Raw genomic sequence first — 54,249 nt, 5'->3', positions numbered from 1 at the left:
AAATCTCTTTGTTCGCTGTTCAGTCGTTTCATGATGAAAACATTCTTTCTAGGTGAGTTTCTGTGATGCACAGTTGTTGGAACATGAATAAAAGAACACGGCTGAACATCTGTCTCATATCACACCGTGTCCAAACACCTGTGAGACCGGCCCCGACACGTGATAAACGCTGGCAGATAAAAAGGAAGCTGCTTTTTTCTTTCTTTTCTCTCTCTTTCTCTCTCTCGGTGTGAAGGCCTGTGCTGAAATGAATCAGAAATAAGTCTCATCTGTGCCTGTCTGCACCGGGCAGCTTGGACCGAGCTAGAGATGGCGGAGGAAGTTCTGTGTCAAGGTTACTGTGGCAACACTGGAAAAAAAATAAATGTCTCATTTCTTCACCCCCGGTGTGTGTGTGTGTGTGTGTGTGTGCTGTGAATCAAAGAGAAGAGAAGCTTGACTAGAAAAGGGAAATTGATTTGCTTTGGGAGGAAGGAAATATCTCATATGAAGATGTGATTTATTCCGATTACATAATACGGAGCGCAGAAATATTCCCATCTATTCTTATTCTTATCTATTATCTAACGACCTCTGTCTGAAATCTCAGCTCTCGTTGACTCAGGGTTCACACACTGCAAAGAGATTCTTCTGTAAACCAGACACAGACACATAATGTGGCTTCAATTGTAGAGTTGGGAATAGTTTGGGCCGTCGCCATAAAGGAGACAGTAGATCGAATCTCCTTGTTGTTTACATTCTACTTCCGGGTAGAAAACCAGCACGTAACTTGAATGAGATCAATAGTAACGAACGAGAGTTTAGCTATATCTCATATTTTTCACGCCCTATCACCGTTTAGACAAATCTGAAATGATTGAAGAAACATTACTATTTCTGTGTGTGTGTGTTTTGTGTTGCTATGTGTTGTATTTATTCAGTTTGGGGGGATCACAGTGTCTAGAAAGCATCAGTGGCTGCAGCTGACAGGGACAGCTAACGCTAAGCTAACGGCAGCAGCTAAGCTAACGGTAGCTAAGCTAACGGCAGCAGCTAAGCTAACGGCAGCAGCTAAGCTAACGGTAGCTAAGCTAACAGTAGCTAAGCTAACGGCGGTAGCTAAGCTAACAGCAGGACGTCAGCTGTTAAAACCCTCCCGTTGTGGGACACGACATGAAACTACTCCAGTTAGCTCAGTCATGTTGGAACTCAGATATCCGCTGGAGAAAATATTTTTTCATGGACCGTTTATTGAGTCACTGAGTTATTAAAGTTAAACAGGTAGCTAACCGTTAGCCCGGCTAATCTATGATAATCATGACTAATTACAAAAACGTGCACATGTAAATAGTAATGTTTGTCCAATCATTGGTTTTATAAACTTTACAAACATCAGATTAGTGTAAACGGTGATATAGTGACATGAAAAATGAGATATAGCGAAACTCTCGTCCGTCACTATTGTTCTCATGCTGGTTTTCTACCCGGAAGTAGTTGTAAACAACAAGGAGATTCGTTCTATACTCTGGAGACACGGTGAAGAGGCTTCTGCTCTGAGTCTAGTTACATGTTTAGTGAATAAAGAGCGGGGGCTATACGATCTGATCCAGGATCCCTAAACTGATTTAAAGGCCTTATACAAACATCTGTGGTTCCCATAAATCACCTTGACTACCAGATAGCTCATGACTCACCACGGGAGATTTAACGCGCACGCTGATACGCTCAATTGCGGAAGAAAAAAATCCATCATGGTTTGGCCTTTACAGGAGAAGTGGATGTGCGTATTCAGTATTGACTCACCTGCCATCTCAGATAGCGTCCTGTGAAAGGGTTGTTTGATGAAATTAGGAACTGGTCTGGACTCTCATGTGTTACGTGTCCGGTCTCATTTTATCTCCAGTCTAGCGGTTTTACTCTCCCCGCTTGTTTGAGATCTAAAGTGGTGTGAAAGTGTGCGTAAGGACTGGTTGTAACCGAGGCTTAAAAGCAACATCATGTAATTATCTGACAGACAAGAGTGTGGTGCATTTTAATAAAGATGTTCGGGGGTCAGGGTGAATGTTAGAGGAAGAAAGAAATCTTGCAAACGCACTTAACAACATCGTGGTCTACAGATAAAACATAACAAACTGCAGGCTCCTGTCTGAGGTTTTGGGATAGTTCTGGCTCCTGTTCATTAGCTTTTTTTGCCCTGAAACTAATGTCAAGTTAAATCATTCAGCAAATCATCAGTGCTTCACCGTGTACTCATCTGAGAGAGAGGGTGGGGGGGGGATAAAAAGAAACTAGACTAAGGGTTTATTCAGACCTGGTTTTGAAGCAGTTGCTTACGAAACAGGGAGCGTTCAACCCCAAAGATCGGTTTGTATGGACATGGGATAAAACAGCTCACTTCCATTCGAGTCCTGGAGCGATTTGTTAGTGTTATCAACTCAGCTACCGACACAACTGACTCAACAAAAGAAACTAAACTCCTTGAAAAAAAGTTGGGAAACGTTATTTCAGTCAAACATTTACCCTATTTAAAGGGACAACGAGGAGTTTGCATTTGGTTATTAAAGAGTCTCATGTGGATGAATCTACGTTTCCACTTGTTAATGGCTCCATTTTAGATAAAATATATTGTTTTGTCTTTATAGTTATTTTGTTATTATTATTTAGTGTTAGACTCGCCCAGCATTTCCTACTTTGGTTTCACGGACGCTGCCCGGCGGGTCATGGGAATAACGCCGCCGGATCGCAATTTATGGTCGGAACTACGACTTTCATTCTTGATCAATGAAAACATTCTTGGCAAATGTTTTCGCTTTTGTCTGTCTTGTGCCGGTCCAAGAATTTCACCGTGCGCGCAGAGGCTCATGGGAAATGTAGTGTGAAAACACTTCTCTTTCCAAAACTCCTCGTTGTCCCTTTAAAAATACCAATTGGTGTTTTATTTTATATCGTTGGAAAGCCTGATTAGTCACCTTTACAATAAGGTACAACTTGTAAGGATTGTGCATCTGTGGAATGAGCAACACAGCTGGCATTGTTACCATGTGAACACACACCATAATCCATTAATTTACAGGCTGTTAATTATGTGATAATGTCAAGAAATAGCCAAGAAATAACAATTATGTCAAAAATAGCCTAGAAATAACAGTCAATTTCATAGTAATGTTATCTTATCTAAAAGATTACACATGAATTTCACGCTTTGAATTTTTTGGGAAAGGCCTGACTGTTATTTCTAGGCTATTTCTAGACATTATGACGCAATTAATTGTTATTTCTTGGCAATTTCTTGACATTAACATGTAATTAACGGCCTGTAAATTAAAGGGTTACCGAAAAATACAATTTGAATTGTATCGTTTTAGCCCCGTGAATCGGAACAAAGCAAACGAGCCACATGTCTGAATCCACCTCCAGTCGTATGTGAGCCATGTGATAGTCATAATGCTAATGTCAGCATGCTAACATAATGAACGTCTCAACCCTAATTTCAAGGGGATCAATCCTGTGAAAAGTCCAGAGGATCAATCGATATCCGAGGGATTCATTCTCTGCAAGGAACAAAATTTGGTTTCAATCCATGACTCGGAGCAATCCATTCAATAATTGTTACGATAAAATGGATCGACAAAAATGTCCGACCTCATGCTGTCTGTGAAGGAAACTACATGTGAAACTCTGACCTACTATCGACCCGAATCGAATCAAAGTCAATTGATGACCAGAGTCAGTGGGATTTATCCTCCAGGGACCGTGAACGTCTGTGCGTCACAATCCACCAGATAACTCTCAGTTCATTCACCGTTTCTTAGAAATCCGTTGCCTGCTCTGCTCTGACTTCAGATTTGTCTTCATTTCCTGAAACTGTAACTTCATCTCTCCCTCCTCTCTCTTCCTTGAACATACACATCTGTTATCGACTCGCACAAGCAACCCAGGGCGCCCAACGGTACAACAGCAATCCAATTACTTTTATCTAAGTGACACCCTCCCCACTCCTTCCTTCTCTCACTTCCCAAATTCTTCTTCCTTATCCTTATTTTTCTTCCCATGGCTCTGGGAGACAGCCCTTCATCCAGCAGCAAATGCTACATATTTTCTGTCTAAGGAAGGCAGCCCTAATTGAATTGGGGCTCTCTCTTCATCATGCTACACTTACCCAGCGTGGTGTAATCAATGAGACGGGGGCCGAGCTGGCAGAGAGAGGGGGCCCCGGCTCTTAGACGGCTGATTTATGGTCGCACATGGCAGGTCGGCAGCGAGTCGGTCAGGCACGCTGTGAAGAGAGGGAATGATGACGGAAAGAGCTGCTCCGCTCGTCACGCATCAGACTCGCTGCTGCCACAGATAACAAGTCTGTAACCGGTCAAACAAATAAAAGAGACAAGTCGTCCAAAACGACAACGAGGCATAATGCCTAGATTAGAACATTTCAGAGAGCTGCAGTAGTCACAAAAAAGAGAAGGGGTTGGGAATCAATATCATCTAATTCCCGTGCTATAGATTCCCATAGGCTTGGCTGAATACATAATGAAGTTGAAGTGACTCGTAGTGTAATGAGCAGGGAGAGTTGCAGGACATTAGATACGCGAGACTCATTCCTTCATTCCTTCCTTCCTTCCTTCCTTCCTTCCTTCCTTCCTTCCTTCCTTCCTTCCAGGACCGATGCGTTCACAGGAGACCTGCGGTTCAACCTCCTCTCGTTTACCCCGGAGCTTCACCACGGGGACACGCTGCTGCACCGAGAGCGATTTATTAGTCTGCATGTAAGGTCAAATAAATAAAAAAAAGACAATTAGCCAAATGAAATTAGAAATAAGAGCCAATTAGTGCATGGTAATGTGAATTAGTATTAGCTAAAGCCTTCAATCAGAGTGCTGATTTGACACGCTTAGAGAAAGGAATAATTAAGCGTGGATGTTTGTTTGCTTTCCTGCCAATCGACACCTCACACCGACTGTAGCTTTGCATAAAGATAACAACAGCTGGTTAGATGGTCATTTCTCATTTTATAATCTGCACAATAGCTGATTTACAGGGTCACTGGAAGTCACTGTGCTCAGTAAATAATGTTTTTTAAATGCTTCAGCATCCGTCTCTGCTGTTTTTACAGCACATTTGGGATCAATGCTCAAATAGCAACATTTATTACTTTCCATGATACTGCTTCATCATGTGGTACAGGCAGCCTATAGCCTAAGTGTTATATTTATAAAGATCTGACAGAAGCGCCACAATAACGTCTGTGCCAAGTGTAGCATCATTACACAGCAGAGCTCATGTTGAGTGATGCCAGCTGATCCAATATCTCAAGGAATTGAGAATTTCTCAAATAATTTGCTTTTCAGCAAGAGAAAAAGGCAACTGTTTACTAGAGTATCAAAAAAAAAACTCTTTGTCATTGTTGCTTAAAGGGATAGTAGCATTTTTTTTAAAGTGGGGTTGTATGATCTACAAATAGCCCCTAAGTACTTTAATTGCAGTAAAAGACTCTCTGCACTCCTCCCGTTAGCAACGCCAGCCCATAATAGCCCTGCCTAGACATTACATTGTTGTGAACAGACCCAAAGAAACGGCCTATTTTCACGGCCTAAAAGAGGTTTTACCTGAAAAAAAATACACAGTTCCATTGTTCGCTATAATATAATTTTTTCCAGCCCCTCAAAGTGCAGGAAAAACACAGTTTTTATTTGGACCTAACCAACTGCTGATCGGTGGGCGCTAACCCTGGGCGGAGGGATACGTGAGTTGGTTAGGTCCAAATAAAAACTGTGTTTTTCCTGCACTTTGAATCTCTCTCTGGGCAGGGCTATTATGGGCTGGCGTTGCTAATGGGAGGAGTGCAGAGAGTCTTCTACTGCAATTAAAGTACTTAGGGGCTATTTGTAGATCATATAACCCCACTTAAAAAAATGCTATTATCCCTTTAATAAAGTTAAAATAGTTCAAAAGTACAGTAGAGCTTGATGTTGTATATGCGCTAAACAATAGTATTAAGTCATAATAACATATAGAAGTTAAAGGAAGTGCTGCAACTTGGAGACAGTTGGCGACAACTGACCTGAGTCCTTCAAACAATTACACAGATATAGAAAGCCTTAGCATTAATAGCATTAGCTGTTTACATTCAAGTCTTTGCAAGAGCCACAGTAAGACAATGTTGCGAGGTGATAATAATCCCTCTGAGAAGCCTGGGCGCCACAGTGACTCGGTATCGGAAAAAACAAGACAGTCCAACAGGCTGCAGCTAGCAGGTTAGCATGCTAACTTCAGTACGAGTGACCAAGAGAGACGTACTGGAGATCTGGACACAGCTCGAGTTGATGCTTCTGCGTCAGCTCCATGCCGTAATCATGCTGCATTCAAAACAACTCAGAAGTCGGAAAAAAACAAGCTCCGAGTCGTTGTCGAACTAGGAAATTACAGGTCGGAAACTCGGGTATCATTTCAGAGCTCCGATTTTCTGACTTGACATCACAACAACATCAAAACATGGCGACCTTCGTCTTAAACTGCAAGACTTTAAAAAAATTTAAGTTATTTGTTGTGGGTTTTAATGCATATTTTTTGTGTATTAGCTATTGCAGTATATATGAAATATGTTTATATTAAGCTGTGATTATTGTGAGAAATTGTGGTCCTCGTATGTAACGGAAATAACCAGCTAGAGGCTGTAATATGCACTCACCTGCGGCGTCTCCTCATTTGCTGCTGCATTTATTTTTCGTATTCAACAATGAGCCACAATATGCCAAACATCCATGTTTTTTTCTTCTGAACGCAATGATGTTTGTTGAGGAGTGTGACCTCTGATGCTGCAGGGCTTCGGTCAGAAAGCACACGAGACATCAATGGAGTCTACGATGTTCACTGTAGAACTGCAGCAATTCGTTCTGGTACAATGCAATGCAGTTTCTGTAAATATACAAAAGAAATAAAGGACTGAATTATCACAGTGTACTGCTTTAAATATATGCAATTGAATACATGTAGTGGTATGAGGCACCACTGTTAGATTGAACACAGGGTTCTGCTACACCGACACTCCTTTTTAGCTTGTAGCCAATCGTTGCTCAAGCCTAGAGTATAAAAGTAGGCCGTGTCCCTCCTCCTGACCTCTCGCTTCCTGCTTCTTCGGCCCGCCCACTGACAGGTCGTTGCATGGCTGCTCCCAGCAGAGCACAGGTAGGCACACTTTAGCGTGCTGTTTGTGTACATTGTGAGCGTTGTTTTAATTTAATTCAAACCGTAACTCCTTAATAGATCCGGCATCTCCGCCGCGGTCGAGGCGACATAATGGGTCGTTAACTGCCGCCGACCGGCGCGTAGGTGAGTCACTGAGAGTTTCTGTTTTTTAATCGCTGTAAGCCAGGTGCTAAGTGTCTTTTCGCTCCTCTCCCTCTAACAGCCGGCCGGTTGTATGGCGCGTGGTGGCCTACTCCCCCCGCCACGCCGACCCTCTTCACCCCTCTCCCTCTTTGGAGGGGACGTTAAGTGACCGGACTGAACCGGGGTTTTTGGACGCTAAAGCTGAGTAAGAAGAGCACTATCCGTCATGGATATTTAGCCACGGCTACATGCTACCGCTGCTTCGCTGCCAGTCTGCTGCTACTATGTTTCTGCCCTCCTTGCTGCTTCGGCTTGGTTTGGGGTCCTGTCGGCCGACTGACCGACTTCCTTCCTGTTACTGACCCTGCTCCCGCTGCTACTGCGCGTGGTGCCGGTTGGTGTGTGTGTGTGTGTGTGTGTTTGGCTGCCGCTCGTGTGCGCTGCTACGGGCTCTACCTGGACTTTCAGCCACTCACCTGGACTGCGTATGTGTGTGTGAATGTGGAGGTAGACAAGGGTTGGTTATATTGTTTTGGTTATGTGTTATGTGATTGATGGTATAATTTCTTCATTTAGTTTTCATTTGGAATTTATTTGTATTAGCTTATCATTGATTTGTTTGGCAGAGCCCTCTTAATTTTGTTTTCCTTTCCCCCTCCTAGAGCTGAAGGCCGACGGTGGTGGTGGTGGTCCTTCTGGGTGGTGGTGATCCCCGTGTGTGTGTGACCCCCGTTCAAGATTTATTTTGTGTGCACATCACGTTTTTGCTGTGTGAGTGGGGTGCTCTCCCTTTTCTTTTGGCATCACCTTCCCCCTTTTGACCCCTCCTCCGGCCGGTAAGCCTCAGCCTGCAATCCCCTTCTCCTGGGCCTCCTGTTTATTAATTTCCTTTTTGCAAACCTTGTCATCAATTTTAAATAAACTTTTGTATGTGATCATTGAACTCCGTCTCCTACCCTCCCTGAGTGAACGAACCTGAGTGTCCTTTGATAGGTGATAGTTGACCTTTAGTACGGGTCCTTGGGCCCTAACCCAAGGTGGCGTTGTTGGCGACAAATTTAGTATATAATATAATAGAAGTTCACCCTCGCATTGCCACATACAGTAGGCTTAACAGCCACTTCACCGTAAATAAAATACATTTATCTCAGTGTCAGTCACTTAATATTCATGAATGTAGCTTTAACTATTAATTATGTAGCATACACATGTAAACCGAAAGTAAATATGAAGGCTAGCAGCCATACAAACTCATTCAAACTCAGTTAGCTTATAGATGCCAACTCGCGATCATGCTAACGGGTGAAAACGGCTTTTAACGAGCGTAAATAAACAGCAGGAGCTACACATCACTATCAGAAGAGGTAAGTCACATGTGCACATTCATTTCACATCACTATGATCACAACTTACATCGTCAGTGACTGCTGTACCACTGTAAACAACAGGTAAATTGGCGAACGTGAGGCAGGAAGTGGAACTGCATAAACTGTCTTCAAAATAAAACACCCACTTTCAAAATAAAAGCATGAATACAAAACCATCTCTAACTTGAAGAATTCTTAAAGAGCAACTAAACCCCTAAACCACTTTTTTCTGCTGAAAACAAATATATTTGGGTATGAAGTAGTGTTGTCGATTGATTCTGGTCCAACTTTTGACATTTTAGTCAAAATATTTCAATTTGGTGTATTTTCCTAGTTAACTGTGCGTTCACACCAAAAGCTTCCAAAGCGCCAAAACGCCGGAAGTCAATTCATTTTCAATGAGAGCCCGGCGACACTGAGCGTCCAAAGCGTCACCAGGCATCGCCGCGCTTACAAAGCGTCCAAAGCTTCACCAGACGAGAAGTTGAGCCCTGGTTAACTTTAGGGTAATTAGCTTTGACGCGGTTCGGCGGCAACCTGTCAGAATAGAGATGTCCGTCGGCTGCCTTTTTTTCTTTTTTTTTGTATCTCGGCTCCCCAATGACCAGCGCGATCGAACTTTGACGTCAGTCACGTGACGATCGGCCGAAGCGGCTGAAAATATTTACCGTTTTGGGAGCTGTCTTGTCTGACGCCCAGCCTCGAGCGTTTTTGACGCTTTGGAAGCTTTTGGTGTGAACGCACAGTAAGAGTGACTGCCCTCTATGGGTTGAAACACGGCTATTACAATCAAATTTTCCTATTGGCTGAGATGGTGGTCAATGACGTTTTGGTGGCCGCTTTCGTCACCGGCCACCAGCTCCCCGGCCAATCAGCACCGGCTGCTGCCTGCCGCTAACGGCTGCTAGGCACTCTAGCTGCTCTGCTGCGGCTAACGGCTGCTAACAGCTGCTAACAGCTGCCTGGATGGGAATCGTTAGCGGCTCTGGGTTTTTAGTGTGGTCATTTGCGAAACTTCGTTTATCTTCTGGTCACAGTGAACAATGGCGATCAAAGTGGAACGGAGCTGATCGATGTTGAACAACATGTTGATTCGTAGATGAAGAAAACTGTAAATCCACTAAATGAGTAGAGAACAGAGGATGACGGGCGAATTTGCCGCACCGGGAAACATAGCTGCCGGAAATGATGTTCTGAATGGACCAATCATAGCCCTTGCATTCTGCGTCGCCACAACGTGAGGTCAGTGACGGCTGGTATCAATGGGCTAGTGGGGCTAAGCCCTCCCTGCATTACACAACAAAAGATGAGAAAAAATATTTTCTAAATAATAGGCTATACAAAAGATTGTTATAAGTTTTAGTGAAATCCGAAGTGGCAACAGTATCAAATAGTTTCAAGAAAACACAGGATATCTCTAAATGGGCTAATTTTATTAAATTTTATTAATTTTCAGCTCTCATTCATTTTCCGACTGTGGATGATTGACAGGTGCCGTGTCCCGCCCTCGCCATTTACCGACTGTTTGGGCTAACTTCATTCAGCCGGGAGCGTGCCTATGTTCCCTCAGCCCTATGTTCCCTCTGGACTCTCTCTACCTATCTGGACTCTGTCTATCTGGCCTGTCTAGCCTCTACCTGGTCTTTTTTACTAAACTTAACCAACTCCTTTCTTCATTGCCTAAACCCAACCAATGGTGGGACCAAAGGGCTGTGGGAATAGGGCCTAATTTTCAGTGACGACAAAAGTTAGAAATGAGGGAACATAGGGCTGAGGGAACATAGGGCTGTGGGAACATAGGGATGACCCCCATTCAGCCCACAGGCCGATCGGTTCTGACCAATCAGCAGCGGGCTGACGCAGGGTCAGTGATTGATTTAGTCAGTAAAACAATGAAGTTTGGAGTTTCCTTGTAGGTCAACTAACTTTAGCTGTGTAGCAATAACTACCTACATCTACAAAAGGCTCCATTAATTTACTTCCCTGGCGGTATAATAAAGGTTTTATACAGTTAATGTCAAGTATCAACATGCTCTTACGTTTATTTTCAACATCTGGCCAACCAGCGATAAATGTACTACGCCGTGCCTGCTGTGTGTCTGAGTGTGTAATGGGATCAGCTTTACACAGGGAACAGAGTTTGTCTGCGTGTCGACGACAGGCAGACGACTTCTCCAGCTTTATCTCAACACGACAAACTCAAACTGTCATCGCTCAGCGCCGCAGCGTTAAGAGGACACACATGACGATGCCGTTCTGCTTCTCGCCTCTTGCACTCCTCCCATAAAGCTGTTCCCTTCATCTGCTTCATCTCTATTTCTGCCTGCCTGCCTGCCTGTCTGGCTTCAGCTCAGATGTGTGTCAGCCTGGCATTTCCAGAAAGAAGTCACGTGACGGGGCAGAGAGAAGAGGAAGGAGGTGGGAGGTAGATGTGGGCACAGGAGGGGGCTCAGCTCTGCACAGTAGGTAGAGACTCTGTCCACAAAACAAGGTGACTAACATCGAATCGAGGGCCCAAGGACATTTATGTTCTTTTGCTGGAGATGAAAACAAGGTCTGCACCTTTTTTTTTTTCCCCAGCAGAAACAAGCCGCAAGTTCTTGTAGGCTCATCATTCACATGTCATGTCAGGTTGATTATGTCAAACAGAATCAGCCAGAGGAGTTTTTTTTTTTTTTTTTTACTGTGGCAGCTACAGTATTCCTCCTACATTATTAAACTTCTCCAGATTTGAAATGATTGGTGAAAGCGCCCGTATCAAAGAAAAGACAGAAATCCAGGTTATGTCTTTTGTCAAAATGTAATATTCTAATGGAAAATCCTGTTCAGCTCAGTAATTCATATGCAACTTACTGAAAGCAGAGTCAATTAAATTCAGCCTTTTGCAAAGAGTGGTCCATGAGGTGACAAGGTAACATAAAACGTTTTAAAATTTACACTGTTTCTAACCGTCACACACACTGTTTTCATGATGACTGACACGTGATACGTCATGTTTGCAAAAATGAAACTCTGAGAAGTAACAATGGAACCATACAGTATCAACATTTAACCCTTTAATTTACAGGCCACTAAAATTACGTGATAATGTCGAGAAATAGCCTAGAAACAACGATCAATTTCATAGTAATGTCATGTTTATCATAAAAGCAAAAGACTAAACTTTTCATGCTTTGAATTTTTTGGGAAAGGCCAGAATTTTTCTCCACCAAGTCCGTTATTTCTGGACTATTTCTAGACATTATGACACAATTACTTGTTATTTCTTGGCTGTTTCTTGACATTATCACATAATTAGCGGCCCGTAAATTAAAGGGTTACCGTTACTATTTGCAGCACTGGTCATTTCAATTTTTATCGTTTACTGTATATTTACCACTCTCTGCAAATGATAGATTTTGAAAATAAAAAGGGACTGTGGGAGCTAACTACGGGAGCCTTGTTAGCTCAAACTTGTGTGGCCGCGTTCATATCATCAACAAATGGAAGCTCCCTTTTAGTGCAACTGTGCAACTCTAGCAATGACCTAGCTGGGTTGAGATTTGTGGAGTCTTGAATTTAGCATATTATGGGTTAAAGGGTAATTTCTGTTTTTTACAATCTGGACCTTATTTCTAGCATAAAATCCGATCATTTCCTCCCCCAGATATTTTTCATGGGTTAAAGGGTAATTTCTATTTTTTACAATCAAGCCTTATTTCTGGCATAAAATACGATCATTTAGGCAACTTACCCAGATAACTTTGGTGTCATTACAAGTGGTTGTGATTAAATGAGCTCCAGCCGAGAGCCGCGTATATCCGTATAATGGAGTCTACAGGGCAGCAGAATGCAGCCTCTAAATAACACATTATCTGCAGAGAAACCCCTTCATTTCACCAATATTTAGTTCTGATAGGCTAGTGCTATTCCCCTCTGAGTCCGGGGTTAGCTGTTATCAACATCCGGGGTCTGTAGGTTGACCTACTGACCTCTGACCTGGATGGTGTCATCTCTGAGCGCTGGCCCTTTAAGTCTTCCTTGGTCTGAAAAAGTTTGAGAAGCACGACTTTAAATCAACACTGAGTTTATTTTGTTTTTTTGTTTAGTTTATAGTTTATTAGTTTAATAAGGGACAATGTGCAATTACATTAATCATTTAAAGGAAAAAATGAAAAGATGGTTGCACCAGATTTAGCTCCCAGCTAATTTCCATCTGTAGTCCCTACACATTTTTTTCCCACTGTCATACTACTTCTAAGATTGATAGACACTAAAGCACACAATTAGATTACACAACCTTGACTGGCTGTTACACTATACCTGTCTCTGCTCTTGATGATGAAGTATTCATGTCATGCTGCTGTGCGCCATTATGTCACAATTACATGGTGAGCATACTAATCTGTCATTCCTCCAAGGGATTCATTTGTTTAGAAAAAAAGCAAGAAATTATTCAAAAAAAAAAAAAAAAAAACCCATAACCTTTAATAATGAAGAATGTTATCACAAGCCCCAGTGCTAATCCTCCAATTAAAGTGGTTTTATATGATATCAAATGTGTCTTTTGTGCTGCTTCTTAAAGGGAATAGCTTATTTTGAGTTAAATGCTTATTTGCATTCTCTGCTCGGATGAGATGAAAAGATTGATAACACGTGTCTCGTGTGTGTAAATGGATCTCAGGACGTGATAAGCCTGCTGAAGGTGAAGAGAAAACATGATATTAGTCTCACCAATAACCAGTCTGTGCAAATGAAAAGACAAATTAAATATTTTAAGAGAAGAGGGGAAAAGTCTAAGTCTAAAGCCTCATCCAGACTCTCTGCAGCTTCAGCTTGTCAGTGACTTTCTTACAGTATGTGGGAGGTTTTTCATCCTCACTCAGTGAACTCAGTCCTCCAGAGTGATGTCCTTGTATATTTAAGTGGATGTCTGAGTTTGAGAGAAGCTGCAATTTTGTCCACTTTTTCTTTTCTTTTTATTTTTTTTATTTTTCATCTCTTAAATTACAGGAGCTGGTCTCTAATGGACAATAACAGTAGAGTAGAGACAGTACCACTACCACTACACCTGTAGCCGACTTTGAAAGGGTTTTCCTGTCTTGATTTTTTTTTTCAATACCTCTCAGAACAATGAGTTATACACAGAAGCATAGTTAATATTTTAAATACAAAAATATGCACATACTGAACATTGTATTGACATTAATTTTGCATCATATTTGATTTTACTGTACTTGCTTTTCATCCCTCATGTTGACATTCAAATCCCGCGCATCTCCTGCAGCCACTGGGGGCTACTGCTACAACAAGGATAAAAACAGAGATCACATTGATTTTTCCCAACAACTTTTTCATGTGGCGGCTTCAGGACACTTGGGTCAGTAGGACGAGCAATATGGAGGAAATCGTCCGGAAGATGAAAAATAAAATAAAAAACTAGGAAAAAATCCACACAATAACAGTAGTGCCCGGGTTTCGCCCGCTGGTCCCAACAGTGCCCGGTGCGATTAGCCTCGTAAACCAGCCGCTCCCGGAAATACATTTCATTTCATTTCTGAGGGAGAGTCTGGCCTCATCCCCGCTGTAAGCGTTTGGCCTGAAACCCTCAGAAGGCCGAGCCAATCAGCGTCGCCGCTGTGATTGACACAGCACGTTGGCCAATCAGGGACCGACTGGTGCAAAGCCCCGTCACTACACCAACTTGCTGATTGGCTGAATGGGGTTGTCTGTCAACGCTACTACTCCCGCCCAGCTCCCGCCCACCCCAGACGCTTAGAGGGGGGATGAGGCCAGACTCTCCCGAGAAATGAAATGAAATGCATTTCCACGAGAGGCTGGTTTACGAGGCTACGGTGCGATGGCCCGTGGCCCTAATAACGATAAAGACAAAACCATAGATTTATCTAAAATGGACCATTAACAAGTGGTAACGTGGATTCATCCACATTAATATGAGACTCCTTTATAACCAAATACAAACTCCTCGTTGTCCCTTTAAAATACATAAATAATGAGCTAAACGTCAGTAAAAGGTGCATTACAACTTATTTAAAAGACAAACAGCAGCAGGTACAAAACTGTTTGTGCCAGAGCGGAGATTGGTGACCGGTCTTAGCTAACCGACTCGGACAGGGATGGACTGGACTTCTCTTCTCTTCTCTTCTCCACCTGCATGAGCGATCTAGTTTTAATGAAGTAGGGACACGTTTTAAATCCACAGTGGCTCTGCTCGCCTTGCACAGACACTGTTAGACGCTGTTATCGACTGAAACTGGCTGCTGGTTATTTGCTGTTTGCAGACAGACAGTTCACTTGGTGGTAATTTGCTCTCAACGCTGCGCAGCACCGGTGTTTCTAATGGATTGCAATGGGAGGAAGGCTGAACAAAAGGCTCAGAGATGGTTTGGGAAACACATAAACCAACACAACCTGTCAACTGGATGTGTCCCTTGTTTTGTTTTGTTTTTTCTTTTTTTTTCCTCTTTTAATTTATCAAAAATAAAACATTCATTCACTTTCCTCAATCTGTAAAGCACACCCACCCAGACTGTGATAAATTGCCTCTTTGCCTGACACAGCGAGCAGATTCAGCGTTAACAGTGCATGACGTCTGGAGTAAAAAACGTCTCTGTTCAGACCATTGTTTGCCTGTTGTGCGCTCGGCTGTGAAATACAACATGATGCAATGAGAATATGCAAAGATGCAATATAGTATAAAAGGCAAAGTCAGTTATTTAGCTGAAATATGGTTCTTGTCAGATATAAGGAGGAACCTATTAAACAAAATGCTTAGCCAGTCCCCTGCACCCTGAGTTGTAAATCTCCTCACACGTTGCCCGATAACAACCACACTCTCTCTCTCTCTCTCTCTCTCTCTCTCTCTGTCTGTAAATGGACCCAAAGTCACGGCAGACGTTGGAAACATCCCATAATACCAATGCATGAAGCAGAATCTGTATTCAGCTGGAGATGATCTGGGTTAACTCGGGGCAGGACAGTCTTCCTGACCTCCATCTGGCCCCGTGAGCAGCAGCTCCCTGACATTTTTATGGATTGGATTCTTCTTTATTATTAAAGGGATAGTTCACCCAAAATTGAAATTTCTACTCATTATCTACTCACCCTCATGTCGACTAAGGGCTGGGAGAAGTTTCAGAGTCCTCCGTGGCTTCTCTGAGTTACAGGGGGTCTCGGCGTAGCAGTGCATGTCCATATAACGGTTGCAAATGGATACCAACTGTCTTCGTAACAAAAAGACACACCAAAAAACATCCAAATACCTCCATGCTGCTCGTATGTAATGTCCGTCTTGTATTGAAGCCCCGAAATGCGAAGTTGTCCCGAAAAAAATTAAATAAGTCTATTTTTCAAGCTTGTTTGTAGCGGAAGCTCCCAGTGTCTCAGTTTCAGTTTCGGTTTAATTTATTGACAAGGGACAATGTACATTAATAAAACATTGTAAAAAAACAAATGTAAATGCACCCGAGTTAGCTAAAAAAAGCAAATTTTCATCGCCAGTCCCTCTGCCTGATGATAAAAGGCAACCTTAAAAAACAAACCACAATGAGGTAAAATACCAAAGACATATTAATAAATATACATTTGTAAGACAATACACACATTTGCGATAAATGTGTTCACTGCTCTTCCTGTGTCAGTGCAAATCTTGCATGATTTGCACAGACCGGCGGAACAATTTCACATTTCGGGGCTTCAATACAAGAGGGACATTACATACGAGCAGCATGGAGGTATTTGGATGTATTTTGGTGTGTCTTTTTGTTACAAAGACAGTTGGTATCCATTTGCAACCGTTGAAATTTCAATTTTGGGTGAACTATCCCTTTAATTTTTTTACTACAGCTCAAACTTCATGTCCTCTGCTGCAACACAAGAAGACGAAGAGGGAGTCAACAGTGCAGCGGACAAATTAAATCAAATTAAATTAAATTAAATGACACCAAAAGAGTTCAGCAATCTCAGTTCTGTGGGAATATTCATCATCATTTGAACGCGGTTTCATTTCATACACATTTTTATTCTTTTATCACTTCACGAGTGGCATTTATCCATTTAATCATGAGCACTTGTGCAGGTGTATTAAATTAATAATAGGTGTATGGTTGAATGGAACCGGCTCTATCTGTCTTTTTCCTGTCACTGCTCTCACACACGCAGTAAAAAAGAAAAGAAAAAAGCTTTAAAGTAGTTGTATAGTATAGTGTCCCACTTCTATACTACTACTGTAATACCAGAACATATTGACACAGATAAACAGGTTTTTCCATTGTACGAGCAGGAAAAAATACATTTTGCACAAAAATGATGGGAAATTCATTTGCTCATGTATACAGTAATACTTCAGTTTTTGAGGTATCCACACCATATAAATCTACCTTTAACTTAAAGGTCCCATATTATGCTATTTTTCAACTATTTCACATGGTTTTAAGTTGTCCAACCATATTGTATTCCTAGTGTATTGTCCCCAAATCAATCTGCAGCTCTACATCTCAGTAATCTAAAAGTGGCTCTCCAGAGCTCTCCTGCGAACGAGCCATTTCTGTGTCTGCACCTTGAAATGCAAATAAGATGTGTAAACCACGTCCACTCCACAGCTGTCACGGGGAGAGGGTGTGGTTTTCACTACAGGTACATGTGTCAGTGTTGACATTGGGACAGGGGTCGGGCATTGATTTACGAAAAAAAAAAAAATTCTGAGACTGGCATCTTGTCTGAAAAAATGTAAATGTGAAACATGGAGAGACTCCTACTACCATCAGAAAACTGTCAAATAAAAAAAACAAGTGAAACTGAGGAGCGCAGCACAAACTGCACTGTTGTATGGACTGATGAGAATATTGAGGTGGTTTTGCGCCGGGAGAGGAGACTTCCTCGTTCAGATGTCTCTCATTCCGTGATGAGGACCGCTGCGCTGATGAGAAGCGGTATCATCCCAATATTCTCTGATCCGCGATTTCATTTTTAATGACCGGCGGCTGTTTTTCAGTCAATGATTCAAAAGGATCATCTGGCGGCCGCGGTACCGACTGCTCCTCCCGTAGGCCGACCGCTTCATGTCAAATGACGGACGGGGGGGAGAGAGAGAGCGCGTGTGTGTGTGGATTGGGGGGGGGGGGGGGGGGGGTCGCTGTTCCGGAAAAGTGTCAGCGGGCGGAGCTCACGTTTTTCCAGACTGGCCCAGGGGGAGTATAAGGAAGTACCGGGAGGTGGAGTCACCTGAGTTCAGCGCATCCTGACGTCAAGTCTGCCAGCACTTCCAATTCGCCCGTTTGGAGACACGATCTCAAAAAAGTGTAGAAATCAATTAAGGGAGTGAACAGACTTTTTTCACCTCCAGGCGTCATAGAAAGGCCACGGGAACACATAGGACCACTACAAAACCTGTAGAAAGTGGATTTTGCATAATATGGGCCCTTTAACTGTTCTTCTCTGTTTTAGAGGAAAATATTGAACTTTTTACAGCACAACTTTACGTGACAGCTGCAGTCAGTCACTTAAAATATATCTGTTAAAACTCTCCAATGGCCAAATTATCTATATGTAAGATGTGCAACACTTATTTCCCTCTGATGAGCATTTACTAAATAGATACCGACCGTAATAACTTGTGATTGAGTTGTAAGCAGATACATTTCATTAATGTAAAATATTTGTCATCAATCCTATATTTCTCTCAGTGAAAACACATTTTATTTATCATTTCTCTTACACATGACCTGAAAGGCACATGCTTGTATGTATCGGACGTGCAAAGGTTACACACTATAGCTTTATTGAGTAAATTAACACATTTACAAACAAGTAGATCCATAGAACAACTCAAAGTAAATCATACAGTATGTTCCATATCTGATTCCATCTCAGCTGTATTCTTCCTGTTATGTCTCTAAATGACAGTGGACTATAAACCGCACTGCAAAAACTCAACTATCTTACCAAGAATATTTGTCTTATTTCTAGTCAAAACAAATCTCATTCTACTTAAAATAAGACTCATCACATTAAAAAGTAGCTTGTTTTTAGGCACTTTTTACTTCTTTCAAGCAGATTTTCACTTGAAATAAGTAGAAAAATCTGATAGTGGAGCAAGTTTTTCTTCCTTACAAGCACAAAAAACTTGCTTTCACTGGCAGATTTTTCTACTTATTTCAAGTGAAAATGTGTTTGAAACAAGTGAAAAAGATCTAAAAACAAGTAAATTTTTAGGTGATGAGTCTTATTTTAAGTGGAAAGAGATTAGTATTGACTAGAAATGAGACATTTTGACAAGAAAGAAGAAGTTTTTGCAGTGCACACAGTATTGTGATCTTATGCGTAGTGTTTTAACCTTATATGTGTGTGTGTGAATGTCTCTATAATTGTGTCTGCACAGCTGGATAATCACAGTTATTTCGTAGTATATTGGCTGATGTTTGCCTTTCACACTACGCTGAACTTCTAATTTCCCAACAAAATGTGAGATTACCCTCTTTTCCTGCAGAGAGTCTAATTACCACTCAGGGTTTATGTTTCTGTTGTGCAGCTGTGAGCTCCTCCGTGTGTGTCCTCTCCTCTCCTCTCCTCTCCTCTGTGAACTGGGTCGGTGGTTCGACTCAGGGCCGTTGTATAGGGGAGAAAGGTGGTGATAACTCTAGGGGCCCAGCGCCCAGTGGGGCCCATAAAAAACCCAGTAGTCTAATCTTTGTATGACTGATTTATTCTGTGTAAGACCCTGACTAATACTCATAGTACACTGTAAAAACTCTACATCTTTCCAAGAATATTTGTCTTATTTCTTGTCCAAATGTCTCATTTCTAGTCAAAACTAATCTCTTTCCACTTAAAATAAGACTCATCACCTAAAAATTAACTTGTTTTTAGATAATTTTCACTTAAAGCAGAAGTGAGTGGTCCGGTCGTTTTCGCTAATGCTGCGTTCCAGGCAGGCTTTTGAAATCGTAAATTACAGCTTCAAGTCACAACTTACGACTTTGTAGCGTTCCAGGCAACCCACTCGTGTTTTTCCGACCTGTTTTACCGGTGAAAGTCACTATAACGGCCACTCGTAACTTCCGACCGGTGAACTCGTACCAGATCGAACTGGTACGACTTCACGGTCGGAAAAATACGAGTTTCCTTGAACGCACCATAACAGTCCTCGTCGCTACGTCGCCACATTCACGGCGTCCCTTGGCTGCACACACAGCCCTGCATGCCGTTCTCTCTCCTCATTGGATAAAAACTGTAGGATACGATAAATGTTTTCTCCTCGGCTCAGAGCAGAGCAGAGTGACTGACAGACCCGTGTTTCAGTCCAAACACTCTATGTAAGTGATTGCTGTCGGAAGATATAACTATTTAAGACTTATATTAACACAAATATATCACTCACTTCTGCTTTAAATTCACAATAAATAGAAAAATCTGCCAGTGAAAGTAAGTTTTTTGTGCTTGTAATGAGGAAGAAAAACTTGCTCCACTATCAGATTTTTTCTACTTATTCCAAGTGAAAATCTGCTTGAAAGAAGTAAAAAGTGTCTAAAAACAAGCTACTTTTAATATGATGTGTCTTATTTTGAGTATAATGAGATTTGTTTTGACTAGAAATAAGACAAATATTCTTGCTAAGATACTTGAGTTTTTGCAGTGTAATGCTGCATTAGCATCAAAACAAAGAAGGCTAAAACGATAATACATATGTAGTCTAACGCCTGATTTCCACCGGGGCCGTCAGCGCCGCGGAACGTCAGCGTCGCGGTTTTGCTCCGTCCTCTGCCCGGCGTCAATCCCCACCGGACGTGTTACGGCAGCGCAGCGCTGCCTTGCGAGCCAGCCGTATTCACGCGAGAATACGGAACGTACGCGAGATCGTTGCTCTTGACACAGTGTAGAGCGGTTGATATTAACAAAGTGGCGACAGCTTTTGATGTTTCACTATTTTAATTTATTTACAGCGGCGTCACCTTTACTTTGAAAGTCCAGTGGATCTGGATCAGAACGGAGCGTTTGTACGGAGGGAGAGATCAGCTGATCGCTGCTGTTGACTTTCTCTCTGAGCGTCTCCGCCGAGAGCTGTCTCCGCCTCCTCACCCGTTGAGCTGAGCGTCAGGAGCTCATTATATATTAGGCTATAGCATATATTTTATTTTATAGCCTACAGTCAGTCACCACCTTTATACAGTATATGGTCACCATTGAAAGAAGTTGTCCGCTCGCAGCAGGACAGACAATCAGATGGATAATCAGTAAAGTTAATAATTTCACTTAATGTGGCCATGAATAAATTAATTCCAGTGTTTTGCCTGTTCAGTGTTGCCCAAACGCAAATCTTGAATAAGTCTCCGCTGTTTTCGCATTTAAAAAGGTCTTTGTTGTCTTTGTACAGAGGCAATATGAGATTTGCTTGTAGTGCAGCACCTAAAAAAACCCCACTGTAACCTATTCAGCCTCGCTTCCAATAAAACACACACTCGCGTTATAATTGCGATCAGTGGAATATATAACAATATAAAACACAATTTAAAATGACAGTTGATGTTGCTCTAGTTTATTTAGTTTAAATGGATAAAGCTTCATATAATATAATGTAATAGCGCAAGAGCTGTCCAAAAAATTAAAAGCAGCCTCCTCTCGTCGTATTTGCAGCAACACTGTTGCTTCAGGCTGCGATCGTGCTTTTTTTTTTTATATATATATATATGGCTCATACTCTCTCCATTAAAACAATTGCACTCCTCTTGGCTGAAATCAGCCCGTTGTGGATCAATTTCGTGCAGAAGTTGAATCATATGACGCCAAATGCCCCCTTTGATATGAACGCGCACAGACCATTAAGATGAGAGCCGGACTTAACAAACCGACTTGAGGTTTTGTTGAGCTGGAAGATGAACACAAAGCCTGGCCATGTTGAGCCTCCTTCGCAGTACAGTTTTCCATGACGACCGCTTCTGCACCTAGTCCAACACAGCTGACTTTTATTCTCCGACGTAATGTTGTTGTGAAGTTAGATGACGTGCATGTTGTGTTTTATTTTGAAAGGGGGCGGAAGTGTTTTACTTTGATACAGTGTCTGACTTCCTGTCTGGTGCGATCGGCTCTGTTGAGCTTGACGCGATTTAGCAACGGGAGCGTCAAAAATAGAAGTGCTGCGGATTGATAGCGCTGCGGCGCGGAGAGCCGCGGCTGGGACGCTGCTGAGACATGTCGCGGCGCTTCCGGTGGAAATATTAATATTGATTAGAGTGGCAGCTATCGGCAGCGGTGACCGCGACGCTGACGTTCCGCGGCGCTGACGGCCCCGGTGGAAATCAGGCGTAAGAAAAAAAAAAGGAAAAGTTAGGGGGAGGGGCCCACTTTAGTATTCTTTAAGTGGGCCCAGAATTCCTAGCAACGGCCCTGCCAGTGACCCACACTCCACCCGATGATGCTGCACCGTCGTCGTCGTCGGAGTGTGTTATGTAAAGAAGAACAAGATGTGTGTGTGAATGTGTGAGCGTGACCCGTTGGTGTGAAGGGCTTTGAGTGGTCAGTGTGGTATTCAACCATCATTAATCTTGTCAGAATGTAGTGCATGAAAAAGAAAAAGGGGGATTATTACTGGACACGGCCAGATTAATTTCCTCGAGGCCCTCGGGCAAAGATTTGTCGTTGGGCCCCCGCTGACCCCCATTATACATTTTATTATTTCCCCCCCGAGGCGCCGATAAACCACTCAGCCGGCTTTCTATAGAGCTGAGTGACAGAAAATTAATTAACAAAACCATTTGATGATTAATTAATCACATCACATACGACAAAACAAATCTCCTTGTTCTAGTTTCTCAGATGTGAATTTGTCTTTTCTAACAGAACAAAAAAGAGAGAATATGTTAATATGAGCTTCAGGGAATACTGATGTGCTGTTAATGAAATGTCATTGTTGTCTGACATGTTATACACTGAACAATCAATCAATTATTAAACAAAATAATGGGGCCAGATGATGGAGGACCTGACATAGTTTACTTGATCTAAATGATCTGAGGGAAACTTTGGGGCATTTGAGGTCCCTGGTGTTGCCAGATTGGACAGTTTTCCACCAAACTGGGCTATTTTTTTCATTATTTAGTCACATTCAAATGAATTTGATTGGACAGATATATTATGGACTACTTTTTGTACAGTTTCCAGCTGTGAGAATATTTTATATTTCATGAAAAAAATCATATTAACCAAGTAGCCTAGAGCCTGAACAGAGTTATGCTATACACATATTTTTAGTTTCAGTATGAGTTAATCTTTACAGAGATACGATTATCTCCAGTGTCTTTCAAAAAAATACATGTCCATAAGCCCACACAGAGGTCACTGAATGGAAACTAACTTAGAACTTGCCCAAGAATCTTCATCAGGCTTTACTGGCTGAAGGTGAAACGTGCTTTTATGCTATTGTAATAATATGTTCTGTGGTTGTGTGATGTTAATGTTTCTGTTGGTTCTGGTTCTGGATGACCTGCTGAGAATAAAGTGTGACCTCTCTGTCAAAAATGCCAGAACCTCTTTTTGGTATCTATGGTAAATTGGATTGGATTGGATTGTACTTTATTGTCCCAAAGGGAAATTTGTTCTGGGCTCTGAGCCACTGCAATACACAAAACAATACATACGAGACATTCATACAAAGTACTTTCTCACATTTAAAACAGTGAAGGGTGCTTCCATTCTATACAAATAAATCAATGAAATCAATAAATCCGTAAAACTGATCAAACCAGCAGCTCTTAAGTTAAAGTGCTACTGTAGCCTACGTGCGGTGTGGTTCAATAATAAGTGCTACCAGTGGCGGCTGGTGGTCAAATTAGTTGGGTGGGCTGATAAATAAATTATACCCATTAAATGGTTAACACAGCAGTAGCTAAAAGTTAGGGTTATCCCATCTCACAAAAGTAGGCCTATTGAGAGTGAGGAGTCACGTGCCGATTTGGTCTGATCTGGGCGGGGTTTGAGCTTTTTACAGTCAGCCGGTCGGCCATGATGGAAGGAGACGCTATCGGTTGCCAGGGGCAACGTCATCAGAACAGCACAGAGACGGACTAAATTCTAGCTCTTTTTTGCGCCAACAGATCAACAAAATACAAGAAAGAATAAGGAGAAAGTAAATCACTGGAGCAGTTGTTAACACAGCAGTGATTTCCAGGCATTGTAAAACAGTAAATTACGGAGTAGATGATTTTGTTTTGCCCATAGACTAGTAAGGCTTTTGCCACCGGAATCCTTCCATCATGGCGGAGAAGGGGGGCGGGGCTCTGAGCTGTGACGACAACTCCTCACTCTCAATAGCAACTAACTAGGCCTACACACTGCATTAAGTAGAAGGGTCTAGTCCAAAAAAAAAAAAAACTTCACCAGGTTATCTCACACATACGTACACACACACTCTCTCTCTCTCTCTCTCTCTCTCTCACACGCACGCACGCACACACACGCACACACACACACACACCCGACGATATTGCTCAACTAAAAAAAAAAAAAAAGAAGACGATATATGCAGCTCATATCGACGGCCTTTCTGGTCTGTTATCGCCATGTCATTTAAGTCTGGAGCTCCCAGTGAGTTTAGAAACTAGATTCTCCACTTTGTTCATGTTAGCAAAGATAATTTAGAGCAGTAAAGTAACGTTATGCTAATGCTACCTGTGATGCTAGCGCCTAGCGCAGTAAGCTAGGCTAATGCTACCTGTGATGCTAGCGCCTAGCACCGCTGTTTCTGTCTTCTCCCTCCCACAACAACACAACTTTTCCTCCTGTCATTGGTCTGAAAACAGCAGTGTTGGGCTAAATGAAATTAGCCCCAATGACAAGTGAATCAAGGGGGCGGGACATGATGCCTGTCAATCACTGACCCTGCGTCAGCCCGCTGCTGATTGGTCAGAACCGATCGGCCTGTGGGCTGAATGAAGTTAGCCCAAACAGTCGGTCAATGGCGAGGGCGGGACATGGCACCTGTCAATCATCCACAGTTGGAAAATGAATGAGAGCAGACTCGGTGAGCTGGGGCTGATTAAAATTAGCCCATTTAGAGATATCCTGTGTTTTTCTTGAAACTATTTAATATTGTTGCCAGTTCCGATTTTACTAAGACATAGAACAATCTTTTGTATGTTATTTAGAGAATATTTTTTCCTCATCTTTTGTTGTGTAATGCAGGGAGGGCTTAGCCCCACTAGCCCATTGATACCAGCCGTCACTGAGTGCTACATTCACAGTGTTTGCGTAAAGAAATAATAAAATATAATAAAACCATACAAAAATGGTAAAACCGGTCAAATTAATAAAACCTACAGTTATGAAATAAAGTGTTACATATTACTGTTTAATGTCTTAATGGCGGAAGGGATAAATGAGTTCCTTTAGCCTATCTATTCAGTCTTGTTTATTAGGCCTATTGAATGAATGAATGCATGAATGAATGAATTTTTTCATTTTCGTGTCATGCCACCACTGTGGCCCATCCCATATGAGATTACAAGACACAATAACAAATACAAAAACAAAGACTAGACAGTCCTTCCTGTTGGTGTTACCTGCCACACAGGTGTGACATAAATAAACAACTTCAGATTACTTTCAGTACTCAACTATACATCGCTCTTCGTCTCATTGCCCAAGCCTTTTCAAGAAATAAAGAAAATGCAAAAACATTCAAATGAAAAAGAAGTTTTAGCTTCTCAGCATCGTCTAACCACACAAATTCGTTATTTGGATCTAACCTTTCTAAACTATTTTTGTCTTATATAGAGTCATAGAAAGGACAGTAGAACACAAAATGAATTTCATTATTATTATTATTTAAAATGGACTTATATTATATAGGCTAATTGTAAAAGTTGGATTTATAAAAAATGGAAAAAATATATAAATGAAAAGTGTTCTGACCAAACCTGGCAATCAATTATTAAATAAAATAATGGGGCCAGATGATGGAGGACCTGACATAGTTTACTTGATCAAAAATGATCTGAGGGAAACTTGGGGCATTTCAGGTCCCTGGTGTTGCCAGATTTCAGAGTATAGAATGAAATGAATATGAATATATAAATGAAAAGTGTTCTGACCAAACCTGGCAACCCAGCATCATTACTGGTTCTACAGCGCCGCCTGGTGTCCGGGAGGAGAGTTACAATCCAGTGGTTTCACTTGTGTTTATGTTTTGATAGCCTACCTGCAGCAAAGCAGCTGTGTGTGTTGAAGCTCTGTTGTAAACACGGCGGGGGAAACTGTGAACACAGGTTAGTCAGAGTCCTTTTTAACATTTTAAAACAGTGTTTCGTCCAAACTGTGGGTGGTTACAGCGGTTTAAAGTCTCTTCACAGCGAACAGCATCTTTTAAAACCGGCCGGTGAAGCCATGCTAGGTAGCTAACTGCTAATGTGGCTAACTACTAGCCAGGAAGCTACTTAGTTAGTTAGTTATAGTTTGATAGTTATCAAAGTGTTTGGAAGTTAGGAGGTGAAATTAGAGACGTTTTAGTGTCGTTTATCTAACCTAAGTGACTAAAAATGATAAATATTAAAGCTAACGTTAAATAATCCTGTGGTAACTCGAGCTAGTCAGTCGTCTGTGTCACCTCAAGGACTAAACTCTGTCGTTATAAATCAATAATCAGTGTGTGATCGATGACAGGAACGTAATGAATATTTCAGCCAAGTGTCGTGTTTTTACTTGACTTTGCAGTGACCGGCGGTGACTTGGCAATTTATTATTACCAAGTCAGTTCAGTTTCTTTTCCTTCACCTCAGTCTCCTTGGGATTGAATTTATCTACTTGTGTATAGTTTAATTTGTGCATCTTGACATTTCACTCCAAGGTTAGGGTTAGGGTTTAAACATTACAGTGTTAACAAAACACCACGTTATGAGCAAACTCTGGCTATTGAGATAGGCTAAATACTTGCAAATAAAGATAGAAACATATCAGCTAATATTAGTTTTGGTTTCTGTATGCAGAGGGTTTCACAGTCTCCTCCCTCAGTTTGTATGTGGATAAACTTTTATTTTCTCCATCTCTGTTTTGTTAACTCCTTATTTATCATGAGTGATTTGTTATTAGGCTAAATAGTGGCACACCTGCACTTTGTACATTATATTGCACAACTGTTCACCATGCACTAACTGTGTTGGGGAGAGTGGCGTAAAATGAGCCACTTTTCATATTCAGGATCACTGCATCCAAACAATTATAGTTTTGTTGTTCACTAACATATCTGTAGATATTTCAGGATGTTGTGCATCCCCACAAACAAACAGAATGAGTGTAAAAAATATTTTTTTGAAAATATAGCATGTCCATAAAAAGTGTTTTCGTGGTATAGGAGCGGGGTGAGTCGATCCTCCACAGCTACCTTAAGACTTTATTTCTCCCCACAGCTAAAAGTTTCCTACCTCGTAATGTAGCTCATAGATACCACAACTCATACATAAAACAAATGTATAATTATCTGTTTTGTTCTAAACACAATTCTCATGAAACTTATGATCGACGAAATTCACTTTTGAGAGTGAAAAATGTTTTTTTGGACATAAATGTTGTGGTTTTACCTTCACAGACTCCATTAAATGATGCTTTTCTCCTAAATATTTATCACATGATCCACTATGAAACAAGTGGTCAAGCCTACAGTAACCCTGCGTCTCATCTTACACCGTTCTCCCCTGCTGTAAATATGTTTTATGTCTTATTAGGTATCTTATACAGATTTCGTTACTAATTTCTTTTCTTCTTCTTTTTGCAAATTATACTATTGCTAGATTTAGTTATTGTATTTCTTTTTTATTATTATTCTATTCTATTGGAGCTGCCATGACACCATAATTTCCTGCAAAGGATTCATAATGTACTATTATCAGGGTTCCTACGCAAGTATGGAAAGTATGGAATTTGATTTTATACATTTCCAGGTCTGGAAAAGTATGGAAAATAGAAATTATTGTATGGAAATAAATTTATCTTAATATCTTATCTGGGTTTGGTCTTATCTGAAGTTATCTGGGTTAATTATTTTTGTATGTGCTACCTATAGCTAAAATCTCCTGGAAATTATTTGGTTACATAATAGCATTCACATTCAGAATACAAATGAAAACAAATGATTAATTGCATGATTTTTTTTATATAATGCACAACTATTTACTCAAATCACAAATTATTTGAATTTTTTACCGAGAAATCTGGAAATTAGGATCTGGAAAAAGTATGGAATTTGGAAATGTCAAATGTGTAGGAACCCTGTATTATATTTTATTCAGTAACAAGTATGAAAGTAGAGTCTTCCTGTTTTTTCTAAACCGTGCAACTGAAAGGACTTCCACTGTGCAAAATGGAAAGCATGAGTAGCAGCAATAGTAAAGTGTCTGTTTCATCTTTAAAAACTGATCGTATGTCAAATCGTACTTCCCTCTTAAATGTAGTTTTTAGAAAACAGTGGGCAGGGTATCCGTGGGGTCTTGAAAAGAATTAAAAAGTCTTTCCATGACTTTATAAAGTCTTAAATATTGAAGGTATTTTTTCTGAATTAGCTGTCCAAGAGTTTGAGTTGTAAAAAACATTGCGCAAGTGTGTTAATTTATTTGTTTTTATTAAAAGCCAAAGCTGAACCGGTTCATGAAAAAGAAAAGAAGATTGTTGTTTTTGTTTTTTCGAGAGTTGAGCAATGTTTTTTTTGATAAACTTTGCCTTTGATTTATTATCCTATAGCCTTTTTTGAATTCTGTTGTATCATAGTGGTCTATAGTCTTTATCACAAAAACTAAAACGGTTCAGTTAAAAGTGTCACTGATGTAAATGGTTACAGCTTGAAGCGGCGGTGAGGTATTAAAAAATGTTGAGAAGTAAAAAAGTCTTAAAAAGTTATTAAAATTAACTTCAAGATTCCTGTATAAACCCTGGTGGGAAACACAGCCTTCGAGTTGATGCACAGCAACAATCTTCTGTTTGATTTGCATCAATCTGATCTTATCTCATCTCATCTCGTCTCGTCTGTTCCCACAGCACCGCTGCAGATCACAGGATGGACTCGAGCGGGAAACCGTCGACGGCGCAGATCGTGGTCTTGGCCACGAGCTCGGCCCTGACGGCGCTGCTCTACTCCATCTACAGGAGCAGAGCTAAAACAGTTGCCAGATTAAAGGTCGGCCACGCTTCCTGCTCCGTCTCTGTCACGTTGAATGTCAGGGCTGTGTGGAGTTATCTCCCCCCCCCCCGTTACGTAGGGATGGGCATTTTGAATCATTTTCTAACCGAGTATCCTAACCTTGTCGTACCCGGGTAACCGAATACTGTAATAAAAAATAAAATGACGTCATGTCTGACGGACAGAGCGCAGCCGGGGCATTAATGCGCTCTGTGACACACAGCGTCGTCAGACTAAATATCAGGTGGATAATAAGAGTAGAGATGGAGTTTAAGATGCACATATGGGGCAGATGTGCATCTTTATGCGGCTGCTGCCTCGGAGGAGAAAACTTTTTTTTTTTCTTTTTTTAAAATCATTAGCGGTGCTTATTTATTAGTCCACACTACTGTAGCTACATGTTGGTGCCTTCGGTCCTCTCTGCCTCGCATCGTCTCAGGAAATAACTGGGAAGGTTTCAGAATGTTTGAGGCTCGATCCAAAAACGCTTTTACACAGCAGAAAATCACGTTGCTTGATCTGAAACTTTTTAACACGACAAAAAGCCGAACCATGATGGCATGATAAATGTAGTTTGATCCGACACTAGACTGTTGCTCTAACGTGCCGTTTTTTTAATCCGAGGTTAACCGGATAATAAATTTATAACCGGACAGCAGATTACCTACTCAGGTACCCGGGTACCCAGGTAACCGTGCACATCCCTACCGTTATGTCGTTTGCTGCGTTGACCTGAACCATTCGTCTCCACAGGAAGCCAAGAAGGTGTCCATCGATCAGGATCTGAGGAACATCCTGTCTGAAACCCCCGGCCGGTGCGTCCCGTACGCCGTCATCGAAGGTGCGTTGTTGTTGTTGAGCCTCCGCGAAGCCTTGAATACAATGACTGTGTCAACTAGGGATGTCACGATAATAGATTTTTTTGGTTTGATTATTGTCAGAGAAATAATCACGGTGTTACGATTATCACGATTATTATGCATTAATTAATTTCACAACACTATTAATGTGTAAAATCAAATATAGTTAAAATATACATTACTAATTATAAAATATTTTAAATATCTATTAAAATACGACCAATTATTAATCAGCCAGGGGAAGTGTTTGAAATATTCAAGACAAGTCATTAATTGTCATCAATACCAAATGTTTAAGTTCATTTGAATCTTTTTCTTTTTATTACAAATGACACTCTAGCATTTAAATTTCTACCAATTCAATGCTACGTTAGGTAAATGGACCAGTATCTGTGCATTTACCTTAACTTTGGCGTCACATCTGCCGACACGGTTCATACATAATCTTTTTTTGGAAAGTGACGATATTTAGGAATCTTTGCGATCAATTAATTGTGGCGTTTAATACCGCGTTTAATTGTGAAAACAAGTAATCGTGACATCCCTAGTGTCAACCAAACACCTGCAGCGTCTCTTCAGTCTTGTCTTTTGTTTCTCTCACACTGCAGGCGTCGTGAGGAACGTGAAGGAAACTCTGAGCAGCCAGTTTGTTGAAAACTGCAAAGGCGTCATCGAACGACTGACGCTGAAGGAGGAGAAGATGGTCTGGAATCGCACCACGCACCTCTGGTCAGTCGGTGACGTTATTAGCACTCACTCACAGGGCGTTATGGAGCTCATAGAACAGTTTATTGGTTTGTTCTTAAAGGGATAGTTCAGCATTTTGGCTAATTGGCCCATTCCCATAATCCCTATAGTCGTAGCAGTAGGTTCGTTACCTTTAATTGTCGGTGCAAGCTATTTTCAGAACGGCGGAGCAGAGCCGTGAGCTGCTCAGAGCATTTTGGGTCGAGAGTGAAATATATTGACAACAAGACACAGGCACAGGCACCGTCACAGGGATATATATATATTTTTTTTTAAAGAAATCTGTTTAACCTTTACTGCAACAGGAAGTTTTGTTGAGATTAAAGCAAATTTAAGATGGAGCCACAGCTTCGACTGTCACCATCAACGGATCAGAGACCGGCGGTGGTTTTAGTTTGACCAAAAGTCCAAAAAGATATGAACAACTAATCCTCACAAATGACAAACTGGATTTAGAGAAATCTTTGACATTTTTTTACTTTTCTCTTCCACTCAGTTAAAGGGATAATTCAACATTTTTGGCAAATAGGCCCATTGCCATAATCCCTATAGTCATAGCAGTAGGTTTGTTACCTTTATTTGTCGGTGCAAGCTGTTTTTAGAACGGCGGAGCAGAGCCGCAAGCTGCTCAGAGCTACGCTACGGAGGCTCATTATGGGATTTCTTGGTGTCCCTCATCAAACTCATCAAATACACAATCCAACAACTCCACAAGGCTCTGGTGGACAAGTTGTGACCTGCACATTCACCACGCTATGAGATAATAACACAACGTTACCAGACAGAGTTGTTTTAGAGGGAAATTCATGCAAAACCTCTGATGCGCGTTGCCTTCAGGGACAGTTTTTCATCAACAGTCTCTGTATTTCCCTCTAAAACAACTCTGTGTGGTAACGTTGTGTTATTATCTCATAGTGTGGTGAATGTGCAGGTCACAACTTGTCCACCAGAGCGTTGTGGAGTTGTTGGATTGTGTATTTGATGAACAACCCCACGTTAGCTTCCTGATAACATCCACCACCACACGCTGAAACTCACATCTTGTCCTGCACCTGTTGAAAAAGCCACCGAATAAGAGATTTACCGGGGAAAAGCGCTGCAGCCCAGAAAGGTAATTATATATAGAGATAGAGAGATTTATCCCCTTTATCTCTCCATCTGTCTCCTAATCTCCTTCATCCAGCTCCTGCTCCAAAAGAGAAAAACCTTCATTGCTTCTCTGAGGCTTTAAATCCTGTGCTCGGATTTTACCTTGTTATTATGTTTCAATATATAACAAATATATGTAAATTAGCTCCTCAGATGTATAAACACACCTGCAGGTATTCATTCATTCATATCTTTATTGCAGACTGATGGTCCATTAGAAGGAAAATACAAAACAATACAAAAAGACACAGATAATACTAAAATAATACTATAAAAAGTACAAATAATTTTAAAACAAATGCATACACAGGGTTTTATGCCAGTGCTCCCTGAGGCTCTGACTCATCTAGTCTACACATGAATTTGTAAACAACACTGCTGGTGTGGTCCTTCACACTGACTCCATTTATAATATTGAATTAATAAATAATAAACCCCTTTCTTCTGCATTTTAATAAGATGTTAAAGCATTATTTAGTGCAAAAATGATGCAAATGAGCTTTTATTCAGGGTTCCTACGCAAGTATGGAAATATGGAAAAGTATGGAATTTGATTTTATACATTTCCAGGTCTGGAAAAGTATAGAAAATTGAAACTATTGTATGGAAATATATTTATCTTAAAGGGACAACGAGGAGTTTCTATTTGGTTATAAAAAAAAGTCTCACGTTAATGTGGATGAATCTACGTTACCACTTGTTAATGGGTCCATTTTAGATAAATATATGCAGGGTCCAAAACTAACTTTTTCACTTACCAGCCAGCTTGGCTGGTAAGTGAATTTTTTTACCAGCCAGGCAGATATTTTACCAGCCAACTAACTAAAAATTGCGTTTAAGTGCTGTCAGTATTATTTAACGTGTCATTTGGGTCTTATATGCGATTCTCAATCAATATTTTAGTACTATGCACTAATACTAGCAATTAGGGGTGTGCAAAGCATCTGGTATTTGTATTTGCTGAGGGGGGAAAAGTATTTCTATTTGTATTTGTGTTCGAGTAAAATTCAAAATAGGTGTAAAAATCCAGTTTTTTTGAGATACACTTCTAATTCTAATCCATTATGAACCCACCACCACCTGCTGAACAGACAGAACATAAACAAACTACCCTTAGGTCAAAAATCTCTCTCTCTCTCTTACAGTTGTTTAGGATTGTGTGTGGTGTTTTTAATCATATTTTTTTTAAAGAATAATAATTAGTTTAAAAAATATTTTTATCAGTAATTTCTTTTTTTCAATTACTAGACATTTAAGGCGACCCCATCTGAATTCCAGGCGACCCCACATGGGGTCCTGATCCTAAGGTTGAAAAACACTGCTCTACTGTCTTTCCTGTCTGCTCTCAGAGTGTGTGTGTGGGGGGTAATGTGGTGTTGATTCTCTCTCTCTCACACACACACACACACACACGCGCACACAAACAAACAGGCGCGCGCGCACACACATGTTGTCAGCGGTGAGGTCCGACCAGAGCGAGTGACATGTGTCCAACCAACCCAATCAGATGCGCGGGTTCGGAGTCCGGACCGAGAATAAAGTTGGACCGCGCTGGTCCGTGCTTCAGCACCCGCCGTGTGTCGGGCCGCGTCTGGTTTTAATTAACACGGGGATAAACAGTCAGCGTCGCGGTCACCGGAGCTGATCACTGCCCAAAGCAATGAGAGCATTTTTTACCGGGCGCGCTAAACAACACAGACGGGTACGACAGTAACAACTCCACCTCGACGCTGTGAATGACGGCCTGACGCGCTTACCTGACCAAAGATCGTCTCTGCTGGAAAGACACATTACTCTGTCAGGAAACAACATACCAGCATCGTTCTCCTAGCCTGACTCTCGCCAGACCCTTGTAGTTCCGCAAAGCTACGCTGAGCTCCACACAAGGGTCTGGGACTGCTCCATAGGCGATTCATTTCAGAAGGCGGGGCATTGTAAAAAAATCTTGTATGTGATTGGATAAACCACTTGTCCATTATCTTGAATGACGTGCTACTTCAGCCACTCACTGCGAGCCGCCATTGTTGTTTGACTCAAACAGTCGCTTCAGCGCTACGTCACACCTCAGAAAGTCCCGCCCGGCGATCCTGATTGGTTCATTATTTTTTGCTCCGGGGAAGAAGTTTGCATTGGCCTCGAGTCCAGACCCTTGTGTGAAGCTGAGCGTAGCGCCTCTGGTGGAGCTTTTCGGAACTACAAGGGTCTGGCGAGAGTCAGGCTATCGTTCTCCACCAGTAACGAAAAAATGAAATTTTCGTCTGTAAAAAAATAACTCGCCAGAGTGGCGAGTGGTCTTAAAAATTTACCAGCCAGAGACAAAATCTACCCGTAATTGGCGAGTGGCGAGTGTTAGTTTTGGACCCTGAATATATGGTTTTGTCTCTATGGTTATTTTGTTATTATTAGTGGTGGTGGAAATGCTGGGCGAGCCGACCAGCGTTTCTTTACTTTCGGTTTCGTGGCGAGTCATGAGAATAACGCCGCCGAATCTCCGTTTATGGTGGGAACTACGACGGTATGTGATCGTCTTCCAACCTCTGACTTTAATTCTTGATGAATGAAAACATGAGTCTGTCTTGCGCCGGTCAAAGAAATGGCTCATAAATGTAGTGTGAAAACGCTTCGCTTTTACAAAACTCCTGGTTGTCCCTTTAATAGTTATCTGGCTTTGGTCTCATCCTAAATTATTTGGGTTTATTATTTTGTATGCACCATTGTACCTAGCTACAGTCTCCTGGAAATTATTCGGTGACATAATGGCATACACATTCAGAATAATGGAAACAAATGATTAATTGCATGATTTATTTACATAATACACATCTATATACTCAAATATCACAAATTATTAGAATTTTTTTTACCGAGAAGTCTGGAAATTAGAAATTTCAAATGTGTAGGAACTCTGTTTATTGGAACTTTGAAGTGACAGAACTAGAATTAAGCCATAAAGCTGAAACAATCAGTAAAATAATCGATTTGCTGTCAAGTAGAAAATGTTTAAGCAGCAATAAAGAATTGAAACAATAAAACAACATATTAATAAGTGTGGTTTTCCACAACAGGAACAGCACAGAGAAAATCATCCACCAGCGAACCAACACGGTCCCGTTCGCCCTCGGGTCTCACGACGACACCGTCGCCGACGCCGTGCGGATCGTGCGGCCGCTGGACGCGGCGGAGCTGGACCTGGAGACGACCTACGAGAACTTCCACCCGTCGGTCCAGTCGCTGTCCAGCGTCATCGGCCACTTCATCAGCGGCGAGCGGCCGAAGGGCATCCACGAGACGGAGGAGATGCTGCGCGTGGGCGACAGCGTGACAGCGGTCGGAGAGCTGGTGCTGGACAACAGCCTCATCAAGCTGCAGCCGCCCAAACAGGGCTTCAGGTAGAACACACGCTCTTCTCCCCATTTTATTCTTCTACGATCTTTTTTGGGATGCCGATTCGATCTAAATTGTGATTCTATGATATTGCCGATTTTTAGTCTGCATTTTTAACAGCAGTGAAACAGTTGAATGATTATGATTGTCTACAGACTATTCCAGGAACCATATTTCCCCCAGAAAATACAGATTTAAAGGACAATTCCGGGCAAATTCAACTGGGGGCTGTATGTTCCTAACATTTTAGGTCTAACAGAAGGAATCTGAAGGTTTTCAGTTTAATGTCTCCTGTTTTGCGGTAGTTGTGTCTGTCCCCGCATCGCCACGGCAGCAATGAATGGGAGCGGATTGAAGTTCTGCTGCTTAGACTGTTTCCATCCCTCAAAGCCACAGACAGCGTCAGATGGAGACTCTAACATGCAGCCAGAAGTTTATTTACTTCAAGCAAGCCGACATGTTTGTAAAACTAGATCTGATTCAAAGTCTCCCAGGGTCTCACGCGAGACCCAAGTCTGACGCTCGGCGTGTGGAAAAAAATGTAGACTTGAAGCAAGTCAGGAGTTGATATTCCTGTGTTTATGACACAAACGGGAGCTTCCCACTGCACCTGAACACACCGAGCCTCAACTTGGGACTTTGAATTAGATTTAGTTTTACAAACATGTCGGCTTGCTTGAAGTAAATAAACTTCTGGCTGCATGTTTGAGTCTCCATCTGACGCTGTCTGTGGCTTTGAGGGATGGAAACAGCCTAAGCAGCAGAACTTCAATCCGCTCCCATTCATCGCTGCCGTGGCGATGCGGGGACAGACACAACTATTACCAAAAATAAAAGAGTATATAAAAAACAGGCTTCTGAAACCTTTCTGACAAAATGAGATCTAGACTGAGGTAAACTGCTACATTTTAACATTTATCTGCACACAAATACTGTAGGAGCCGATAAATTAACATACTTCATTATAAAGTGAACTTAAACCCTTTTCAAAACCTGTTCTCTCTGTATGTAAAAAAGGCTAACAAATGCACATTGCACAATATTTAAAAAAATATAAAAAAAATCGATTTAACTCTCCTGTCGTCCTTCTGTCGTCCAATCTGTTCCCTTCCTTCTTTCCTTCCTTCCTTTCTCCCCTCCTTCTTTCCACATTCCTTTTTTCCTTCCTTCCTTCCTTCGTCCATCCTTCTGCTTCCTTCCTGACCTAATTTGTTCCTTCCTTCCTTTGTTCCCTTCGTCCTTACTTCTTCTTCCTTCCTCTTTCGATCTAATTGACCCAATCTGTTCCCTCCCTCCATCTTTCTTTCCTTCCCTTTTCCCTTCCTTCCTTCCTTCTCTCCCTTTGTCCTTCCTTCCTTCCTTCCTTCTTCCTTCCTTTTTGACCTGTTCACTCCCTCCATCTATCTTACCTTCCCTTTTCCCTTCCTTCTTTCCTCCCATCTCTCCCTTTGTCCTTCCTTCCTTCTTTTCCTTCGTCCTTCCTTCCTTCCTTCCTTCCTTCCTTCCTTCCTTCCTTCCTTCCTTCCTTCCTTCCTTCCTTCCTTCCTTCCTTCCTTCCTTTTTCCCTTCATCCTTCCTTCCTTCCTTCCTTCCTTCCTTCCTTCCTTCCTTCCTTCCTTCTTGACCCAAGAGGACAACAGGAGGGTTAAAAAATCGTCCCAAAAAATGATCGCAATATTTATGTGAATGTATATTTTCTCCCACCTCTGTCTTCAGGTACTTCCTGACGCGGCTGGACTACGAGGCGCTGCTGAGGAAGCAGAGCAACAGCGTGCGGCTGTGGCGGGTCCTGACCGTGGTGTTCGGCGCGGCGGCCTGCTCGGCGCTGGTCTACATCCTGTGGCGGCAGTACGCGCGGCGGCGGCGCAGCAGGAAGGACCGCGGCCTGCTGGAGGAGTTCAAGGAGACGCAGCGGAGACGAATGCGCGAGCTGAACGTGGAGGAGAGCAGCGTGTCGCCGTCCAGCTGCACCGTCTGCCTCAGCCGCGAGCGCTCCCGCGTCTTCCTCGAGTGCGGCCACGTGTGCGCCTGCGCCCCGTGCTACGAAGCGCTGCCGACGCCGAAGAAATGCCCGATCTGCCGGGCGACGATAGACCGCGTGGTGCCGCTGTACAACAGCTAACGGCACTTCACTGGAAGAACAGGAAAATACAGTCTGTCAATCAAACCAAACCGACCGACCGACCAACGCTGTCGTCTCAGGCTGGAACTGGTTCACGTCCGTGCTGTTGTTTGTTGTTTGTTTTCTATCTCTTTTCCTTTTTTTTTAAAGGGATACGCCAGCATTTTTTTTTTTTTTCAGGTCTTGCCTTACTCCCGAGTCCATGACCAGCAGATAAACACCATCCTTTCGACTGTGCATGCAGTAACGAGGGAGATAGAGCCGTATCACCGTAATTAGCTTAGCTCAAACACTGGAAGTGTATGGGTAGTGTTAGCCTGCCTCCACCTAAAGTCACTAATTAGCTTAGCTCAAACACTGGAAGTGTATGGGTAGTGTTAGCCTGCCTCCTACCCGAGCCGAAATCAGCAGTCAGAAGCTGATTTCATTTTAGCTCTAAACTCTGTAAATATATCACTTTATCCACATTTCAAACATGTTTAGGTGAGAAAGTAGCCATTTAGATCAGCAGTGTGTCGGTAATTTGTCTAAATACCAGCTGTTTACAATTTTGTTTGGACGAATTCGGCGCTACTCAAGCTAGCCGTTGTGACCAACGCACTTTCGGGTTACTTTCACAAAATAAAACACCCGTTGCCCTTTACATACAGAAAACCATGACGATAGAATTTGTGCTTTTACTTTGAAATAGGAAGCTAACCTACCCTCGATGTAGTTAGCTTGAACCAAAATAAACCGTCTTTGCTTGAACCCTCCGTTTTGACCGATCTCGTCCCGTTAGCGGCATTTGACCGCTCAAGATGCCTTACCGGAGAGTTTTGTCAGCTCTGAGACGAAGATCGGCCCGCCAGTTTCCCTTTAGAGTTGCTGAAGAGTTTCTCTGATGACTTTAGGTGGAGGCAGGCTAACACTACCCATACACTTCCAGTGTTTGAGCTAAGCTAATTAGCGACTTTAGGTGGAGGCAGGCTAACACTACCCATACACTTCCAGTGTTTGAGCTAAGCTAATTAGCGACTTTAGGTGGAGGCAGGCTAACACTACCCATACACTTCCAGTGTTTGAGCTAAGCTAATTACGGCCGATACGGCTCTATCTCCCCTGTTACTGCACGCACAGTCGAAAGGATGGTGTCTATCTGCTGGTCATGGACTCGGGAGTGAGGCAAGACACGAAAAAAAAATGTTGGCGTATCCCTTTAATCATCCTGCTCGATAAACAACAAGTATCTCTGCGCTGAAACATGATGCGATTACGTTTCCTCTGAAATGTTCAAATCAAATTTGGGAAACTGTAATTCATCTTGATAGTGAAAATGGTTTCCCTCCCTTTGTCTTGATAAAGAAAATTAGATTTCACGTCTCATCCTGAGAGGCAGTGAGACACTTTTATTATTTAGACACATAAACATTGATCAGACAAAGATCTCTAGACGTTCCTCGTTCTGTTTCTGTGAACGATTCAACCTTTTTTGTTATTTTCAAAGCACTTAAAGATCCTTTGAAGTGAATACACTGTAAAGTAACGTGGCATATATATTATATAACTCTTTGTACACCATGTGAGAAATTGAATATTTATCAATTACACACACAGCACAAGTACTTGACTCGTACACATTTATGAATATACACCAGACAAGAAAATATATGACACTTAAAAACATAATTAAAGAGATGTATTAAGTGAAAACATGAAAAAAAAAACAGCCAAAATAGCAACTTATCACTTAAATTTGTGTCTCTATGTTTAGTTTTTTCTCATTTTCAAACCGGTGCCATTTAATTTTTACACGGTTTGACCTCAAAGTCGATTAAATGAAACCAGTTCTGTTGTTCAGAGAGAAAAGTCGTCGTGTTGTTTTGATGCTTTTGCTGCAGCAGCTGCAACAACACGACCGCAGCCTGAAGTTAACAAACCAAACAAACTGATTGATTGATTGATTGATTGATTGATTGATTGATTGATTGATTGATTGATTGATTGATTGATTGATTGATTGATTGATTGTATTGCAGCTTATCCTCTGTTTTATTTAATGTAAAAAATCAAATCTGTGGTGTAACGAGCTGTAACTGTAGCTGTCAGATGGTAGAAAATAACGGCTCTAGATTGTAAGTGGAGTTCCTAATTGAAGCACTTAAATAAGAATTACAAGTATATAATGCTTTAGTACAGCATTTCAGTTAATGCACTTTGTTGTTTTCCACCATTGGAGGCACTGAAATATATTATTATGATGCTTTAGGAAACATAATAAGATGAAGACGGTTTGTAAAATGGATTATTGTCAGTTTCTTTACTTGAAGTCTTTTTTGAGTCTTTTTGTCGGTAACACTTTATAATATGTACACACTATAGACCGAATCGCCTTGTTGTTTATATTCTACTTCCTGGTAGAAAACCAGCACGTAATTTGAACGAGATCAATAGTAACGAACGAGAGTTTAGCTATATATCATATTTTTCACGCCCTATCACCGTTTAGACAAATCTGAAATGATGGAAGAAACATTACTACTTCTGTGTGTGTGTTTTGTGTTGCTATGTGTTGTATTTATTCAGTTTGGGGGAATCACAGTGTCTAGAAAGCATCAGTGGCTCAGCTGACAGGGACAGCTAACGGTAGCTAAGCTAACAGTAGCTAAGCTAACGGCGGTAGCTAAGCTAACGGCGGTAGCTAAGCTAACACTAGGACGTCAGCTGTTAAAACCCTCCCGTTGTGGGACACGACATGAAACTACTCCAGTTAGCTCAGTCATGTTGGAACTCAGATATCCGCTGGAGAAAATATTTTTTCATGGACCGTTTATTGAGTCACTGAGTTATTAAAGTTAAAGGGATAGTTCAACATTTTGGCAAATTGGCCCATTGCCATAATTGCTATAGTCATAGCAGTAGGTTCGTTACCTTTAATTGTAGGTGTAAGCTATTTTTAGTACAGCGGAGCGCAGCAGCAGGCTGCTCAGAGCTACGCTATGGAGGCTAAGGGAATTTCTTGGTTTCCCCCATCAAACTCATCAAATACAAAATCCCAAAACTCCACAGCGCTTTTGTAGACAAGTTGTGAGCTGCACAACCACCACGCTATGAGATAATGACGGAACGATACGAAACGGAGCCGTTTTCGAGGTAAATTCATACAAAACCGCTGATGCGCGTTGCGTTCAGGGACAGTTTTTCAGCAAGCAGTCTCCGTATTTACCCTGTATTTACCTCGAAAACGGCTCCGTTTCGTATCGTTCCGTCATTATCTCATAGCGTGGTGGTTGTGCAGGTCACAACTTGTCTACAAAAGCGCTGTGGAGTTTTGGGATGTTGAATTTGATGAGTTTAATGAGGGAAACCAAGAAATTCCATCAGCCTCCATAGCGTAGCTCTGAGCAGCCTGCTGCTGCGCTCCGCCGTACTGAAAATAGCTTACACCTACAATTAAAGGTAATGAACCTACTGCTATGACTATAGCGATTATGGCAATGGGCCAATTTGCCAAAATGTTGAACTATCCCTTTAAACAGGTAGCTAACCGTTAGCCCGGCTAATCTATGATAACCATGACTAATTACAAAAATGTGCACACGTAAATAGTAATGTTTGGTCCAATCATTGGTTTTATAAACTTTACAAACATCAGATTAGTCTAAACGGTGATATAGTAACATGAAAAATTAGATATAGAAACTCTCGTCCGTCACTATTGTTCTCATGCTGGTTTTCTACCAGGAAGTAGCTGTAAACAACAAGGAGATTCGTCCTATTAAGCATTAGTTAAATACTGAATTCATCACATGAATACTCATTAGTATGTAATTTATAAACACCACTGATAAGCACTAACTGTGTTTATAAACTACATACTAATGAGTATTCATGCGTTATAAATGATGAATTCAGTATTTATTAATGCTTAATTGTGTGCACTTATTATAAAGTGTTACCTTTTTTGTTTTCGGTTGTATCTTTGTTTTAAAGGCTGATGTCGTAGATTGTGTTTGGTGCAGATTAAAGGGCGAGGGGAGACGAGGTGAGGCTCTGTCCGTCAGGTCGTTTCATGTTCTGGAGAGACGGAGCGAGCCGACCCTGTTCTTAGGCTTTTTGCTTTTTCTTTTTTTCTTTTTTTTACTCTGACTTTTCCACCGGGTGCCTGCTAATAGAGACGTGTGAAGTGGCGGCGGTGGCGGCGGCGGCGGTGTTGAGCGCTCATGTTCTGTGACTTTTCAGCCACAAGTGCAAAAGGGCAACACATGTAAAGACTTGTTTAAGAGCGACCTCTGAAACTTCACAGACACCGAGTGTTGGACTTTAAAGCTGCTTTTTCTTCTTCCTTCTTCTACAACACACTGCAAAAACTCAAAATCTTACCAAGAATATTTGTCTTATTTCCAGTCAAAATGTCATTTATAGTTAAAACAAATCTACTATACTTAAAATAAGACTCATCACATTAAAAAGTAGCTTGTTTTTAGACACTTTTTACTTCTTTCAAGCAGATTTTCACTTGAAATAAGTAGAAAAATCAAGTTTTTCTTTCTCATTACAAGCACAAAAAACTTTTCTACTTATTTCAATTGAAATTTAGTTTGAAACAAGTGAAAATGATCTAAAAACAAGTTAATATTTAGCTGGTGAGTCTCATTTTAAGTGGAAAGAGATTAGTTTTGACTAAGATTGAGATATTTTGGCAAGAAATAAGACAAATATTCTTGGAAAGATGTAGAGTTTTTGCAGTGCAACAAAAAAAAAAAAAAGGATGAACTCACTTCTGTCATTTTTGCAACTGAAACCTCATTAAAGACAAATATCATCATCATCATCCAGACCAAACGAGCTGTTGTCAAATCTCTGTTGGAAGAAGGTGGAGGTTGTTTCCTGCCAGGAGAGGGAGACGTCTGTCTGCCTTGTAGGAACGGAGGAGGAGGAGGAGGAGGAGGAGGAGGAGGAGGAGGAGGAGGAGGAGGATCTGGAGCATGAATAGACATTTTAAAAAAAATTGCAAAACCACACGCTCCTTCAGTTGTTTTCAAACTCCTGTTGCTTCATTTTGAAATGTCTCAAAATATGAAATATGTCATGAATCCAAGTCCTCGATCCTCCTCACAGTGTTTCACATTATGTGTTAGAAAGAGAGAGAAAAAAAAGCCAAATATTCTCATTTTAACAGCAAAATCCTGGTTTAACCCTCCTGTTGTTCTTCTGTTTCCTTCCTCCATCCTTCCTTCTTTCTACAATCCTTTTTCCCTTCCTTCTCCCCTTCCTTCCTTCCCGTCGTCCTTACTTCTTCTTCCTTCCTCTTTTGATCCAATTGACCTGATCTGTTCCCTCCTCCCTCCATCTTTCTTTCCTTCCCTTCTTTCCCTTCTTCATTCCTTCCTTGAACGAATCTGTTCCCTCCCTTTCCTTCCTTCCCTTCATCCTTACTACTTCCTTCCTTTTTGACCCAATCTGTTCCCTCCATCCATCTGTCTTTCCTTCCCTTTTCCCTTCCTTATTTCCTCCCTTCTTTCCCTTCTTCCTTCCTTTCTTCTTCTTCCTTCCTTGAACGAATCTGTCCCCCCCCCATCTTTCTTTTTCCCCTTCCTTCTTTCCTTCCTTCCCTTCGTCCTTACTACTTCCTTCCTTTTTGACCCAATCTGTTCCCTCCATCCATCTATCTTTCATTTCTTTTCCCCTTCTTTCTTTCCTCCCTTCTTTCCCTTCTTCCTTCTTCTTCCTTCCTTGAACGAATCTGTTCCCTCCTTCCATCTTTCTTTCCCTTCATTTTCCCCTTCCTTCTTTCCACAATCCTTTTTCCCTTCCTTCCTTCCTTCCTTGAACAAATATGTTCCCTTCCTTCCTTCCTTCCCTTCGTCCTTACTTCTTCCTTCCTTTTTGACCCAATTGACCCCCCCTCCATCTTTCTCTTCTTTATTTTTCCCCTTCCTTCCTTCCTTCTTCCTTCCTTGAATGAATCTGTTCCGTTCCGTTCCTTCCTTCCTTCGTCCTTACTTCTTCCTTCCTTTTTGACCCAATTGACCCAATCTGTTCCCTCCCTCCTTCTATCTTTCATTCCATTTCCCCATCCTTCTTTCCTCCCATCTTTCCCTTTGTCCTTCCTTCCTTCCTTCCTTCCTTCCAGGAGACAACAGGAGGGTTAAAACTTTTATTTAACCCTTCATTGTTCATTAGAAATCAGATTTTCAGTCAGACAGAGACAGAAATGCTTCGGCACGACTCAGCTGTGGAGCAGCAGCTTCCATCCACATCCACTTCAGCCACCTGATGCCCATTGTACTTTTAAATGACTGTGTATTATTCACCAAACAAAAAATAAAAAGAAACATCCCCGACATTATGCCATGAAACATTATAGCGGACGGGACCCCTGGTATTATCATTGCATTAGTATTCAGCCGCTGCTGCTGCTGCTGCTGCTGCTGCTGCTGCTGCTGATGCTGATGCTCAGTTATGTGAGCTGATGCTGCTGATGCCGCTCGGTCTCCGAAGGAACTAAAGGAGCTAAATGTCAGACGCACAATGTAAACAAGCAGGGGTAGCAGAATGCACTCCTTCACTGTGGATGTTACCGACAGAGCTAAAAGCCACTTTACCGGCGGCCACCTCACTCGCTGCAGCTCCCATTATTTCTCTCTCACATCTCACAGTCTGTGCTTCTCCTCCGACTCCTCTGAGCCTCTGACTTATTCCTTTTATTTGGCATTTTGGGTCGAGAGTGAAATATATTGACAACAAGATACAGGCACAGGCACCACCGTCACAGGGATATATATATATATATTTTTTAAAGAAATCTGTTTAACCTTTACTGCAACAGGAAGTTTTGTTGAGATTAAAGCAAATTTAAGATGGAGCCACAGCTTCGACTGTCACCATCAACGGATCAGAGACCGAGTCCAAAGATATGAACAACAAATCCTCACAAATGACAAACTGGATTTAGAGAAATCTTTGACATTTTTTACTTTTCTCTCCCACTCAGTTAAAGGGGTAGTTCAACATTTTGGCAAATTGGCCCATTGCCATAATCCCTATAGTCATAGCAGTAGGTTTGTTACCTTTAATTGTCGGTGCAAGCTATTTTTAGAACAGCGGAGCAGAGCCGTGAGCTGCTCAGAGCTACGCTACGGAGGAGGCTCATTATGGGATTTCTTGGTTTCCCTCATCAAACTCATCAAATACACAATCCAACAACTCCACAACGCTCTGGTGGACAAGTTGTGACCTGCACATTCACCACGCTATGAGATAATAACACAACGTTACCAGACAGAGTTGTTTTAGAGGGAAATACAGAGACTGTTGATGAAAAACTGTCCCTGAAGGCAACGCGCATCAGCAGTTTTGCATGAATTTCCCTCTAAAACAACTCTGTGTGGTAACGTTGTGTTATTATCTCATAGCGTGGTGAATGTGCAGGTCACAACTTGTCCACAACAGCCTTTTAGAGTTGTTGGATTGTGTATTTGATGCCAAGAAATCCCATGAGCCTCTGTAGCGTAGCTCTGAGCAGCTCACGACTCTGCTCCGCCGTTCTAAAAACAGCTTGCACCAACAATTAAAGGTAACGAACCGAGGCTACTGCTAAAACTATAGGGATCATGGCAATGGGCCAATTTCCCAAAATGTTGAACTATCCCTTTAATCATTGCAGCTGTTTGATACTTATTATTTAAAATCAATCACGTATGACACACACAAAAAGGAAGTAAGAGTCACGTCAGTAATGACTTCCCTCATATCGTCCTTGGGAACACAAAGTGAAAGAATCATTTCCAGACTAAAGTTAATCTTGTACCTTTTTTTTTCCAAGCCGTGCTGGGAGCGTAATATGAAAATGTAGTTTTAATAAGATCCAAGCAGATTTCATGGCGGCTGAATATTATCTCTCTATTTAATCTGGTGTGCAACATGAGAGAGAACAAGAACTTATTCACTTAGAAATCTGATAACACCTGATAGTTTCAAAAACAGTCCATGTGTTATTAAATCGTTATATCACAATAAATCTGCAGGTGCCTGTGTTAATAGTGTTAATTTATAGGTGGATGTTGGACCAGATGTTGTGTGCAGCACTTTTCCAGAAGACTAGTCCAGAGGTGGAATCTCCTAAAAGGGATAGTTCAACATTTTGGCAAATTGGCCCATTGCCATAATCCCTATAGTCAGAGCAGTAGGTTCGTTACCTTTAATTGTCGGTGCAAGCTGTTTTTAGAACGGCGGAGCAGAGCCGTGAGCTGCTCAGAGCTACGCTATGGAGGCTAAAGGAATTTCCTGGTTTCCCTCATCAAACTCATCAAATACACAATCCAACAACTCTAAAACGCTTTCGTTGTGACCAAGGGGGCAGTTGTCGGTCTGAGAAGTGAAGCTCACTTCCGCATTCAAAAAGCTGCAATCCCCCCGGCTGTCGCTGGGGGCTGGCTCCAGAATGGAGCAACTCCAATTGAGCCCCATGTTAAAATAGCCGATTTTACAGCTTAAAAAAACATATTTACAGCCTGGTACATTTTATTTTTTTGGTCTCAATCGATAGTTTCTACCCCCGCACACACTCTGAGGGGGGTGAATTTTTTTTAAACTCTACCGTTTTACTATTATTAGGTTTAAAGTTCTGGCCAATTAGGGAGCAGAACCGTTGAGTGACAGGTCCGGCGACCGCTGCTACGAGGCCAGTGGGCGGGCTCTCGGCCGGCCAACGGCCGCACCGCTCCAAATATGGCAAGTAGAATCCAACATGGCGCGGTTCAAACCCCCGTAGTAGCGGCACAAAACAGACTCCTCCAAACCAATGGGTGACGTCACGGACGCTACGTCCATTCTTTTTACAGTCTATGGTTGTGACCTGCACATTCACCACGCTATGAGATAACAGAACGTTACGAAACTGAGCCATTTTCGAGGTAAATACAGGGTAAATACAGAATCTGCTTGCTGAAAAACTGTCCCTGAACGCAACGTGCATCAGCGGTTTTGCATGAATTTACCTCTAAAACAACACAACTTGTGTTATTATCTCATAGCGTGGTGAATGTGCAGCTCACAACTTGTCCACCAGAGCGTTTTGGAGTTGTTGGATTGTGTATTTGATGAGTTTGATGAGGGAAACCAAGAAATCCCATAATGAGCCTCCTCTGTAGCGTAGCTCTGAGCAGCTCACGGCTCTGCTCCGCCGTTCTAAAACAGCTTGCACCGACAATTAAAGGTAACGAACCTACTGCTATAGCGATTATGGCAATGGGCCAATTTGCCAAAATGTTGAACTATCCCTTTAAAGATACCCTCTGATGAAAATCGTGTTTTGTTCACATGTTCCTGTGGTGTTTTTCTGATGTTAGAGGACAGATCGGACACACAAATAAGTGATTTCTGAGTGTTTCTGCCTTCAAATTGCTGTGAACCAACATCCTCCGCCCGCTCTGCATCTGGCTCAAAACTGAAGGCAACACAGCTCGGTGTGTGGCCCGCCATGTTTTTGTTTTGTTTTGTTTTTTTTTAAAGCGGCCCACTAGTCATGGAAATTTAATCTTTTCTAAGCTGAAACAATAAGGATGCGTAACAAGACAAGAAGATACGTAACACCTCAGAAACGTGCACCAGGAATAATACTGTTGATCACATCCCATGACCCTTAGCTTAAAGTTAAAGGAGTTCAGAAATGTCCTGTTTTGGCGCATTTCCACTAGCACGGCTCGGCTCAGTTTGGTTGTGTTTCCATTACAACTGAGTATCACTTGGTGCCTCCTCGACGTGGGTGGGGTCGTCATAACACGGCTGCGCGAAACCGCCGTGACGTCATTTACACTGCGCCGAGCAATGTACAAATCTGGAAGTACCCAGTGCCTTAAACCTTTCAATGGCAGACTTTTTTCAGGTTCGGAATATTACCCCTTTTCCATAAATAATTAAGGGCCGGCATTCCGACAAATTAAAGTAAACGTTCGGAAAGGCGGCCCTTCGGAATGGCACCCTCGAACCCGCAAATAGCGCACCGAGCCGAAGCCCGCTAGTGGAAACGCGCCATTAGTCGCACTACCTCGTTTCACGAGTTGCCGCACGAGTTTCCCCGAGTAAGGAAAACAAATTTGATTGGTCGTTATCGAGGGGGCGGGATATTCAATGTTTGGGGGCGAGACCGAGCTCGGTGTGTGTATGTGCGAGTGTGTTTAGCTAACGTGGCTAACTGTTAGCTTGTAGGCTTGCTACGTTATAGCTTGCTAACTTAGCTAGCGAGGCTAAGTGACGGAGCGCAGGGATCTGGAGGTGGAGAGTGGAGTCCGGACGGAGGAGAGTTTGTGTCGGTGCTGGTGAACGAGTCTCCTCGTTTGTCTCACCCATAGGAAAGCAAAATCCAAGAAGAGATCTCATTGTTGTATCTTTTATTTCTCCTAGACACAAATGAGCTATTTTTGATAGGCTACTAAGGTGAGACCAAAGGCTTTTTCTCCTGCTTTCAACTTCAACTCAGGAGAAACAAGCACATATAATCTCATGCTTGTTCAAAACAAAATATCTATAAGTCTAATTTAAGTCTCCTGAATATGAGACCAAAGAAAGAGCTCAAAGAAAACTCAGCTATGATTCCCAAGGTCTCATCGTTCTTCTCAAATATATCTCAGTTTTCTCATAGCGGCCTCAGGATTATATAGCTCATCTGTGTCTCACTCTGATCAAAGGAAGAGATCTCTAAATTATATTGAATATGTTTCATTTTTTCAAATTACAGTTAAAGTGCAAAGGATTGTGGGAAAATAAACGGTCACTGCTGTATTCTTCTGCCCGCGAATTTGAAAACTGAATTAGGACAAAGGACTGGAGTTTTCTTTCAAATTTGTCTGTGAACTGAACTCAACAAACAAACAAAAAAAGGTTCAGTATATACTATTATATATTTATCATTAACATATGAAATTCATTGTTAATATTTGTATTAGCTGAGACAGACAGACTGAAGTTTACTTGCTAGCTAAATAATAAGATGGGGGCACTTTCATTCATTCACTACTGCAGCCATAGCAAACGCCACCATAACCAACATAACGCCGTTCCGTTCTGGCAGGAAAGTTATGTTAGCCAGACGTAGACTGGCTCTGTGTCGGCTCAGTAAGCTCACATACCGGTAGCTTCTCGACCGTTAACCAAGGGGGCAGTTGTCGGTCTGAGAAGTGAAGTCACTTCCTCGTTCAAAAAACTGCAATCCCCTCTTCTTCCTCTGGGGGCTGGTGTCAGAAAGCAGCATTCTCCATAGACCCCCATGTTAAAATCGCAGAATTTACATCCTCAATAAACATGTTAAAAGCCTGGTGTCAGAACGTTTTTTTTTCTCAATCGATAGTTTCTACCTCCACACACACTCTGAGGGGGGTGAAGTTTTTTTTTAACTCTACCGTTTTACTGTTATTAGGTTAAAACTCTGGCCAATTAGGGAGCGGAAACGTTGAGTGACAGGTCCGAGCAGCTCCGTGGACAGCTGCTTCGAGGCCAGAATTTCCCTCTAAAACAGCTCTGTGTGGTAACGTTGTGTTATTATCTCATAGCGTGGTGAATGTGCAGGTCACAACTTGTCCACAACAGCCTTTTAGAGTTGTTGGATTGTGTATTTGATGCCAAGAAATCCCATGAGCCTCTGTAGCGTAGCTCTGAGCAGCTCACGACTCTGCTCCGCCGTTCTAAAAACAACTTGCACCAACAATTAAAGGTAACGAACCGAGGCTACTGCTAAAACTATAGGGATCATGGCAATGGGCCAATTTCCCAAAATGTTGAACTATCCCTTTAATCATTGCAGCTGTTTGATACTTATTATTTAAAATCAATCACGTATGACACACACAAAAAGGAAGTAAGAGTCACGTCAGTAATGACTTCCCTCATATCGTCCTTGGGAACACAAAGTGAAAGAATCATTTCCAGACTGAAGTTAATCTTGTACCTTTTTTTTCTCCAAGCCGTGCTGGGAGCGTAATATGAAAATGTAGTTTTAATAAGATCCAAGCAGATTTCATGGCGGCTGAATATTATCTCTCTATTTAATCTGGTGTGCAACATGAGAGAGAACAAGAACTTATTCACTTAGAAATCTGATAACACCTGATAGTTTCAAAAACAGTCCATGTGTTATTAAATGGTTATATCACAATAAATCTGCAGGTGCCTGTGTTAATAGTGTTAATTTATAGGTGGATGTTGGACCAGATGTTGTGCAGCACTTTTCCAGAAGACTAGTCCAGAGGTGGAATCTCCTAAAAGGGATAGTTCAACTTTTTGGCAAATTGGCCCATTGCCATATAATCTCTATAGTCGTAGCAGTAGGTTCGTTACCTTTAATTGTCGGTGCAAGCTATTTTTAGAACGGCAGAGCAGAGCCGTGAGCTGCTCAGAGCTACAGTACGCTGCGGAGGCTAAAGGAATTTCCTGGTTTCCCTCATCAAACTCATCAAATACACAATCCAACAACTCTAAAACGCTTTCGTGGACAAGTTGTGACCTGCACATTCACCACGCTATGAGATAACGGAACCTTACGAAACTGAGCCATTTTCGAGGTAAATACAGGGTATCCTCGTTTGTCTCACCCATAGGAAAGCAAAATCCAAGAAGAGATCTCATTGTTGTATCTTTTATTTCTCCTAGACACAAATGAGCTATTTTTGATAGGCTACTAAGGTGAGACCAAAGGCTTTTTCTCCTGCTTTCAACTTCAACTCAGGAGAAACAAGCACATATAATCTCATGCTTGTTCAAAACAAAATATCTATAAGTCTAATTTAAGTCTCCTGAATATGAGACCAAAGAAAGAGCTCAAAGAAAACTCAGCTATGATTCCCAAGGTCTCATCGTTCTTCTCAAATATATCTCAGTTTTCTCATAGCGGCCTCAGGATTATATAGCTCATCTGTGTCTCACTCTGATCAAAGGAAGAGATCTCTAAATTATATTGAATATGTTTCATTTTTTCAAATTACAGTTAAAGTGCAAAGGATTGTGGGAAAATAAACGGTCACTGCTGTATTCTTCTGCCCGCGAATTTGAAAACTGAATTAGGACAAAGGACTGGAGTTTTCTTTCAAATTTGTCTGTGAACTGAACTCAACAAACAAACAAAAAAAGGTTCAGTATATACTATTATATATTTATCATTAACATATGAAATTCATTGTTAATATTTGTATTAGCTGAGACAGACAGACTGAAGTTTACTTGCTAGCTAAATAATAAGATGGGGGCACTTTCATTCATTCACTACTGCAGCCATAGCAAACGCCACCATAACCAACATAACGCCGTTCCGTTGTGGCAGGAAAGATATGTTAGCCACACGTAGACTGGCTCTGTGTCGGCTCAGTAAGCTCACATACCGGTAGCTTCACGACTGTTAACCAAGGGGGCAGTTGTCGGTCTGAGAAGTGAAGCTCACTTCCGCGTTCAAAAAACTGCAATCCCCCCGGCTTCCTCTGGGGGCTGGTGTCAGAAAGCAGCATTCTCCATAGACCCCCATGTTAAAATCGCAGACTTTACATCCTCAATAAACATGATCAAAGCCTGGTGTCAGAACGTTTTTTCGTCTCAATCGATAGTTTCTACCTCCGCACACACTCTGAGGGGGGTGAAGTTTTTTTTTAACTCTACCGTTTTACTGTTATTAGGTTAGAAAAAGAGGAGTTCCCGCACACATGGCCAACTTGCAGGATTTATTATGCAATGTTTCGGTACTAGACCTTTTTCAAGCAAAAAAAGGCTTGAAAAAGGTCTAGTACCGAAACGTTGCATAATAAATCCTGCAAGTTGGCCATGTGTGCGGGAACTCTTCTTTTTCTAATTTGGACTTGATTGTCGCCCTCCGACGCACCTGCCTGAGAAGTGGATGTGCGAAGATTTTTGCTTTTACTGTTATTAGGTTAAAACTCTGGCCAATTAGGGCGCAGAAACGTTGAGTGACAGGTCCGAGCAGCTCCGTGGACAGCTGCTTCGAGGCTAGTGGGCGGGTTCTCGGCCGGTAAATCCAACATGGCGCTGTTCAGGCCGCCATGTCACAAAAACGACTCCCCAAAACCAATGGGTGACGTCATGGATGCTACGTCCATATTTTTTACAGTCTATGCCGTTAACACACATTCTCAGAAAGCTCGGAAAATGCTGCAGTCGTTTCTAACTTAACTGAATTGAACAGACTTCCACTGCACACACAATTTTCTTACCATGTCATGTTCTGTCCTATTTCATTTTATTATGAGAAAGCCAGTTTTGTGGTGTCAGGTTGAAAAAACAGGAAAACTGACATGCGTGTTCGTTTATTCCAAGAGAGGACAAACAACGACGTTCTGGTTAACTATTTATTAAATTGGATCATTTCATTTCATTTCGATTTATTTCATTGATGGTATACATTCTCACATAGTTGCACATATTTACATAATGTACACATTTTCACCATGAATGAAAAGGAGCAGGATGAAGAAAACTTATAGTCCTGCCCCTCTCTGTTGTTACAATTTCATTGGCTTACTTCAACACCAATATTATTCTCAAATATTAAGAATGATGAAACATAGTAATGACCAGAAAACAAACAAAACAACGGTAGACACCACTCATCTATATATCTTTTCCCTTCTTTTTCTCTTTCTCCTTCTTCTTTTTTGTAGACGCTTATCTTTTCTTTTTTAAACATTTTCTTAAACTGAGACATACTTGTACAATTTTTCAATTCCTTGCATTGTGAATGCCATAGTTTTACACCTGCAACAGAAATACACATTTGTTTTAAGCTTAACCTTGCAAATGTGTGTTTAAAATCAAGCTTCAGTCTGTTGTCCCCTTCCTCCAATTTAAACAAGCTTTGTAAATGTTCTGGTAATGATCTGTTCTTTGCTTTAAACATTATTTTTAGGGTCTGTAATTCTATTATATCGGCCATTTTCAACAAACCTGCAGAAATAAATGATCCATTTGAGGGATCTCTATTACCTGCCTTGTGGATAACTCTTACTGCTCTTTTTTGTAGCAGAAACAGAGGAGCGATGTTACTTACATAAGTGTTGCCCCACACCTCCACGCAGTAGTTAAGGTATGGCAAAATAAATGTACAATACAGAATTCTTAGTGTGTTAGTGATCATCAAAGGAATGAGATACAACAAACTCTCCTGTTCAGGAAATCGCAGTCTGCAAGCAGTTATCTGCAATCACCATCCCAAGAGAGCGGGAATTCTCTGTCATCTGCTCAAGACAAAGGCGTTACATTAATTCTTAATACTTTGCACGCACTATGTGTGTGTAATTCATTCTTATTGGTCAAAAACAGGTGAGGAGTGGCTGTGGTTTAGACTTAGCCTCCCCTTCGTTGGTTCCATCTTCCCAGCACACGAACCTCTGGTCTGAAACACAACAAAATCCTCCCTACTCTGACATACATTTTTGTCTGGGTGTCCAAGGCTATAAATACAGATAATTAAAAACTCTTCCTTCACAATGCTTCATTCAGCAGGGCTCACAGGCCTCTCATCCCCTCCTCCCTTCGGCCTTGGAGATGTTTGGGTTTCACTGTGGCTCTGTGTGCCCTCCCTTTCATACCACGGGGCCAATGCTTGACTCCCTCACATTCTTCAACAGGACACAACAGGTCAAATACAGTTCAGAACATCTTAGATAAAGACAAAAGTTTCACACCACTCAGGATTAACTTGTTTAAATGGGTAAAATGTGTAAGTGCTCAATCTAATAAAACAATCATCAGTGAGATATATTCAGTGTTGATCAGTAATGTCAAAGTGGAGAATAGGCTATATGTTCAGTGATAGTTCTGGTGATGAGGTAACTGTGTGCAGTTTTGCAGTCTCCAGTAGATACAGGTTCAGCTTTATCTCATCAGTCAGTAGAACTATGGTGTTTTGTTTTATTTGTTAATCAGTAAGACACAATATCAAACTCAGTTAGTAAAAGTAAATATTCAGTGTTAAGACAGTTTTCACCCTAACAGTGGATAATTGAGTGAGAGTTGTGGGATAAGATTTTCGTCTTTTCCCAACAGTAAACCAACTAATCAACATTTGCCAACACATGAGTTTAAACATACTAAAGCCACAACATGCTAGAAAGATTTGGTATGCAGGCCTACGTTTCATTACACTATGGCAATAACAACTAGAAAATTTCCTCTGGGCAATTTTGATAGGCCCACGGGGGGCTACTGCCGGGCATTCCATCTCTGTCAACATGGGAATCAAACCCACGATCTTAAGGTCAAGACAGAGCTAATCAAATAGACACGTGATCATCTTTCTATAATCACTCAGTACGTTTACATGACACTTGAAAAAACCGAATTATTGCCTTAATCCGACTATAACTGGATAACTGAAGTGCATGTAAACACCTTAGTCAGACTGAAATCGGAGTTGAGAACTCCGATTAAGACACCCAGATAATGCGATTGGAATTCGATTTTCTCCGTCATGTATACACCTTAATCAGAGTATAACTGGACAATGCGTGTGCGCATGCTCCACAACCGTAGAGACGGCACCAAGTGGAGCAGAGAAGCCGCCCGAACCCCGCAAAGTAAAGAAAAAAAAACCCAACGTCAGCGCAGATTCAATGCATTTCACACATACACAGCGCAACCAGCCAGATTGTTTTATTAGAGAGAGAGAGAGAGAGAGGGAGGAACAAAGGAAGCCCGTATGATATTCTCAGCGCGAATCCGGCCCAGACTGGTGCGTCTGGTCGGGAACTGCAGTTGAGAATGTATTAATAAGTTTACTAAGTTGTTTATATTCAGTTTTTTACGAGGTGACAGAAAAGTCAACAGGACAGGCGGCGTATTAACCCGCTGAAACAACAGGTGACGGCGCATGAGGGGGCGGACCCCGTCAGTTATTCGGTTTTCTCAGTTGCATGTATATTGAGACAAGGACAGAAGTCCGATTTGAGCCAAAATCGAATTTTGAGCATAGCTCGATTAAGCTCTGCATGTAAACGTACTGAATGATATGGAGGAGCTGTAATCACATTAGGTTACCTGTGTGTGTGTGTGTGTGTGTGTGTGTGTGTGTGTGTGTGTGTGTGTGTGTGTGTGTGTGTGTGTGTGTGTGTGTGTGTGTGTGTGTGTGTGTGTGTGTGTGTGTGTGTCTGTGTGTCTGTGTGTGTGTGTGTATCTCTAACT

At 41.7% G+C, this 54,249-nt stretch overlaps 1 protein-coding gene and 1 long non-coding RNA gene across 3 annotated transcripts; both read left to right on the top strand.

The window, feature by feature from the left end:
* The first annotated feature begins 7,139 nt into the window (after positions 1 to 7,139).
* LOC310988358 lies at positions 7,140 to 7,986 on the top strand. 2 transcript variants are annotated; one of them, XR_014595476.1, is made up of 4 exons: positions 7,140 to 7,164; positions 7,243 to 7,308; positions 7,388 to 7,513; positions 7,971 to 7,986. It is a non-coding gene; the product is annotated as an uncharacterized lncRNA (long non-coding RNA). The 2 variants fall into 2 exon arrangements; XR_014595477.1 differs by lacking the exon at positions 7,971 to 7,986 and having other exon boundaries at positions 7,388 to 7,607.
* Positions 7,987 to 25,861: 17,875 nt separating this feature from the next.
* Positions 25,862 to 37,242, top strand: mul1 (mitochondrial E3 ubiquitin protein ligase 1). Its single transcript, XM_083975354.1, has 6 exons — positions 25,862 to 25,930; positions 28,689 to 28,827; positions 29,584 to 29,671; positions 30,299 to 30,419; positions 34,652 to 34,975; positions 36,687 to 37,242. The coding sequence occupies exons 2-6, from the start codon at positions 28,708 to 28,710 to the stop codon at positions 37,090 to 37,092; spliced, it is 1,059 nt and encodes a 352-aa protein (XP_083831480.1). The 5' UTR covers positions 25,862 to 25,930; positions 28,689 to 28,707; the 3' UTR covers positions 37,093 to 37,242.
* Positions 37,243 to 54,249: the final 17,007 nt, after the last annotated feature.

Source organism: Trachurus trachurus (assembly GCF_905171665.1).
Source record: "Trachurus trachurus genome assembly, chromosome: 7".
In the NCBI taxonomy this organism is placed as follows: domain Eukaryota; kingdom Metazoa; phylum Chordata; class Actinopteri; order Carangiformes; family Carangidae; genus Trachurus; species Trachurus trachurus.
The sequence above is the reverse complement of the archived record's forward strand: the minus strand, read 5'-3'. Positions and strand labels throughout refer to the sequence as shown.

What these genes read in the sequence shown, in the direction of transcription:
- mul1 (XM_083975354.1), top strand. Translation starts at nt 28,708, where the DNA reads ATGGACTCGAGCGGGAAACCGTCGACGGCGCAGATCGTGGTCTTGGCC. An exon ending in AAACAGTTGCCAGATTAAAG is followed by an intron (nt 28,828 to 29,583) that starts GTCGGCCACGCT and finishes TCGTCTCCACAG; the next exon opens with GAAGCCAAGAAGGTGTCCAT. An exon ending in CCCGTACGCCGTCATCGAAG is followed by an intron (nt 29,672 to 30,298) that starts GTGCGTTGTTGT and finishes CTCACACTGCAG; the next exon opens with GCGTCGTGAGGAACGTGAAG.